The 72,089-nt window shown below is 38.6% G+C and overlaps 3 protein-coding genes across 3 annotated transcripts; 2 read left to right on the top strand and 1 right to left on the bottom strand.

The window, feature by feature from the left end:
- Window positions 1–325: 325 nt before the first annotated feature.
- LOC128474743 (aldehyde dehydrogenase family 3 member B1-like) lies at window positions 326–7,143 on the top strand. The gene is made up of 10 exons (XM_053457140.1): window positions 326–381; window positions 1,427–1,628; window positions 1,957–2,067; window positions 2,270–2,390; window positions 2,940–3,025; window positions 3,474–3,555; window positions 4,128–4,514; window positions 5,280–5,446; window positions 5,622–5,721; window positions 6,947–7,143. The coding sequence occupies exons 1-10, from the start codon at window positions 326–328 to the stop codon at window positions 7,141–7,143; spliced, it is 1,509 nt and encodes a 502-aa protein (XP_053313115.1).
- Window positions 7,144–9,288: 2,145 nt separating this feature from the next.
- Window positions 9,289–13,712, bottom strand: MMAB (metabolism of cobalamin associated B). Its single transcript, XM_053457151.1, has 9 exons — window positions 13,593–13,712; window positions 12,809–12,864; window positions 12,629–12,722; window positions 12,111–12,168; window positions 11,571–11,643; window positions 11,085–11,182; window positions 10,353–10,417; window positions 10,149–10,208; window positions 9,289–9,730 (listed from the first exon to the last, which is right to left on the bottom strand). The coding sequence occupies exons 1-9, from the start codon at window positions 13,679–13,681 to the stop codon at window positions 9,643–9,645; spliced, it is 681 nt and encodes a 226-aa protein (XP_053313126.1). The 5' UTR covers window positions 13,682–13,712; the 3' UTR covers window positions 9,289–9,642.
- Window positions 13,713–13,974: 262 nt separating this feature from the next.
- MVK (mevalonate kinase) lies at window positions 13,975–25,234 on the top strand. The gene is made up of 11 exons (XM_053457160.1): window positions 13,975–14,040; window positions 15,481–15,572; window positions 17,364–17,511; window positions 18,039–18,180; window positions 20,021–20,176; window positions 21,085–21,188; window positions 21,717–21,762; window positions 22,725–22,815; window positions 23,264–23,380; window positions 23,733–23,886; window positions 24,848–25,234. Exons 2-11 carry the CDS (start codon window positions 15,492–15,494, stop codon window positions 24,997–24,999), a joined length of 1,191 nt encoding a protein of 396 aa, XP_053313135.1. The 5' UTR covers window positions 13,975–14,040; window positions 15,481–15,491; the 3' UTR covers window positions 25,000–25,234.
- The last annotated feature ends 46,855 nt before the right edge of the window (window positions 25,235–72,089 follow it).

Raw genomic sequence — 72,089 nt, forward strand, 5'->3', positions numbered from 1 at the left:
TGAACAAATCTCCTTCCAGGGAAGTAACGTTCAGACTGGCACTGCCTTACCTACATTTCTGGGAGAAAGGTTAGTAGTCTCTGCTACAATGGTAACATTTGTACTTGGAGGAAATGTATCATTTGTAAAAAGCGTTTTTAGCAATGGATGACAAGCATTTTATACTATTGTTATTATCTTTTATTTATATAGCGCCAACAATTTACGCAGCACTTAATACAATACATATATCCAAGGGGTATGTCAAGATGAGAATTCTTTCTTTTTTATATTAACAGTCTGAAAAATTTTGGCATGTGCACCAGAAAAAGCCACAAGAATAGCCATGGATCACACACAAGCTTCTCCTTCTCCAGCGCGATGGTTTAGGGTTTTTAAAAGGTAAAATCCCATAAAGGACCTCAATACCCTTTCTCTTTTGTTTTGAATGCTATTCAGATTTTGACTCTGATCGATTTCCCTACCTATCTATGGGGGATAAAGTATATAATCCATCGTTTTAGGGATCATCTGGTTTAGATTTGTCTTTGATTTGGATGAATGGGCCCAAATTCCCACAGAAACAATCCACAATCTTGTGGAAAGCCTTCCCAGAAGAGTGGAAGATGTTAAATAGCTGAGGGTTGAGAGTTTTTTTTTATAATGTCTGTCTTTTTTTTACTTTTACATTTGTTTAAATCACTAATAGAAACATAAACGTTGAGAGACGATAAGAGCCAGTTGGCCCATTTAGTCTCTCCATTTTCTTGCTACAGATTATGTAATTACCCTTACACATTCAAACTTCTATTTAGTCGCATGTCTTTTCAGGTGTCCCTTTGTCGTTAGTAGGGATAGCTGTTCTTTCTGTAGTAACTAATTTCAAACCATAGATAAGGGGACATCTGAATGTCTTTTTTTTTAAGGTCACAAGATTTTCTTCCAATTGTCAACAAAGGGGGAACTCATAAAAGTGCTTTATATGCGCTGCGGGACCCAACTCTGTATAATATTGATGCTGAGCCAGCATTGCTTTTGTTAAAATTACCGGTCCTAAAATGACTTTAATGAACAAAGATTTTTTTCAAAACAAAAAGGGAAGGAAGGTATTAATACTCCTATAAAGTGGTCACAAGTGATGGCAGAGGCAACAGGATAAAGTATTGCTTAATTGTACATTATCTAACTCTTTTATTAAGAACTTGAATATTCTTCCTTGCAGAATTATGCAGGTGTTCAGGAATTGTGTATTTGAATGTACTTCTTTACAGGGATTGACTGGCATTCTGTCCAGGGGTCCCCAGCCATGTGGCCCATTAACACAGCGTATAACTTCATAGTTTGGGTGCAACAAACTTGGTGTCCTGTCTAGTTGTAATGTGGATATAATGATACTGGGTCTTTTTTTAATGGTTCTTGATAAGTATCATATTTCTGTTTCTCACAGAACTGTGTCAACTGAAAATCCAGTAAGAAAGACCTCCACCTCCTCTCTCTGTGAGGAAGTTCTGAAAAAGTCACAAGATGCCTTTGCCTCGGAGAAGACCAAGCATTACTCTTTTAGGCTCTTGCAGTTGGAGGCCATATTACGTATGCTGGAGAGCCATGAAGAGGAGTTTGTAGCGGCGTTGGAGAAAGATATGCGCAGGGTCGGTATTTCTAGCAAAGCATTATGAATACATTGTGAGAAAATACATGGAGATATTTCAATTTATCTAAGAGGGAGTTGAGATAAAGCATTCCCAGAGTGAGTCTATGTTGCTATTTCATATTGTCTGGCGCGTTATGTATAGGGGACCCGTTATAGCCGCTTCTGACGCAATCCTTGGTATTTGTGGCCTTGAACCCTATGACTGAAGGTTACAAAATGATGTGGTGTGGGAACACAAAAGGTATCTTCAAACTGGCATTTGAATTTGTGCACTTAACTAATTCCCTCCATCTACCATAAAACATGATCTTGTTTCTTTAATCTAGCCCAGGTTTGAAACTGTGCTATCAGAGATCACTGCAGTGAAGAATGAAGCGCTTTATGCAATTAATAACCTGCAGAAATGGATGGAGCCAGAACATGTCCACAAAAACATGGTGTGTATATTGGGGAATAGTTAGTAGATATAGTAGATCGGTCATTCATTCCATTGTGTCTTTAAACAGTAGGTCATTCTGTATTCTGTCTGTTGGGTAACGTGTCATATCGTACCATAGAAACGGTTTACGTAGAAGAATAATGGTATGCTACTAGTGGAGCGCTGCACTCTGTATAACATTAGACTTTGTCTTTCCCCAGACTTCCCTGCTAGACAGCTGTTTTGTGCAGAAAGAACCAGTAGGGGTTGTTCTGATTGTCGGCGGCTGGAGTTTTCCGATCCAGCTATGTCTCATCCCAATGATCGGAGCAGTGGCTGCAGGTGTGGATTTGATTTATCCTCTTCAATTAATATGCTTGTATTCCAGCTATAGTTGTGTAATGTCTGAAAAGTTTTTTTCAGGTTTTAAGTGTGCAATTTTAATGTATTTGCCTATACATTTACCCCAAAAATCTAAAATATTGTGTGTATATTTACATACATTATATATGTGTGTACTTGGCATAGTAGTGCATGCTGGAGTGATACAATGAAAGCAGTTCTTATATAGGTTTATATACTGGAAGAGACAAAAGTGGTGAATATTCGGTGGAAAATGTTCTTGCCAGTGGGGGACTTAAGGCATCTCCAGAAGGATACTGGAGAGCGTTTAGCGGAAGGCTACAAAAATGGGGAAAAAAAAATTACCTTTTATTTTTTGCAAAATCCAAGAATGAAAATATAAACCCTGTGATTTGTGTCTTGCCCATGTTTCTAAAAGAGTATGTTTAAAAATTGTTATGGTTTCATATTATTTGCCGATAGACATGTTAACCTACAGTGCAGACCTTCTTTACTGATCAAACCACACGTATCCATCACTTCTTTCAGGTAACTGTGTGATTTTAAAGCCATCGGAGATCACCACCCACACTACAGATTTGCTGCACAAACTGATTCCGCTCTATGTGGATGCTGTAAGTATTGTGGGTGTCAGGACAGTGAACTTTATGATTTGTGGCGCTACAGGCAACCACCACCGCTCTCCTTGTATTTAGATGATCCTATAATGATCCAATGCAAAGCCAACCTTCCCGCTGCTGCCAGTATGGTATATGTATATATGCACCATGCATGCGCTTCACTTTCGGTCTAAAGATCAGAACAGGGAACCTGGTCCCACCGCTCTTGCATTTAAACTGTAGGTTGAACTTTAAAGTAAATATTTTGGATCTTAATACAGATGCCCCGCCAATAAAATCCAATTACAGAAGGGGATGTTTCTTTTGTCTAACCAATTCCTGGAGATGGCTGTCTAAATTTTCATCCTCAAAAAAATACTTTTCCTTTTGATAATGTTATGAGCTTCTGTGAACGTGCAATTTAGTGTTTAAATGTCCTTACAGTGCTTTTATTTCATTGCAGTGCTGTTATCATGTGCTCAATAGTGAGCATGGTGAACTCCTAGAAATTCTAGAGAACAAGTATGACTACATGTTTTATGCAGGTAATATATTATTCTAATCTAGAACTTTGTTGTAGCTTTCCATCACATCCACTTATCTTAATTTAGCTTTGTTTTATGTGGTTGTTTTAAATAAGTTAACTTTACATTCACATGGGTGGGATGCTTGTGCGTTTGGCTTCTTGTCCCCACTGATGCTTTTCAGGCCTTTATTCCCCTGAAGAACTAGAAGACCTCATTGACTGTAACAAATGAAGCAGGGGACTATGTGGTTAAAACATGAATGCAACTGAGGGCTTCTCGTTGGATAGGGACCGAACAAAGGGTAATCCAAGCCTAAATGGGGACCTGAAAACTGACACCCGATTGTTTTCTCTAATTTGGCATTACTAGTTTGGCACTGGACACCTGATCAATGTAGAGATACTAGAAGTTGTGACCTTTTACATAATTTGTACGTTGGGTTTATCTCCGGTAAAGATTATAAATAAAATCCTTGCGGTCGAAAACTTCAGATGAGATGGGGCCTCACACACTTTTACCAACCATCCCGTTTCTTGGGTTGTAGTGCTTGTAGATCATTATACTGACGTTTGTCCCTTTTTCATGGACAGGTGACCGTAACACAGGCAGGCAGGTGATGCAAGCTGCGGCCAAGCACATAACCCCTGTTTCTTTGGTTCTTGGTGGCAAAAATCCCTGCTATGTCGACAAGTCCTGTGACCTTACCATGGCTGCTCGAAGAATTGCATGGGCTCGCTTTGTGAATGCTGGGCAGAATTCACTGGCGCCAGAGTATATTCTGTGTCATTCAGATTTAAAGGATGCTCTCATACGTGAATTGTGTTGTTGCGTCCGGGAGTTTTATGGAAATGACCCACGTGAGTCACCTGATTATGGCCGAATGGCAAGCGCGGAGCAGTACAGCCGGGTAAAAAACTTGCTGTGCTGTGGTCAAGTGGCCTTTGGCGGCCAGACTGATGATGGTGAGAGGTACATAGGTGAGTGTTTGAAAGTGCCTGTCAAGCTCTCTGTATACCTGAAGAGGTGTTTAAATGTATACACTGTCGTCTCAACCAGCTGGAAACCATGCTGAAAAAGCTCTTGCGAAGATAACAAGGTAGATGAAAACGTGCTACTTTTTATACAATCCTTTAGAGACTAGACTTTAAATCTGCAGGCGGAAGACTATAGCTGGATTTACACTATATACTACTCCAAATATAGCATATCGTGTAATATAAAGATCATTTCTGGGAACAGACCCATATATGTTGGTTCTTGAATGTTTCAGAGAGGTTTTTGGGAAGCTTCAGCAGCATCAGAGCTGCATCTTGCTTTCCAGAATGGAAAAATATTAAAGTACTCAGAGTACGTGAATGTTCATTCTTCTATAGTGGGGATACTGGGAACATAAACTGTCCCTCTTTAAACTTAATAAAGATACGGAGATATTGATCTTACCTTGGTCTTGAATATCAATTTTTGTTTAAAAGCTCAAATAAACTGTTCCATGGCTTTTGGAATACTATATGTCTAACCTCTTCCTACTGCCGACTTGTCATTAATGGTGACCGTGGCAACGTTGTCAAGTGACTAATTTATTGAAATTGTAAAAGGCTCTGATGTAAAACTTCAAATTTTAATTATTTCCGCAAAATATTTGCTTATAAAAATCATGTAGTTTGATGTAAATGTATCTGAGGTGTTGCAGAAAGACCTGAAAATGTGGTATTGAATCAAACGTTTTTCCTTTTGCTTTGTAGCCCCTACAGTCCTGACAGATGTGCAAGAGAATGATATCATAATGCAGCAAGAGATTCTAGGACCAATCCTGCCTATTTTTACTGTACAAACCCTTGAAGGTGCAATAAGTTTCATAAAAAAGAAAGGAAGGCCTCTTGCTGTATATGCATTCTCTGATAACATCCAGGTATGGAAAGTATATGATGAGCCAATTCAGGTTTTCTTTCTTGATATGGAAATTGAGGTGTGTTTGGGAAGACTGGGGATCCCACATCCTACTATTGTCATTTGAATATATTCTTCCATAGAATGACAATTAAGTCAACTTAAAACATATGATTGTCTTTGATTTGTGGCTTCAGGTGATATCGCACATCATGTCCAGAACATCAAGTGGGAGCTTTTGCTCAAATGACAGCATGATACAAAGCCTGTACACCAGCCTGCCCTGTGGGGGAATAGGTAAGCAAAAAAGCAAATCATTGCCACCCCGTATCACTTTTGATTTCTGTTTCACGTAGATCTGTTAGCAAGATGTCAGAATAAAACATGTCTGTGCTCTGTGCCTGTGCAAAAAAACTACTAGACAATATAGTGTTTGGAAGTATAGTCATCATAAAATGCATACAAGACACCTTGTAATTGCCGTCATATGCATTCTAGAAACCTAGGGACAAAAAATAACCACACTTTTAATACAAGCTGCAGCAGAAAGCCTTCCCTGTATGTACATTGTGAGCCACAGATTGGCTGGTTGAAGCAGCCAATCATTGTCAGAAAAGCACTCTCATTGAAATTAGAACTTTCTGTAGATGTGCACTTTAATGCATATGATAGCAGAGGGATCCCTTTAAATGTCTGTGGTGTGCAGAATCCTCCCATATGCATTTGTCCCTTTCACTAACCCCTGCTGTCTTCTGTGCTGAAAATGTGCCAAACTTGTCTCCTCACACATGATATATTTAGCGCAGCTTATTGGTGGCGGGAAGCATCAGAGCATGGAGGAGGAAGGGGGAGCTGCTCTGTGGCTGCAGCTTTTCCCTAAATCAAGTACTTTTTAATAAGCGTTCTTTAGTACACATACACCGATTAGCCATACACATTATGACCAATGACGGGTCAAGTGAATAACACTGGAAATCTTATCATGGCACCTGTCAGTGGGTGGGATATATTGGGCAGCAAGTAAACATTTTTGTCCTGAAAGTTGCCAAATTGTGATGGCTAGATGACTGGGTCAGAGCATCTCCAGAACGGCAGCTCTTGTGGGGTGGTCCCGGTCTGCAGTGGTCAGTAACTATCAGCTGGTCCAAGGAAGGAAAGTCGGTGAACCGGTGACTCATGGGTGGCCAAGGCTCAGGCTGGCCCGTGTGATTGGCTACTGTTGCTCAAATTGCGGAAAAGGTTAATGCTGGGTTCTGATAAAGGCGTCAGAACACACAGTGCATCACAGTTTGCATATGGGGAGGTGTAGCCGCGGAACAGTCAGGGTCCTGATGCTGACCCCAGCTCACCGCCGAAACGGCATACAATGGGCATCTGAGCATAAGAACTGGACCACGGAGCAATGCGGGATGAACAGTATACTGACTTGTTTGTTCCACCACGTGGCCTCTTGTCGATCCAACTACAGATAAATGATGCATTTAACTTTTCAATGGCTAACAACAGATTGCTTTTCCTGCAGGAAACAGTGGAGTTGGAGTGTACAGAGGCAAGTACAGCTTTGACACGTTCTCTCACAGCCGTGCCTGTCTACTCCGGAACAGCACTGTCGAATGTGTTACTTACCTGAGATACCCACCCTATGTTGAAAAGCAGCTTCAGCTAATGAAATGGGCCTGCACCCTCTCCCGGAATAACAGTTGGTGCAATATTTTATAATTCCATGTTTCAGGAACAGAGTTGCTTTGCCACTGTAAGGACACTGTTCCTTTGCACTTCCAACATTGCAAATGATGTTCTGTGTAAGCATTTGGATGCAATGAATAGAAATATTTTATATACTCACACAAACTGGGGGAAAAATGGGGGGGAATAAAATAATAATAATAAAAAAATGGTAATATCCCTTTTCCAGTTAGAGGGGTCAAAGTTCCCTGTTTGGAGGGTTTTAACACCTCTTTTGTGAATTCTAGCACCTTGGTTAATATGTGATGCACTTCGGAGTAAATGCTTTTATAAAAATATTAGGACATGGTGATTTGACCAAATCATCAGTCCTATGCAAATGGTTTTTTGTATATATAAAGAAAACAATTTATGCCTGGATAACAAAATGTTTGTTTTAAAAGAAAACTTGGAAATAAACATTTATCTTTATAGAATAAGCAAAAATTGTCTCATTAAAAAGCAGGTACCAGAAGGGGGTGCACCCCCCCCTGTAAGTGAGCTGGTAATGTGTGTGTGTGTGTGTGTGTGTGAGATAAGGCCCCTCAAACCATAATCTGCTGCCGGTAACATTGGGCTCGCCCATAGGGTACTATGATAAAGGCCTTGTGTGCAGGACTGGGGTTGGCAAGGCAGCCATAATGGCATAAGCGGGCTGATAGATATGACAAGTTGCATATTACCCATAACCAGCTCGTGGCCACATACTGCAGCATCTGATCTGCCTATGGAGGGGAGTGGTGGGCATTTTCCCAGTGTGCCACATGGCCAGTCTGCTCTAGTTTGTTTTATAAAAGTGCAAAAATCCAAAGTGTGTGGCTTTGTATTTTAAAGGAACAGTCACTGACACCCCTTCTAAAGAACAATGCATATTAAAGTTCTCAATAAGAATTGTTCCAAAATGAAAAAAAGCACTTGCAGAAGCAGCCCCCCCCCTCCGTGAAAAGTGCTCCCTTCAGATCAACCGTAGCGCTTTTTCCACATGCGCACAGGTGTCTGAACGGTGCCCTGCATGCAGCATAGCTGGAGGCGAATGTATTATGTTCAAGGAGAGAACACTTCTCCTGCAGGGTATTTAGCAGACTGGTCTGGAAAGAGGCAAACATCTTAGTGTTTGTAATAGTTTTAGGCATGTGTGAAAAAATGCTGTAAAGTAAAAGTTTAAAAACATGAATCAAAGTAAATATTTGATGGGACCACCCTTTGCCTTCAAAACAGCAGCAATAATTCTAGGTACACTCGCAGTTTTTAAGGAACTCGGCAGGTAGGTTGCTCCAAACATCTTGGAGAACTAACCATAGTTCTGTGAATTTAGGCAGCTTCAGTTGCTGATCACTTTTCACGTAAGATGTAATGATGAGATCAGAGCTCTGCATGGGCATTTCATGGCTTCCAGGGCTTTTTTTTTTTTTTTCTTCTTCACAGAAGATTTCTTAATGACTTTGGCTTCTTTGCCTGCAAACACTCATACTTGTACTGCTCTCCAGCACGCAGACTGCCTTCTACTCCTCAGATCAGAGCACTTGCTGCCGTTTTCCTGTAACCCAGTTCCTGTGTTTTTGTGGATAGTTGAGTCGTTTTGTTTGTGCTTCTTTAAAAGAGCTTGGACAGGACATCTAAAAAAAAAAAAACCTCTCTGCCTCTCTGTCCTCACTTGTCACTGGGAGAGGCCTTGCTGATGCAGTCGAACGACCTTGTGTCTTGTTGCTGTGCTCAGTCTTACATTTAAACTGTCCTAGTAATCTCACCTTGTTGAGTGTGGCTCTGCATTGCCCAGTTTTATTATCCATACACAGCTGTTTGTTACATTTAAGTATTGTATTTCTATTTTCATCAATCTGTTAGGTATATGATTAAATAACTATATGCCTACGAAATTGACTCTGTCCAAGTGTACCTAGATGAATTGATGCTGTTTAGAAGGCAAAGGGGGCCACACCAAACATTGATCTGAATTCAGTCTTTCTTTTCACTGCAACATGGCTAGAGATCAGTGTCTTTAAAGAGCCCTTAATCTCTTGCAACTAAAGGACACTCCTGGTGATATTGAACCCTTCTTGTTTTTCCGATTTTAAGGAGTTATGCAGCCTAGCATGTTGCCTGTCAAGTGTCAAAAATATGTAGTCAAGTGCACCAAACTTTACTGAAGAAAATCAATTTAATTAAACAATATTGGAAATATTTCAGACTGTTATCTTTCAGATATAAAATAACACTTAATCACTCCCCTTTAAGAAATAACGCTCCATATGTGCCATACTAACAGACAATGTCGTATTTTGTTCAGTAGCTGACGTTTAGACTTCTAACTTTGTCTGTTCCTTTAAATCCCAGTATGGAATGGTTCTCGGCATACCCCTTCACCATGTTTAACAGGAGCCCATTGTAAAGTCTGGACACCACATAGACACTGTGCTTTGAGCATCTTTTTCTGGTTGTGTCACCATCAAGTCTAAATAACAAAGGTGCTCCCTATGTTGATTAACGGAGACTTCATGCTTGTATCCTTGTATATGATGTCTCGGGTTTGCCTTCTGTTTTGGCTGCATACCTTGCCAATGTAAAAAGGTAATCACTCAGCCTGAAAGATAAAGATAAGACTAAGGTAAAGAGAACCAGAACTTTGTCATTCAGAAATATCTAATGTATCTCCATTACAAATGACATTAATTAGCAGCTGAGGCACATAAATATTTTATGCAAGATATGTAAGAGCTAAGCTTTTTTCTATTGAATTCTGTATTAGCAGGTATTGGTAATGGACACCCCAGTGCCAGAATTATGCATTTGTATTAATATTGTAAAATATTACAATCTACACTAAAATCTGTTTCCCACAAGGGAAAAAAATATTATGATATACTGAGAGCATGGCATTTAATAGAAATGTCATATTGCCTAGTGAAACTAAAGAAAATACCAACATTGAGCTTTCAGTTAAGTGCCTGGTAATTTGGGTGCATTTCTTAAGCTACCTGTGTCTGCTTTGTTGTTTTTACCTGTTCAAATATTTTCCAACATTTGGATCTGCCTCTCCGTCCTTTATGATTTTGAATGTGCTAGTAATGAAAAGACAGTTAGTATATACATCTGAACCGTTTTCTTGACAATCTGTCCCAGGACATCAAAACATCTCATAAGGTACAGATTCCACAACTGAAGCGGAGACACGTTCATTATTGTTAGTCTTATTTATTCCTTACCGTCTCTCTGCTCTGCGACATACAGCTCTGGCAACGTGCAGGGATGCGCTGGTTTTGCCTCCTGACTAAAGGAACAGAGCAGCTTAGAACAGGTCAACTCCAGACGAAGTTGGTTATAGCAAGCATTCTGTTTCAGAGCAGACATGCAATTACAGACTGAACTGTCAAGTAAGCTGCGCTGACTGCTTTACCTTATGTAAATATTTAGCACGTTACTTTGTATCTCCTTGCAACACAAGGGAGCCAAATGAGATCAAAGTAATTTAAACGGCTGGTTTAGCTTTATTTAACCTACATGTTTAATGTGTCCAGATCCCATTGAAACAAAGTGAGGCTGTGCCAAGTCTTTAGGTCTCCATGTCCGCAGAACTGTGTCAATCAAACTGGTCATTTTTGGTACTTGTAACAATGATGTAAAATTACGTAGAACATTTCCCGAATGAAGGATGACAATTCTGCTTTTGTGAAGTACAGACAAAAGAACCTGCCCCAAGGGTACAGCTCTATTTGACCAAAAGAAAATTGAGTCTTCACTTGAAGCCAACACCTTTCAGTTGGCCAACATAGTAAGAAATTGAATATCACATACATTTTTCAGATGCAATCACGGAAAAAACAGCATGTAAAGTCTTTACCCAGAGTAGCAAGATAAGCACACATAAGTAAATACGGAGGCGCTTTGCATTTCTCTCCTGCCCCCCCAACTCATTTCTGCTTTAAAGTCATACATACCGGAAGAATGAAGTTATGCAGCGGGGGAAGCTGTGCTGTGTATTTATCTATCCACTGCTCCAGTTCCTGGACAGGTTCTGAGCTGAATGTTGTTTTGACTGTTAAAAGAAGCATTGTTACCCTTTCACCAAGGATGGATGAATGACTAAAATACATGTCAGCTTGCCTATATTTATGAAAATCTACTGAACATGGCATACAGTCGCATAGAACAAGGGCATTGGCATTGCTTGCGATGTTGCCGGTGCAACAGCGATATTCTTATATATAAAGCTAGTTTCTTTTAGAATTAAGCCGTACGGTGGTTACCAACAGGCCTAGCCGGTTGGCATATGAGTCACTAACCAGATGATTCGGTCGGATTTTAATGCTGCACCACTTTGACATAATTTGGCTTGCGACTCCATTATAAATCACCCCATTGCAGTTTAGAACTCAAAATAAAAGTGTGAGACATTATGATCTTTAGAAAGAAGCGGGATTTACCTATGTGGCTTTGTCTGGCAGAAGACAGGGGTGTTGCAATGTTTGAACCAATATCCTGCAGCATACACTGAATCTGTTGGAGAGAATTTGTGTTCACTATACCTGTATTAACTATACTATTGCCATAGTACTAGTTACAGTATTGTACCAGACAAAAATGTCCCCCTTTACCCAAGTAAGATAACCTCAGAAGCCAAACAATTTTGAGTTCATATGAATCATGTATTTTAAGGCCATTAGATTTTCTCTTACTATGGCTGCATAGGGGAAACCATCAGATGACCCCGTTTTAATATGCAGATATGGAAAATCCTACCAATGTATACTTTAAGAGTACTCAAAAATAGGTATAGCTAAGCAACTTCGGGGTAATGGACAGAGCACAGTGCAGCAAACACAATACATTTACACGTATTAACCGTGGCCAGAGTTTGCAAACACTATGCATTAGGAAGGGCCAAACTTGCGGAGCTATTCATAGCCCTGCATAATGCTCAGTTAAACGACTAGGCTAAGAAATGCAGCCCTTACTTAGTTTACCTTCTCAAGCTCGGACACAAATGGGAGACCAGCATCAAGTCCAAATTCTCTGGCTAGCCTAGTATTAAAAAGAAAAGTTCAAAACACAAAACTAGAGCAACAGCTTAATTGTCTTTCCATCTTTTTTTTTGTTACACTGCACGCTTTGTAAACCTCCTCTCATATTGCTAACTAAACATTAAATATGCTCGTGCGGGTTCACTGTCAATCAGCTACCACTGTTCTAAGACACTGAAATGCAATTCTTGTGAGATGGACATCATGTTTACTTAAAAGCTGTAACTCTCCATGGAAGCTTCCCAAATATATATTTATTACAATTCTCCAGACGAAAGCCTTAAGCTGCTAAGGTTATTGTGGATGAATCTGTCTATTTTTCTTTACTTTTTTGCCGTGCGTACTTTAAAAAGTGACAGATCCACTTTATTGTTTACAGCCTGTAGTCTGCTCTAAATTACTTTTGCATTATACATTATGCCCAAAACATAAAAAAACTCCCATTCTGAGTAGAGCGTTACCCAATAGCTGAGCTCAACTCGTCAGTGGCTCCCAGTGCTTCAAATACCAGATCATCCTTAGGCCTCCTCTCTCCTGTGTATGTGCTGGAGAAACCTTGATATAAACAAAAAAACATAGGTTTAAAGAAACAGATCATGTTGTGTGGTATTTAAAAAATATATAAATATTTATAAACACACCTTTATCTCCTGTTTTCGTATAGATTTTGGGGAACTTCTTGGGTTTCTTGATGGAGCTATGAATAAAAGCAAAGGTATTGGGTACAGGTTAGCGGTAAACAGAGATGGTTCTTAACATTATATCATTAACATTAATTAGTGTACAGCTTATCTATCGAAAGGGGAATGTGATTGCCTTTTGCAGCCCCCTCCCTCCAAGTGGGAAAAATAAAAAAATAGCTTAATTTGTTTCTTTGTATTCTTCTGGAGTAAAAACAGGAAGGATGGGTAGAAAGGTTGAACTTAAGTCTTTTTTCAACCTAAATGACTATGTTAGTATGTCACAGGAGTCAGCATCAAAGTGGCAGCTCCGTGCAGACTTTCTCGAGACCAAATAATCATGCAGACCTCAGTGCCAAGCCATAATACATATATATCAGAGCTTTAATATGTAATTGTATATATATATGAGTCAAAACTCTATACTTATATATTACTGTACATGACAGGAATAATGTTCTGTGTTATATAAGTTGTATATGTCTCATGGACCTTTATAATAAGAATAAAATAAGGTGAGAATCCAAGCACTATCGCAGAAGGGGGCAGTAGTGGGCGTCCCCATACCCAATGTACTAGTGAGGGGTGACCACGCATAGAGGGAGGCTGTATGGCGCCCGTGAGGTACATGTAGAAGGCAGTGACAGGTGTCCTTGATGCTGGTGGCTCGGGTAACTCGTTGCACGTAGCACCCATGTATTTTAGTGAAGATAAGCAGGTTTTCCTGTCACCCGCCGTCACTCACCTTTCTTCTGCTCCATTATCACAGAACAGCCGCCTACCCACTATCACCCCGCGCGCAACCCTACGACACATAAACACGGCAGCTGCCATGACACCGTACCCCGCCTACACCTCGCACCACGCCGCGCACAAGTCTATTGGCTCAGAGAAACGACGATTAGCCCCGCCTCATAGCGTCGATTGGTAGAGAGATGTACGGGCCATCTGACCTGAGATTGGCCTAACTTAGTTAAGATTCACAATTGGTGGAGATTTGTGGGCGGTGCTATCTTTTAATTGGGCGAGTGATTTGGAGTTACACTCTGGAGCGGATTGGTTGGCTGCCAGGAACTGGTCCTACCTTGATGATTTTGTCGGTCAGTACGTTGTGTGCTCTATTGATTGTTTGATTGGTTGGCTGGCTTTGGATGCCTTCACAGAGGGAATCACGCTACACCTGACACCTGAAGGTAAATATGGCCACTGACACTATATATATCTCTATAAATATATATATAGATATATGAAGTTCCTTCACTTTAGGCTTGTTACGTTGTGCTATTGACTGCCTATTAAAGCACATCTCTTTTTACTTTGACAGCCACCTCCCCATGTTGTAGCTATCTGAGTGTAAAGCAGGCTGTCACCTCTCCTCACAGCCCACGTACATTCATATTGTAGATCGGTGATTGCAGAAGGAGATGGCTGGATCTGAATCCCAGCTGCCTGAACGTTCTCTTTTTGCTGCAATCATCTTTAACCAGGGCTGTTTTATACCCCCCCCCCCCCTTACAGAGCAAATCATTTTAGCCTGATCTCCCTCTGGCTTGTTTAATGTAACCATACAGATTATATATTGTCTTGTTGTTTTTTTGTCCCCGGGGGATTCAGATCTTTTGTTTTTTAATAAATAGAACGTAATATTTCTATGCAGTTATACATAAAAAAAATGCAATATAAAAAAAATTTCTTCCACAGGATAGGTGCCATTTCCAAATTATGCAACATCGCCAAATACAGCAATATCTCACATGCCTATATTCCCTCATGTTTTAGAGGGCCGTGTTTGGGGTGCGAGCCGCAGAGGGTACAAGATGTTTATTACGGTTTTAGTCAATTTTTTTCTTTTTCACTTTATTATTAGTATCTATTTATTTGATACTTTATTGCAGACTTCTCGTGTAACCTGAAGGTATCCCTTAAAATGTCATAATGGCATCATGGGGGTCTTATATTTATTCAGGACTCATTTATTTCACTTTTTTTTCTTAATCTTTTTAGAATTTGTACGATCATCAGCAGCGGTCTATAGAGACCCCAATAGCATAAATCGGTGGCACCTAAATAAAAATGTGTCTGTGTGTGTGTGTGTGCAGAGTTCAATTTTTTTAACGTATAACTCATACCGTATGATGAACTATACATATAAAAAGTGTATTGAAGGAATATTTAATATATTTTTAATATATTAAAAATATATTGGTTAAAAAGCAATATATAAATTGTGTGGGTATACTAAACGTAAAAAAACTGAAACTTTATTGAACAAATACAAAAAAAATGTCTAGAGTCACTTAGATAGGAAAACCCCACGAATGTGTTAAGGGATCATTTTTGTTGCATTGAACGTTACTAGGAATGTTCTTCCTAATGCTACATTTAACTCCAAAAGTGTTAAATTCAGCATAGTAAGTGAAACAGCACCTTTAAATCATTCCCGTATGATGTATATTACCCAGCACGTTTTCCAGCTTCATTATATATTTTTCCATACTATTGTAATGTGATAATAGAATTATTATTAACATAAACTATTATACCATCACTCACAATGCTGTGTACTATGTGCCAAGATGGTATCACATTCTTATTTTAATTTCATATATTGTAAATTATATTTTTTTTTATAGTGACCTTCACAATGACGATGGAGAAAGAGCTCTTTGTGTCTGCACCCGGGAAAGTCATTTTGCATGGGGAGCATGCCGTGGTACATGGCAAGGTGATGTATATTTTCTTGTTGCTTTATACACAACCCATAATGAATCTGTGTGTGGTGCCATACCCTGCAGTGCTGTACAATGAGAAAAGAGGACATAAAAACAGAATCTAGTCTGTCTATCCTATGCATGTTTAAATTCCCTAACTATATAAGCCTCTACCGCTCCTGGTGGGAGGCTGTTCCATTTATCTATCGCATTCTCGAAGGAAAAAAAAAAAGAGCATAACAAGTAGTGCATCGCATAACAGGGGGGACTACAAGGTGCGGCCCGCCTGAGGGGAGGTTAATGGAAAAAACTGTGTAGAAATTACATTTTTATGCTTCGTAGTGGCTTAGACTGTCCTGATGTGTGTGTGTGTTTGGGTGTCGGTGTGGCAGAGCCTGTCTTGGTATGTGTGTGTTTGGGTGTTGGTTTGGCAGAGCCTGTCCTGGTGTCTGTGTTTGGGGTGTCGGTGTGGCAGAGCCTGTCCTGGTGTGTGTGTTTGGGTGTCGGTGTGGCAGAGCCTCTTCTGGTGTGTGTGTTTGGGTGTCGGTGTGGTAGAGCCTGTCCTGGTGTGTATTTGGTCATCTGATTCCTGGCACTTTACTTTCTGTAGGAATAAATAAACTATTTAATTTTACATATCCAGAGATAAAATGCCCTCCTGAATTTGTAATCACTTCAGAGGACAAAACTTTCTTGGCCCAGAAATCAGTGAGAGGAAAAATAAAGGTTTGGTGTTATTTACTTTGTTTCAATCTGCATATTTTATTAAAAATGATCAGTGGCAGTAAATTGTGGCTTCAGGCGTCCCGTGTATGATGACTTTTTTTTTGTGTACTGGTTACTCCCAATCCCATCACATAAGATTCTATCGTATATTATCTGCCGAGCACTGATGTTCTCTTTATCCAGTATACATGGATGCCGAGGCGTTAAGGTTGTCTATTTTATTTATTTCCATAAAATGGCCACCAAAATCCTCAGCACCACGCCATTGATGCTCTTGATCCGGCCCTGATCAACTCCGTGTGCGTCAGCCAGCTTAAATCTAGCTTGTACCCACAGTGTGCTCCAGCCTTATGCAGTTTTATTTGGCTAAACTTGTTTTAAATGGTTTGTGGACTGACTTTGTTTTACCGTTTAAATAATTTAGTATTGATAGAATGACATATAAAAGTTGATAAAAAAAACTCTTCCACTGCTTCTTTCATTATCGCCAAATTAACCCTGTATTAATATGCATTAAAAGCTAAAAGGCCATGTTTTCTCCCAGTGAAAAATGAGTGCGGCCCACGCACACATACATTTCTGATGAAGTGGCCCACTGCAGGAAAAACTTGGACACCCCTGATCTAGAAGGAGTGGGATATGCAGTCCACAGTTAGAACAGCCAAACTACTGTATTGTGTAAACATTGTTTCAATAAATAATGCTACTAGATGTATAGACGGACTGATCTCCTACCCATCATAATTCCTTTATTACAATATGACATCTAGTTTAAGGACTGCTTAACCTGTGCCGTTGCCATACACAAACAATTTAGAAGTTGAGCTGGTGAGAGGCATTGGATATTTTTATAATATAATGCAGTAGAGTCTAATCGATCTTGAGGCAGCGAAAACCTGCAATGGCTGCTCCTAGTCCCACATGCCGTAAATTGAACAGCAGTGGCTGATTGTAGCTTTTACATCTAACATCTATTACATTAATTTGTAATAATTATATGCATTGGGAGATTGCTAGAACATAATGGATACATGTATTATTTTGCTGCACTAAATGTATTTTTACTTCTCTGCATACAGGTGGCTTTGGCGGTGAGTCTTAATTTAAGAACATTCCTTAGGATAAGACCGCGCAACGATAATACAGTTTTTATAAACTTACCAAATATCGGTACCAAGCTAAGATGGGATATCTCTGAACTACAATCACTTGTTCCTGCTTTCCAAGGTCAGTGTATTTTTTTTTTTTAATTTTTTTTATTTTTTTTTGTGATTTCTTATAATGTTCTTGAGTTTTAAATGTTCTACGAGTCTATTTACTGTATGTCAATGGAACATTTTGAATACAAAACTGCATTTCTAGGAATAGATCGCTGTGTCTGTGTATTTAGATGTGAGATATATATATATATATATATATATATATATATATATATATATATATACTGTGTGTGTGTTTAGATGCGATATATAAATATATTCTAATCCTGGGAAAGAAAATAAATATATTTATGGAGCACAGTTAAGTTGTTGTGATGATGTAATGATATAACTGTGTGCATATAGTCCGATATTTATTGACTTCATAGCCCAATCATTTCTCTTTGTCTGCCGTTTGTGGTTGTGTTTGGGACTTTTTCTAGAAGTCCAAATGCTGCACCAGCAATAAGTGTGCGCTAACTTTGCACATTATTTTACAGGTGAAAAACCTTTTAGATATTGCTTTAATATATTACGTATTAACTTGTCCGGCAGATTCTGGAAATGAACCCATGAGCCCCAGTCCTGAGCATCTGGACATCCTGAAGACATTTGCTAGATTTCCAGATGGGTCCAAGGATGCTGAGAGCCTCGCTGTGCTGGCTTTTCTTTACCTGTACTTGTGTATATGTGGCAAGTAAGTAAAACAGAAACATATGACAGCAGATAATTACCATTTAGCCCATCTAGTCCAAAATATGCCTGTTTGGAATATCCCTTTGGCCAGCAAAAGAACTGATTATCTTCTATTTGATTTTAGGATATAGTGTTTGCTTTGTTTTTACAGTTAGTTAGAAAGATAGTACCGTATATTCCGGCGTATAAGACGACTTTTTAACCCCCAAAAATCTTCTTAAAAGTGGGGGGTCGTCTTATACGCCGGGTACTTACCAAGCCGGAGGTTCCCACGAAGCCACCAATCTCTCTAATCACTACGCGCCAGCTATTGATGCCGAGCGCAGGGATGCCTTCATGTCCCGGCGCCCGGCATCAATTGCCGGCGCGTAGTGATGAGGGAGCAGGGAAGCCCGAGGTCTGGCACTTGAGACCTCGGCTTCCCTGCTCTCTAATCACTACGCGCCGGCTATTGATGCCGGGCGCCGGGACATGACGTCATCCCTGCGCTCGGCATCAATAGCCGGCGCCTAGTGATTAGAGAGCAGGGAAGCCGAGGTCTGAAGTGCCAGACCTCGGGCTCCCACAACTGGATGGAAGAAAGAAGACAGAAGATAAGGTAAGAGATGGGGAGAAAGGGGGGAGAAATACACACACACACACACACACACACACACACACACACACACACTGGTGTGTATATATATATATATACTGGTGTGTGTATATATGTATATGTGTATATATATATGTATATGTATATATATATATATATATATATATATATATATATATATATATATATATATGTGTGTATATATATATATATATATATATATACACACACACACGTGTGTGTGTGTGTGTGTATATATATATATATATATATATATATATATATATATACATATACATGTGTGTGGTGAGGGCAGTGTATAAATGTGTATGTATGGACAGGCATATGTGTAGATATATATATATAGATATATATATTATATATGTATGTGTGTGTGTGTGTGTGTGTGTGTGTAAGGGCAGTGCATGTATGTATATGTCAGCAAATCAACCAGCAAATCACCGGTAAGGTACATCGCTTGCCGTGATTGGCTGGTTGTTGTACGCTGGGTAGAGGGGTAGTCTTATACGGCGAGTATAGTCCAAACTCTATATTTGGACTGTAAAAGTTGGGGGTCGTCTTATACGCCCAGTCGTCTTATACGCCGGAATATACGGTAGTTTGTAGTTTCCATTGCCATCTATGGAAACTTTCTGTAAATCAATATAGTATCAAAAAAAAATAAAAGAAGCCAAGCAGCAGAAATCACACAAATAGAATTTAACATCACCGAGGGGTTTATTCATTAAACTGTGAAACATTTCAGCACTAGGGAGCATTGCTTGGAAGAATGGCCAGATTGGCCTGCATAATTCATAGTAAAATCTGTTGACGTTCAATAAATCACCCCACATTAACTAATCATTATACAGGGCTAGCTCAGCAGGAAAATCTCACTTGGCTTGGCCGTGATTTTATTGAATAAACCTTTCAGACATCCTGAGGGCAGAACAAAATCGCTAAATACTGTAATCCAACTAAAGGACTGGATGGACAACCCAACACCGTCACCCACGCTGCTGCTCACTTCTGCAAGAAATACATTTTGAGTAGGACTGCTCCTATGTGATCGCCTTTTTAGAAATGATTATAATTTCTTGTTTTATATGGTGACATCATATTCCGCAGCGCTGTACAGTGGAATTCGGCGTATTACCGAACGTGTCTTGGTTACACACTTGGATTTTTGTTTGTGTTGCGCACTCTTATAGAGCGTGTTTTTAAGTCTGTATTGTGTTTGTCGTAGAGATTTACCAAGTATGGATATAACCGTTTGGTCCCAGCTGCCCACCGGAGCCGGGTTGGGATCGAGTGCTGCGTACTCTGTGTGTGTGGCCTCTGCCTTGCTAACATTTAGCGGCAGAGTAGCTGACCCGTTGAAAGAAAGCGCCGAGACGTTAAGGTAACATCCGTGTACTGATCCGCATCAAATAAAAGAGAGGGGCCGAGATTTCTGGTTATTCTTTTTTAAAGAGACCTAGGATAATTCATTGATTTCAGCCATTTTGATTGATCCACCTCTGCTTAAGCAGGGGTATCCAGAAATATTGGCCTTCTGGCAGTCGTTCGGGTCTGGAGTTAAATTCTACAAACCCGAACTGCCGTACCTTTTAAATGATAAGTGCCAGCCTACCTTGTAAATAGCTTGTTTTTCCATGTGACGTTCAATTAGTGCAGGTAAACAGGCTTGCAAAATTCAATTATAAAGTGCCTCTAAGGTTATTTCAGTCCAGGACCTGTGATTACGTTGGGTGTGAATAGTAGGTGCTTGCTAATTTATTATGCAACTACAAGCACAAAATCAGGACACATTATAGATATTCAGATTAGATTACTTGTATGTTTTATTAATGTGTGTCCTGGGATCCCCAGCGGCTATTAGTGAATATATACCCCAAGCATATTATAGCTGCCAGATCATTAAAATGCAACCTTTATCTCCTTAAATCACACATTGTTTAATAGGAGTAAAGTAGATTAGAATAAATCTGGACGGGTTATGTTAAACACTTACTTTAGGAGCTCAGTGCTTCCTCTAATACTAAGTATGTTGGAATATATTGTTTATCACTGTAATTATATGATGTGCTCATTCTTGACTCTATGGAGGGTTTCTGGCCATGTCCACCGACCACTAGAGGGAGGCCATGAATGGCACTTGAGAGCCTAAATAGCATCACAGCATACAAATTCTTTGTTTTTATTTAGTATGCGTGCTATACTGAGAACATTGGAATTTGGCACTCACTGTATTAACATTTTGATGTCACCAAGTGCTGTTTATTGTGCTAAACATTGTTTCTTTTGCAGTTGGACAAGAACGGATCTGGACATTATTAACAGCTGGGCTTTCCAAGGTGAAAAGGTCATCCATGGAAATCCATCAGGAGTTGATAATGCTGTAGGGACCTGGGGTAAGCAATTCTCTATAACCAGAACAACAATGAAGAACCAGGCATTTTATAAAATGATCAGACATTTCTCATCCTTAACCATCTTACACCTTCCTCTCTTCATACCTACTCCTCCTACCAACCCTTACCACTTCATTTAATCCATCCCGTTCTTTTCTTCTTTACCCCAAACACTCGCCTTGGTAGTCTTCTGTCTTCCACTGTGCCTCTTTCTTCTGTTTCTCGTACATGTGTTCCACCTTACTTAATATAACATAATCACAGTCAAGTATGTGTAAATTGAATCTGGTTACTCAAGCCAAGTGACATGTAAAGCTTGCATATACCGGGCCACCGAACACACTAGAAGCAACAATATCATTGTGTTTTGGACGCACCACATTTTTCCACGTGTTAACATGCCTTGGAAAAAATTTCCTTGGAAGAGCTACACAGTTTAACTTCCAAGCCCCTCATCTACAACTAAGAATGTTACTTTTAATATACCTTGTGTTATAAAATTTCATTATTTTTGTTGCTTTTTTTAAGGTGGTGTTTTACGATATCAAGCTGGGAAAATAACCCCATTGGTTAGGTGGGTGTTTTTTTTTTTTTTGGTTTTTTTTTCCTTTTCTATTTCAATGTATTTAATTGGTTCAGTGATTTTTCAACATGCAGTAATCTTTCACACCAAAACCCTCAAGCTTTAGGAATTACCATAGTGTAGCAGAGAGAGTAGGTTTAATATACAATTGAGTTGTTTGCCCGCTGACCCAAAATGCTTGTTCAGTTATGGACACATTATGGTTAGCCCCGCCAGCCTGCAGCAATCTAGAAGAAAAACATGTAAATGTTCTGCTACCCCAATGTTCTTATACCCTCCACTAATTCTTTTCTTACACACAGGGGAAATGGGCACACAAATTCTTCTTTTGCCTTAAATAATGATACATGGATGGCCTCGGCCTGACACTAAAATGTTCACCTGTCACTCAAGCACCATTGAATAGAACTGGTGATTGCTCTGAAGGAGGTGACTTTTGTGGGAGGTCATGTGTGCTTCACTGTTTTTTTGTATTTTACTATCAGGGCAAACTGTGTCCTGTAATGGCCTGTGTTATATCATTGCAAATAGGAGGGCCGGCAACGGGCACCCCAGGGGGCCATTTTAGTCAAATGGCCCAATAATAAAGCTTACCAAGAGACATCTTGTAGAGCAGACATGCTCTATATGCACTATCCAGTCATGCCCAAAACATATATAGTTTTCCTTGCGCTATACTTTGTGGTGACTATTTAGAAATGGTATGTGACACTTGGGAAAGGCTTGTTTGACCCAAAATGTTGTAAGAAGGCCGGTCCATTTGCTTCTCTGTCCCCTTGCCAGCCCTCCCTTGATTGCAGACATTATCCTTTCATTTAAATATTTATTTAACTAGAAACTCATTTGAATGGATTTGCAGCCAGTTTGGTAACAAAATGAAATGCATTCTAGTTAAACAAAAATAGAGAAACCCCCTTAGCTTGAAGTAATGGTAATATGTGTTCTGTCCCCAGGCTACCCAAGCTGCACATTGTACTAACCAACACAAAGGTTCCCCGTAGCACGAAGGTGCTTGTGGCAGGAGTAAAAGACAAGTTGGTGAAGGTTAGTTTGTTAGAATATTTATAGTATAACTGATGTCCTTACTTTTGCTTTATCAATAAGAACTTGACCTGTGCAGGGAGCTTTGGATTTAGACTTCAGATGAAAATTGTCCTCTGCCTTCACCACGGTACAACCTAATGCTTTCTGATCTTCATTCTTCTTGTGTATGGATGGTTTTCTTTTTTGTTTGATCACCCACCCCTGTTCATATGATCCTGCTTTAATAAACATATTTTAATGATACATAATGACAGGGAATAGCGCTGCTAAACATGAGCCTTATTACAAAATAGTAAACTAAAACATATGATTGTTTATTCCAGAGATGCCCTAAAGCACTATTGTCTGGCGTAGCTACATCGTACTGATGGTTTACTAGGAAATTAGTGTTCCCCAAATGTCTATCTCCACTTAAACAATGCATTTCTTGGATTGTTTTCTCCTACAGTTCCCGCGTATCATGGAGCCAGTCCTATGCTCCATTGATGCCATCTCTCAGGAGTGCCAGCAGGTCCTAGAACATATGGCTACAAGGTTGTCAATGGATCATTATTCTATATTGGAGGTAACACAATTGTTGAAGCAGTTGGACTGCCGTTCCTATATGTGACATTTTCATTGCAACAATCTTCATGGCTGTAACAGAGTTACAGGTCTTCCTTTAAAGGGCAGATTATTCTATTTTAGTGATTGCTGGCATGGGGCATATTTGTTATTGCTACAGTGAATACCATTGCTTTTTCAAGATTTATATTATACTCAGAGTACTACTGAAGTAACTCAGAATACATTTTCAGCGTCTAGACATAGAAGTGTGAATTATTTTTGCTGTCGGGTTCCACACTTTTTTTTATCATTTGAACTGTATTTTAGCACATGTAAAAATGCTTGACATAACACATTAATTGCTTTTGCAGGAACTGATTGACATCAACCAACACCATTTAAATGTGATAGGTGTTGGGCATCCTTCATTGGACAGGGTGTGTCAGGTGACTGCATCACATGGCCTGCACAGTAAACTCACTGGCTCTGGAGGAGGAGGCTGTGCAATAACTCTGCTTCGTCCTGGTAAGTCACAAAACTCACAAGTAAGATTACTTACTGCAAGGAATCATCATTTTGTGAGATGCTTTGAGAAAAATATTAAGAATTAGGTTTATACATTTTAGCTGATTCACAAAGACCCAATGGCGTTGGCACAGAAGGTGTCGAAGATACATAATAAAATGCCTGTCTGTGTCAAAATATCAGTGGATACATAACATTTTGCCCTAATAAAAATAATTTTTTAATGTTTCTCAAATACACCATTTAAAAATAAGATTTGATTTTTTTTCATATGTGTTTCAGTCATTTTTCCCTATAAAATTTAAAAAAGATGACTGGTCTAGCGCACAGTGGAGGTCATGTATAAAAAATAAAAAAAATGGACTCTGGGACAGATTTTGAAATTGATTCAATCAGCAGAAACATTCCAGTAGTTGCTATGGTGATAAGATGCTTTCAAGATGCTTTTTACTTCTTTAGAAAGAAATTTCTTTTAAAAATTGGCAAAATGCATACATTTTTCTTACTAGCACAATCTATGGATTAAACATGAAAGTGTGAATCACATACTGTATATAGGTCCATGTTACCTGTCCTAGCACAAGGAAGTCCTTGATGACGTGCATTGAAAATTACTGATCTAGCAGGCAGGAATTTCAAGTGAAGTCACTGCTTGACATCATCATCGATCATCATCGTGTGAATTAGACATTTTATAATTTCAAACTTAAGAGAGAGATGTATTCAGGATACTTAAGTCTGGATTGCATAGGAAAGGATATGTATCAGTATAATATCTTCTCCATACCTTTTGCTGGTCTCGCTGGTGTCCAAGAAGGACAACATTTAAGGGCATTAACAGCATCTGACTCTAATGCACAGTATATGTTTGCAAAATACTAAAAGCGGCAAGCACTATGTTCTAGTCCTCTATGCTTTTACATCTTGTACATATTAACAAAATGTTGTTTTTCTTCACCAGATGTGGATCCTGCTGTGGTGGAAGCGGCCAAGCAAGAGCTTACAGCCTGTGGATTCCAGTGCTGGGAAACCATTATAGGGGCCCCTGGTGTTTCTGTACACTCGCCCTCTTCCCTGACAGAGAATATATTACAAGCTTTCCTAGATGAGTAAACCTTCAGCACACGGATGATCCTATTAGTGGAACAGTGGATCTGGAATACATCAATGCAAAATGACATCAATGTTTCTACAGTGTTCAGGAAAAAGACGACGAGTATTTTAAAATAATGCTCGTGGTCAACTTTGCTTGTTGCCGGAGCCGGAGAGAATGTGCCAAGCGTTTGAGGCTACTAATTACTGCCATTGACAGTGAGATTAATGTGGAGCGATTCCCTTTCTAAATAAATATATATATATATATATATATATATATATATATATATTATAGTGATCTACTGGCCAAATTAAGAGTTGATAGATGCTTTTGCATCTATGCTATTTAATAGCTCCTACAACTGATTTAATTTCATTGTTTCTGGCTTGCATAACCTGTGTTCTGTACAGAGACCTTAATTCATTACTAGTGTAACTATAGTATAGTTACAGGACAGTTATGCAACATAAATGCTATTTATAGTGTTTAATAAAGTAATTAATTTATATACGCTTTCCCATCTAGTACCTTTGGGGGGGGAGCAATCTTTTGTTATCTGGACCTTTATGAAGAGCCACTAAAATTTAGATATATAAAAGTGTGTATATAAGAAATTTTTATGTTTTCTTTAATTATCGATGAAAATGCAGGTTTGGGGATAATAAACAGGGGCAGAGCATTATACTATTTACATGTAGAGCTAGGGCAATGGGATGTTTATTTTATTATATTAGTTATTTATTTCTAAATAAAAATAATTGATCATGAAGCAACTCTCCATAGACTTGCATTGGGGATTGCAATGTGTGTGATCAGCCAGTAGGGGGAGTGATTGGATATCCCACAAGAGAGAGCCTGTCCTCCACCAGGCTTCTTGTTGACGTCAGCAATGATGTCTCCTGGAAAGGAATGCCCAATGACCCCGGCAGCCGTTACAAATGATTGGTCGGCAATCCTGGCTGCTGCTGACGGTGGGGGGGGGGTGTACCTGCCCCTGCAAGAAAATCAAAACGTACCTGTACGTCCTAAAAGGCTTCTAGGCAGTGATTAAGGACTTAATATGCAATAAATACCTGCATTTTTCTCATTCAACCCTGCAAATTTCTTTCTTACACATAAAACACTACTAATGTAAAATACTAAGTAAGCACAAACCTGAACTTGCAACTCTTTTAATATTAAAGTGTCCAAACAAAACCAAACTTGCCATATTTCTTCTGATTTTTTTATTTGCATCTTACGAGACTCAGTTTTATAGTATGAACCTCATTCTGCTTTTTTATAGCACAAAGCTTGTTCTACAGGTGCAGGCCCAAGACATTGTGCTGCTCATACCCAACAAAACCACACACACATCCATTAAACTATATCAAGATTACTTAATTCTATCTCTCACGCTCTCTCATATCAGGGGTTACAAGTATTACAGTTGTAAGAGGACCAGCCGTCCTGTCATATAAAAGCATCTTTTGATATAGTCTATGGAGGCTCCCGTCCCACTGGACCTACCACCCTAGACTTGGTTGGCCTAGGCCAGGATACATCACTGGGTAAACCCAACAGCCAGTTTGGGCTTGAACCACAATTGCTCATGCATCATCAAATTTCATTTATGCTTCCTTCATGGAGTTTTTAGACATATTTTTGTATATTTGGTGAAATTATTACATTTTTTTAAATAGATTTTTACAATATGGGTGGTAGGAAAATATCAAAATTATTTTGGGGTGTAAATGTGGTTGATGTGGCACTACTTAGTATCTAGTTAAGATTGTTAGAATGTATTCTTTTACCACCAAAAAGTTAAAGAATTGTACTGTAGAACGACAATAAGCTATTTTGGTAATGATAATATGACCTTTATAATATGATATACCTGACGAAGGGACCTTGATAATTTTGCAAACTTGCAATCATCAACAACTTAGAAAATGTAGATTCACACTTTATCCTCTTAAATGTTTCCTTGCCAAACCCTTAGGAAGAAAGTCAATGAAATTTTAGTTATTGGAAGCTATATTCAAAGGGAAAATAATGCTAATATACAAAAAAAGACATACATAGCACTATTTTTGGTGGTCTGCCAGAAAAGCATTTATTTTGCAGATTAAGCGATATAAAAAGGAGTGATAAAAAATATATCAATATATGTATATATTTATCAACCATGACAGATTAAAGGTGGTTAGAAGTGATATTTACTGACATAACTGTAGCCCACGTATTAATTATCACCCCGCTTTATGTACGGAAACATTTGATCTTTACTGTTCTGCAGTTCTGTGACAGAATCCATCTGTTACACGTGGATTCATCTAGATAACCTTGAAATAAGCGTGGTTTGAATTATCCCTTAACGTGTTGATTTGATGTGAAGGATAAGCTTGTCATGTGACGCAAAAGCTGGCACTGATAGGTTGTTGCTTAAGAAACGGAGAAAATCAATTGGCTAAGGTTTATTTTACATCATAGAGGGTGCAGTAAATGGTGTCTAAGTGGAACATCACCTTTAAGAATGCGCACATATACACTAATAAACATGCACTGAACAACATGAACAGACCTATATATCCATACAGACACTAACAATCACTGACACCAATCCCTTTCTAACCGACCCTAGGGGGTCACTCGCTACTCATGGTACTGCCCTAAGGGGAGTGTTAACTAAAAGTGCATCACTTTTTGTTAACGGAATCTAGTTGCTTAAAGAAAATAATCTTGAAAAATTTAGTCACATGAATAATAAATGGAATGGATTGCATTTTATTACTAAACGGACAGTCATGTCAATAGCATTTTTTGCCTCTTGTGGTTCTTTCTTTTGTTACAGTTGATTTTTTTTGCATTTCTACTTTATTCACAGAGTTTTGTTTGGCACTTAAAAAAAACGCAAAGTGAAAGTACTCTTCCAAATGGCAGAATGCCCTGTTTGATTGATCTAATGCTGTTGTGTGCACCAATGCAGTCCTTCCCCATGCACAGATGGTAGATTTTCGTTTGCTATGGCCGTCAGCACTTGTTAATTTCCGCTCTGATGAATTGATTCTAAAGAGGCAGTGACATTATGTGAGATAAGATAGACAGCAGCAGGACCAAGGCTGGGGGGAAATGTCAGAGGAACCAGATAAATGGGGAGAGAAATGACAGAGAAAGACAACATGACAATTAGAAGGGAAAAAAGTGATTCAAATGGAACTAAAGCAGTAAGCTGTAAAAGGACAATAGCACATAGCCAACCTCAAAGCAACAGATTCCTGTTTACAATTCAGTAGTCTAATTGTTCCCCTTCAATTCATCTAAAATAACATTTAGGGGGAGATTCAGAATTGAGAGGTGTATTCTGTAGCCTTCTTTAATCCAGGTTGTGACAAACTAGTTGATAAAACTGAAAGGGAAGAGAGAGAGAGTGTTTCTTTAGCCTCATTCTTTATACTTCTAATCCCTCATGCAGACTGCATTGCCTGTGTTCTTCTTTACGACCTGATTGAAAATATCTGAGCCATTGTACTTTGGTTTTACAATTCCCTTAAGGCTCTGCAAGCCATTGTAAGCGGCTGTCATAGAACTGTCCACTGGTTCTGTTGTGACAACAAAAACCCCAAGAAAATAGAAAATGTATTGTGAAATAGTGCTCTACAGGCATAACATTGGTAATAGTCTAGGAATCCACCAGATACCTATTATGAAAATAAGCATTCAATGCAGCATAGCTATGGAAAAAAAAGACTGTGCAAAGCTATGGAAACTACATATCAGTGTTAGGAACATAATGTTGTCAACCATAAAATGTTGTTATATAGTGATAGAAGTGAAAACTTTGCAGTCAGGAGATGCTTCTTACCAATTCAACATTTTAGAATTGCAGGCCTCAAACAGAGCAATGAGGTTGTAGTGCATTCGGCCTTACCATACAGGCCAACCAGGCAGAGGTCCAGGGTGCTGACTAGCGAACTAACCTACCAGGGTACTAGGACTGCTGAGATGAACTGTATGGTGAATGAAGTCTCAGAGCTTGATATATACTTTAGCCCCATGTCTGCTCCCTCTTTCAGCCTACATTGGGCCACAACAAGGAAGAATCCCAGGGGAGGGAGATCAATGGCAGACTGGTAGCACTGTGAGAGTGTGATTAGTTATGGAGGACAAACAGAGAGAAGCACATCTGTACAATGTTCCTCTACCAGAAAGGTGAATTGAAAGTACAATATATTTGGCAGAAGAGCAACATGCAAAGAATAATAGATGAGGTCACGGGGAAGATCTTGCCAGTGACAGTACCAGGTTAAAGATGGCAGCACAGGTTCAGAAATAATAAGGCAAACCATGGTAAACAGGGGAAGAAAGGACAGAAATCTGGGTTAAAAAATGGGGAAGTGTCTTGGTTGCTAGCACTAGTGCACCACACCAGGTAGTATTTGGCAGGTTTTAAGGTCTTTATGTTGGGCTTTATCTTTATTGTATCCATATTAATGCACTCGATGACAGATGGTAGAGCGTAACTGAGATGTGCATGTTTGACTACATACCATTTGGTTGAGAATACAGCGTGTGTTAGTTTGGCTGACAGAGATATGTGTCAGCGTGTCTGAGAATGTGGACGTCAGTGTGTCTGAGGATGGTCAGTGTGTTTGCATCATTAGGGCAAATTGTGGTTAGTATGTGTGTGCATGTTATTAGAGGGCATTCATTGAAATGTAATCTAATAGGGTTATATTTTAAGCTTTGCGTTTTCAGTTTACCCAGGGGATTTCTTTAGAAGGAATAAAATAGTATTGGGGGTATGATGAACTTGAAAGGGATGACGTTGGTGGGTGCATGATAGTGGTGGGGTATTTTAGGGGTGCTGAACACAAAATAATGGGACTATGACCCCACAAATATATGCTGTGTGAACAATAATAGCACTGTTGTGATCCAGGAGTGCTCCCTGCAGGTGTTCTTTGCCCTTAAACACATAGTAAAAGGTTGAGCCCCAAGTTAGGCAGGCAGGGACTTTGATGGTCCCAACAGTGGGGAGGCTCGGTATAGGTAGATAGCTAATTCCGGGTTTGGTACACCAAGCAAGTAGTCAGACGAAGGCAATGGTGTGAAGAACACAACAACAACTTCAAGGTGTTGACTTGGCCTCCCCTTTACACCAGATTTCAATCAAATTGAGCGTCTGTGGGATGTGCTGGACAAACAAGTACGGTTCATGGTGGCTCCACCCCACAACTTACAGGACTTTAAGGATCTGCTGCTCACACCTAGAGGTCTAGTAAAGTCCATGCCTTGACAGGTCAGGGCTGTATTGGCAGCAAAAGGGGGACCTACACAATATCAGGCTCCAGTTCTGCCTTCATAAAAATGACTAGATGGTATATTTACATGATAACATAGGTTTCATTTGTTTATTCTCAGGTACATCAGATTATGGTGTTTGATATTTGGCCACACAAGTAACTCTCTAAGAATTTGTAATCCTCAAATGGTGGAGACTTAATGTTTTCTAAGACCAGTCCTAATTTATTTCTAAAAACTCAACTTTGACAAAGTCAACAAATTGCCGTGCTGATTATAACAGCCACATTGTACAGGTTTGTGTTAAAAAATTAGGAAGAATGACTGAAATAATAGTGTTCTTACTTGTGTTTTAAGGCAGATGTGAGTCAGTATTTTTCAATTATTTTAATTCAGCCATCTCTGATCAAAAAGGCATTTTGGTATTTTTATGGTCCTATGGTTATATATATAGAAGTATCTGGCTGATTACTGCCTTACTTTCTTCTTATCTTTTAGTAAAAGTGCACATCAAGTTAATTATGGGATACATTCAATTGAAAGAAAAAAAGGACATGAAGGCATTTCTCAATTAATGCAGCATGTTATCCACCAATACCAATCATTCCTCAATCACAACACAATTTTCACCTTCACCAATTTAACTATTTAAAGTAAGATTTCCTCAAACAAGAAGATTGGTGGAGTTTTCTGACTTATGGTTTGATAAACCCTGGTTATGGTTAAATAAACCCTAATGAGATCTTCTCAAAAGGCTCCAAGTGTTTGATAGTCCTACAATAATTGTTGTAGGCTATACTAAACACTGTGTGAATAAATATTGTTGTTATTGCACACTAGGTGGTACTAGCAAAGACTGCTATTACAAAGACTGTTTCCTGGTAGACTTAGAGCAAGTACACAAAATATGGAACAGTGGTCAGGATACTAAGCCATTCTCATTTATTAAATGCAGCAACTCCCCAAAGGGCTCTTTGCTAAAATGGGAAAATGGCCCTAACCGAAAGAGATACAGAAATTGTAACAAATGGGAATTACCGTAATATGCTTGCTTTTTTCCCTTAATTACCACTGAGAATAGTAAGTCAGAGAAACAACAACAATACAAGCACTATTCTTTAACAGAGCTCAAAACACATGAATAAGCAATTATAATAATGTATTAAAAGGCTACAACAGGACACATAATGTGGTTCATAAAAACAAACCGGTGACTTGGAACGTGACATCAATTTTCTGAAGTGGAGGGGTACAAGCATTTTTGATATTGTCTCTTTTTTTTATGCTAAAAGTATGGCAGCTTTAATAGTCATTGGCGGACTCAAGGGCTAAGCAACCCATACAACTTTGTGTTGGTTTTCTCTCTAGCATAGATTAATCTTTTTTACATCTGGTGACACAATCTTTGAGATCAACATTTCTGAGGAAGTGTAATGGGTTGTCTCCAAATGAGATATTTCCTTTTTGTATCTACAGGATGCTGGACACTATGGACACCCAACTAAGTACCGTATTTCCTTTTAGAAAGTAATAGCATATGGACATTGTGATCATAGCCTCGACCAAGGAGATGTTGTGGTCATAGCATGTTCAGAATGATTCACAAATGTAAAAAGAGTAGGTCTATGTTGATGACTTAATATAGTGAGGAGAAAAGTTGACTGTATCACTCAAAAATGTTGAAGAACATTGAGGGTAGGACATGAAGCGGTTTGGTCAGAACTATCATTGCCAATACATAAATCCTGAAAGCCTTCTACCCAAGGCAAGTTTGACAAAAAGAGCCTTCACATGTCTATAAAGACTAGAAGAGAGTCCCAGGAATCTGCCCCTGCCCTGAAAAACTTGGGAATGTGCCATGTTTAGGTATACTATGATTAGCCTGGGTAACATTGCTAACATACATATGTCTATTAATCCAATCATACAACGTTTAATTTAATGACTAATAAATCAACAAATCATGTTACCACCAATTGACTTTTTCTTAAGAATTTAGATGTATTCCAATAGTTTCTTTGGTTTTATTGATGCCCCCCATTGTACTTAATACAATATTAGAAAAAGGGCAACTGCTATGTTTTGTATTAGCCAAAAAGTAGCTCCAATGGTAAAAAATGTGCTTTCTGTGTTTCTTCCTAAAAAGGTGATACATAATCTGTAATATGCATTTAGGAGTTAAGATAAACACATATTCTGAGATATATTTTTTTTCGCTGCTGTATCAGTCTCTGTATCAGTCCTATTCCTGTTACATACATCTTGAGTATAACTGCCTGGAGTTTAAAGCTTTACTTGCAAACTCTATTTCACATAGCTACTGATATAAAACTGCAATAAAAGACAGCAGTGTGAAGGACACACAAGCAAGAATACATCAAACTACTGTCATGTATCACAGAAAGTCAATGACACACACCACCCAACTTCTACGGTATATTGTCAAATGTAATGTTTTGCTCTAGAATGATAGAACATGATGGCTTATGAGGTGGCCTGACCTAGCTTTTAATTTAGGATGATGACAATAAAAAATGCTTACTGTATAAATGAGATTATTCCCATGACGTTCTACAGAATGAAATATTTATAAGCTGCGCCCACTTAAAGAGGACCTGTCACATCTATAATAAAACTATAACTGAAAACCATCAAGTGCAACCAGAATTTGTAAAATTCAGATTTCTATTCTCCATCTTTGATATCAAACCTGCGTTTGGTGCGAATTATCCTGCATTTCCCATGATCATGGCGTTAGCATTCACCCCCAGGGGCAGATCAAGGTCAGGAGGGGCCATGGGGCAACGCTGTTACAAGGGCTCGCCTTTCAGAATAACTATAAATAACACAAATATTGAGAAATTGTAGATTATATTAATTCTCAAATAAAACAATGGTTAATATTTTTTGTTATATAGATTAAATGTTTAAAATAGGGTGCAGGATTTCCAGATAGTTACAGGATTTAACGTAAAGTCTTCTATTCACATAATCTCTGTAGCCATATATACGTTTGTATAATTAAAATGACACATTGTGAAATGTTTATGCTACTGAGCAAATATGGCACCCTCAAAAATAGACCGGTTTCTGCAATTTCATGAACATTTTTGTTGTTATATACATTGAAGAATCAATAATTTCATTGTGTGAACAATTCTATTGGTAATCAGTAGCTCTGAAAGTGTTCCAGGTTTGGCATGATATACACGGCCAATCTAGTTGTATAGAATGTGCCGGATATATATATATATATATATATATATATATATATATATGCTACTTTCTGACATGCTGGGTAAATCAGATTGTTCCTCTTCAGTCGTGATGGTCCTTAAAAGTATTATTTTTTTTAACTCTTAAGTCTATGATACAATGCTTTATGAAATCTGCCTGTTTCTTACCATCATAACAGTTTGTTCCAAGTCACGGTATGTAATAAGGTAACTATTAGGCCCGTGCGTTCTATTGGGGGGCTGAATTTAAGCGCACTGACGTAGTCTTTAAAAACTAGCCCTGAACCCTGGCTAATGATCAGCTCAAGAAGTGGTTAATTTGTGGCGACAAGTTCCTTTATATTAATGGGGTAATTACTAATAATTAATCTAGAATAGGCAGTCGATTTGAATGACAACAAACAGGCCGTACTGAGTATAACAAAAGGTAGACCTAAGCTTTTGTCCCTGCCTCAAAAGAGATCCGTGAAATGTTTTCACAGTAACGAGGTCTTTGTGCTCCCAAATTCCTACATTTTCTCCGCAGTGTCACTTTAGAACTCACACCGGCAGAAGAAAGATCTACTGGAATAGGTTGTCAGGAAGAAAGGCGTATCATAGAATCACGTTTCAACGCAAACAAAGGAAATACTTTGTTGGATTAGAAGAAAACCAGTATTCTGGTACATCCCGAGAGCATGGAGGATTGTGAAAAATAAATGAAATAAATAAACCAAAAAAATGGGTATGTAGCAAGGAGTCTGCTGAAGCACATTGTAACCCATCAATTATTTAATATTCTGTCCTTTGCTGCCACAAATAAGGTCATTTATCATAATGTCCCAACTGCAAGAAAAAACATGCAACAAATTTATCACAGAAAACATGCAATTACATTCATTGAGCGTGCTTTTTTTTCCATTAATACATAGCTGTTTGGTGTCAATTTTTATAAAATTGCAATAAAAAAAACCCACGATTTATTCCTGTAATTTTCACATTTGGCTGCACAACACAAAGATAGTTTAGTTTCCGTCTCTTTATGGAAGAAGTCTTACTCCAACCTCGATTGTTTTTGAGAAATTCAATGTGTGCTGCCACCGTGCACTAAAAAAAAAGTGAAAATATTCTTGTTACATGAACAAAATGTTATTTTAATAATTTTGTCCACAACACAATTTATCTTATTGATTGTCACCCTTAAATAATATATTTTACCGCAGCTGCCAGCTGTCCTGATTGGGTTACACAATTTGAGCAGAGAGCAGGGAGGTCCAACCAGGTGGCCCTATAATAAGGCAACCCAAAACACATTTGGAAGACAACATACTCAATGTGTGTTATTGTGTATCGAAAACACAGTAACAGAAAAGAAAAGCATAAAAACCCACGGAAAGGAGCCAATCACTGAATATATTCTGCGTAAATCCCTTGTTACGGCAGGCATTCTGATTGGCTATACTGGTAATGGTAAGTAAAATATACAATAATGCTACAGGCGGTTGCCCAATCAGAGCGGCTCGGGGGTGTCAATTGTCCCCCCGTCCAGATTTCCTGTCCTCTACAGCAGAGTGCAACATAAAATAATGCCACATCCATGTATCTTCATTCTTCTCTGACAAACCATGGTAATATATTGACAACTATATGTGTTATCTATAGAAATACCCCTGGATTTTTCTTATTGTTTCACTTTCCCCCCCAACTACCGACTACAGAATCTGTCGGCGCTTTATAAATAACTGTAATGTGATATAATTCACCCTCACATGAAGGAAAAGAAGGGATCCATATCTTGGAAATTGTTTCCATATTATGATGGATAATGGTAACAAAATTTCTGGCAATATTCCCTGTTCCTCTGCGTGATTAATAAGCACAGCTAATTTCTGGTCTTAAAAAATTGCTCCTAATTACATATTAGGTCTTCAACACCGCAGATAACTTCTGCTGAGGATGATTTGGCAGAGACCTCTCTCATTTTGAAAGTATCATCTAATTTTAGTTAAATATAATGCAATCAATGGCAGATGTCTGATATGAAATATGAATATGCTGATTCGCAGCTCTTAAAGAAAGGAAATGCGTTTTTAATCCCATTACAATCTTGAAGTATCATTAAACACTTTCAAAGGTGTGCGCAAGGAGCAGTAGCCCTTTGGTTTGGGGGGGGTCACAATAATTTTACGATTTTATTTTCAGATACAGCTGTAGAGGACTTTTTGTGAGATGTAGCAAACGCGAGATCGTTTCTTGACCTCTCATAGCACTGTTGTAAAATGTGTTTGATCTCAGTAATCTTATTTCCAAACTTCATAAAAACGAAGAAATAAATTAATGCTAGAACATATGGTGGAAATAAATATGTATAATATGTCTTCAAGAAATAATGTTCCTATATTTTTAAAAAGCATTTCCATTAAAAGCAGATGCCAGAAAACAAATCTGTGCATGAGCATTATTCATCATGATCGTATCTGGGAACTCTGTGGGTATGGAGGTATTAAAACCATTATTGGGCAGCCTTTGATGTCTGTAGACCATGTCTCATCATACTCTACACATTTTTCCCTATTGCATTTTGCCATGTCCTCTGGTGGACCTAGTACCACCACCTCCTAGCGTGCTCCTCCTAGGGTGGCAGGTATAGAAGAGTGGCATCCCTTCTGCCCAATACAGGGTGGAGATTGCAAACAGGCCCCTGATGTTTGGAGCTCCACTGGGACCGGTCATTTTACACTGTGGAGGTCTGTATCTGGCAATTACATTCTTTCTAGACAACATGTTATTTTGTCATCTCAATAGGAAGAATGTTTTAATGAGTTCACGAAAATGCTCGTAGCATACTGAGTTTCAGAACAAGTATATAAATATATATATAATTATTAATGCTTACAGTAAATATTTTTTAAATGTTCAAATATAGGTACATTTGTGTATTTTTTTAAATGACAGGCCACCTAATAATGTTCAGAAAGCAATAAGTCCTGGTTCTGGGCTATCCCTTTCCAGAGAAAAGACAGTTTAACCCTGGAGTCCCCAGGCATTTGACGCGGTATCTAGGGACGTTCCATGCATCTCGGTGGCCTTCTGGTTGGCGAGTAGAGGGCATTTCTAGGATGCTGAAGACTCTGCCCTTGTTGCTGGAGATGGATAAGAAGCCTGGACTCATTCCATTATGGCTCATTTTCTGTCATTGGAATATGAGTTCAGCATATTAGATTCAGTAGTACTATTAACTCCTTTTTTATACTGGAGCACTGCACCTCAGGCTTAAAAGAAAAAAAAAAAAATCCAAAACTATGCTTTAATTACATATCAAGATGTTGGTGGCAACACTCACAATGAATACGCCAAAGCCTACACAGCTATGTCCGATGCCTACAATTTTTTGGGGATTTTTCTTTTTTGTTTAGAAACGGACATATGAATATATATGTGTGTGAAAACGAGCCTGACATTGAATAATTAACCCACCTCTTCCATTTTAAGCATGAATAAATCACTTGGTCAAAGCATGCACATCATCCAGACAGAGCGACACTGAACTTTAAGTTAACAAAGGATAGCACTGCAAACACTATCCCAGACAGTGTGACCCCAGGCTTTAGACAGCAGACATCCATTATATTCCCTTTACTGGCCATCTTTTTAAGGAGGCCATACTTTTCATATTAATCATTCTAATTTAATTTAGGACTCTCTAGGCACCAGCTGGTACTAAGCTTTATGCGTTTACCAAACTATTTCCTTTCCAAATAATCACATAACAGTAATGGTAGAAAACTATTAGAATTGCGGAAAGAAAAGTAAATATTTTACTGTTTAAGGTTGCATCTATGGGAATGTGTTCCAAAACAAAAGGATGCATATCTTATAACCATTATTGTGACATCTAGGGTTGTAGATAAAGAGATTCACTCATAGCCACCAAGCATTCTGAACTCATAAAGAAGGACATCAGGGGAGTAATGAGGGCAGAGCGAATTGGTAGGGGCCAAGAACATTTTGATACTGTGACAAACTAAGCCTTCAAGAAATATCAATTAATGACATCAAGGCTGCTGAAATGGCTCCCAGATGTGTTTTGTTATGTTGGAGCTTTTAATTAGCCTTCTAGGCAACAAGAGGCCGTGTGGTCATCCTATCATAGGCTGAAAGTTACCTTTCATCTAGTATTTTGGAAAAGTGTATAATAAATTGATTTAATATTTCCTATTTATTTCATGAAAATTAGAAAATTCCGAATGTGGGCTAGATTAGGATCGTTTTTAGAATACAGTTTCCCATTTAATAGGCATGCATATGGAAAAACTATACTGTAGGACCTGTATAAAAAAATATTGATCCATGGACCCTGTATTCCTAGTATTTTATAGGCAGGGCTCCAGAACTGAAGAGGTTAAACATTTGAATGGCGGTCACAATCACCATACCTGTTCTTGTGTCTGTGTTTGGGCTAGCCATGCACCATCTATCAAGGGCATGACAGCTGAGATTCATTTCAAGACCAAGAAAATGCCAGCTAATCCTTTCTGTGCGACATTGATAGACTAGCGACTTGGGAAGGATTGTACAGCAGTAATGAAATTAGGCCTGAAACTGCTAGTGTATTGCAGATAATTACCCTTGTCTGTCATCAAGAATAACAATCTTCCAAAGCCACTGACGCCATCATAGTCTCCCCCATCTCGATACCAGTACTGCAAATTATTAACCTGACCCCAGACATTTAAACTTTAGGACAATAAAACAATTATAAAAAAGAGGAGGTTAACCTTCACGTTTAAACATTGATCAACTGCAGAGAATACCAAATCAGACAACCAGAGGTTGCCTATCATTATTTCCCACATTGCGTATCTGGTGTTTGTTAATGTCTATGGATGCAGTGTTTGTGATATGTGCAATGGTGTATTATGTGTCGTTTACTGTGCTGCGCTTGCCTCCTATATCCACGGTCAAACACGAGTGTCGCCTGTCTCTTTTTCCCTGTCTGTCTAAATATATCCTCAACCAAATCTCTCTCTATCTTAATATCTTCTGCTCCGTAGCTCAAATAACTGTCACACACAGGCCATTGTCTAACAGTTTTACAGGAGTTTATATAGGTTATCTGGAAACATTGTTACAAGTTCTCCATTCCAATTGGCTGTATTTCAGAATTTCTTGTGGTAACCGTGCACTCCAACATCATTTTGTATTTTTCTTTTGGTCTAATTGGTGGTTAATGTTTTTGCCTTTCTCACAGCACACACTGTATGGTATGGTGTATGGTGGTTTTTTTGCTTTCGGTCAGGGCCATTGAATTGGTTTGTTCATACCGTGGATAGAATAACCGTTCTGACTATGGCTAGCCCAAGGTGTTTAAGAAAAATGATATCCCCATTCATCCATGATGCCAGCCTCATGCGATGTATGTAATATGACCAGATCTTACACCTCATGATGCCCTCATTTAGGGAGCACAAACACATTGTGTAAAAAAACAAAACATTAATAATAGCCTAAAGCTTGTAGACAACATAAAAAGGGGAAGTATCCAATGTATATAAACAACATATAATAAACAAGAAAATATATATAATAGGACCTGCTCTCTTTACAATGAGGCTGTTCTGCAAAGTCTGAAAGGCACATTATGCATTCCATAGGTGATGTTAGATCCCGAACCAGGCAGGGGGAATTCCTTTACATTTGGTATTACAGCAATGTGCAGCATTTCCAACCTCCCACACTCAATGTATTCCACTGTTTCCAGTTTACAATATATTTAATTTAACACTTCCAAGAGCTAGTTTTTATTGAATATGTCTGGTTTAATGTCCGAAGTTAGAAGTAGGTTAAGTACACTTTAAACTAATTTAATCTAATAGTTTGGTTTTATATATATATATTTATATACTGATCATTTTACAGTTTGTGGTGCCTTTTCATCACTGATAATGTCAGGTTACCTTGCAAATGATTCAGTAACCTTCCTTACCTTCAGTAGGGTATTCCTACTAACATCTGCAAGGCCTTCACTGATAGCTTTACGTTCTTATCTCAAAAGGTCGCCTTTTGATGACGATTTTTCATAGTATGATTATTCAGGTTGGGTTTTAGCTTTAATAAACCGGAACAAATATGCAATAAACCACTAGTTTTCAGACACGGCTAGCTATAACTTTTTTAATTTAAATAAAACTGTTTGAAAGACAGGATGGATATTGTTACCCTTGATGTGGTCACTTTGTATGATCCATCCATCAGGTGGCAGTATAGATTCACTCTTAAATACACTCCAGCTAAGCGACTATTCTACACACATTAAAAGGTGACTAGCATGTGCATTGGAAAAAAATGAGCATTAAAAACATTTTAAATCCAAATTTTATATTTTTCTTTAAATCTTTAAAAATGTCCTTCAAGGTTCCAGAGAAAATGCAGTTTTCACTGGGCTGACGATGAGTCCTTGTGTGGGGTGTAGAAATATTATGGTATAAAAAAAGTTATGGGGAAGATGCTGTGACTAATTATTTCTGGATATGGAGCAAAATGAAATATATTCAAAAGCCATAATCCATGGTGCCCCATGCGGCAATCACATAACATTTGATAACAATGTGAAATATTCTTCTCATGCAGTTGCAACCGGGACCACACGTGCATCTAAAGGGACCACTTTTTTTGCACAGGGCCACTCATCCTGTTGTCTCCCCCTTTTGCTTCAGACTGCCTCAATCTCTTTTGACACCTCTTCTTTTTTTCTGTCCAAAACCTTTCTTTGTTCAGATCCCTGTTTGCCTCTGACCTCTCTTTTAATACCCCAGACACCCCTCCTGTTTTCTTGGTGGAACATGATCGCTGTTGGTGTAGCGTTACAGAGGGGAAGGTCTGTGCAGCCACTGGTACAGATCATTTCTACTAGGGATTCCTTACATTCTGTGCACTTATGTCAAATCTTAGAATATGATGTTATATCAAGTGATAACATCACCTGCAACATCAGGTGATGTGCAGACCTTGAAGGTATTCTTTTCAAGCGTTCCTCACCTTCTTGGAGACCTCCACTTCAACTGTGCTGTGTAGTGGTGGCACCTTAGTGTGGTGCGCCCTGTAGCGCACCTGGTGGCTGTTGAGGGGTCCCATGAGACAGCTGCTATGAAACTTATATAGTTGCCAAAATAACTCATGCACCTAAATGGATTTAACTCAATCACGCTAAGTAATCCTTCTTTCTAAAGAGTAACAAACACAATATTTATGAAATAATTTTCATGATAAGTGACACAACCAAGTGATGCAGTAGTTTGGGAAGTGGATTCTTTATTCTAGGTGACTTAAGCTGCTTTCCAGAAAGTGCTACTCACTCTACATGAGGTCATCTCACTGCTGATTTTATCTTCTTTCATATTAAATTGGGTAATCATTTCTGCTCAGTCACTCTTTCTTTTAGTCTTTTTTCCTATCTCTGTATCTCTCTTTTTCTTTTGGAAATAAAAAAAATAATCACATTTAATACATTCTATCAATCTTTGTTAAGCTGGAATGTGTAATTCTAAATGCCACTTTAATGAAAGTATTCATGCTTTGATTAAAATATACTGTTCATCGAGTGACCTCACTTGACCTTTACCACCCATTGACCTTTCTTTTGTCTTTATTTAAAATGTCAGTAAGCCGCTGGCTCTGAGTGTGACCAAACACACTATATTTTAAGCCATCTAATGCTACACTGCACCCCCCAGAGACTGACCTACTGTTTTTCTAGTGTCGTATTTCATATACAAAGATATGATATAAATAGGAAATGAAACAGTCCATTTTCAATAAAGAGCTTATTGCACCTATCTCTTACACCTTTAGTCTCTATCTATTCAGCTTTCTTTTCCGAACGCTTCCTCTTCATTGTATCTCTTCTCTGTATCTAACTTTCTGCATGTCTGTCTCTGTATCTTCCCATGTAGTAGCTATTTTTTAATCATGAATCCAGATATATATAAGCATAATAACCTCAGAAATTAAACAATCAATAAAAAAAATCAATTACATTTTTGTATATGTACCCGGAGAGGAGGCAGAGATTGAGAAAGCCAGACTTTGTTCAGAGAATGTTTTACTCTGCATTATGAAGAGGTAATTATAGTATGCTCCATCTGCAAGAAGGGTTAAGTTGGCTGTGTATAATGCATATAGCTAAGGTGTTCCCGCAATGGCTTATGCTGGGCTTTAGACTGATGCCTGACTCATTAAAAGATGAGGAATATGAGCTGGAGCCAAGCAGATTCAAACTTCTCCTCCTGGCCCAGCTATTTCACCTAAATGTATAGTTAATTTCTCAAACTATGCATTAATTAAGGCCATCTCGGCTTTTCTTGCTTTCATCCTATCCATCCATCCATCCACTCATTCAGTAAGCTCATCTGTATTAGAGTCACAAATTGGTTTGCTTACCCCATTGTACGTGGTTATTCATTGATTGTCATTACTATAGTTATTTTCATTACTGTTTAATGCATATTACGGCATTAGACCAGGCAATGAAAATAAATGATCACTATTTTAGGCATGCAATAAATATTTTAGGCGCTGGTGCCATTTCTCAGAATTACATTTGGAGATATGCTGAATTTTTCCAAACTATTTATATAGTTACAAAGGCTTTACTATTTTATAACAGATCTCTCTTCCAGCTGTCTTGCGGTACTGAGCGAAATAATTCAGCCTTCTGCTGCTTTGCTGTTTGAGGGGAAAGAGAGGCTTTTCTTTATGATTTATAGAGGTAGTGAAGTGAAGGAGGCAGCAGGGGTGAGTAAGTGCAAAAGCCGACTACAGTCATGTTTTATACAGCAGTGTCTGACACTGGTTATATACAGCAGCTCTGGACACATATTTCACATCTCCCTGCCCCCCTGCCAACCACAATGAAGATTGGTTGTGGTTGAAAGGGACTGAACTTACACAGTCCATTCTACTTATAAAACATCCAGACCCATACAGAGAGCTGGGAGTATCTCTCCGCATAGCAAGATGTATGGGAAACCAGTGGGAGACAAAATCCCATTTATTTCCAGGATAGGTTTTTCTGCTCTGTATGCCACAGTGGTCTCAAAGTAGTGCACGCTTGTATAATAATATGAAAACGGCAGAGTTAAAAGCAAAGAGGACTGCGTATGGTCAGACAGAAGCTCGCTAGCTTGTATGCAATGACAACTCCTACATTGCTCAGCCAGCCAAACTCTAGGATGTATATATAAGGATGAGAGATGCTGCCTTACAACAGATGTATAGCTACCAGTTGGGTAAACCTAAGCATAGAAACCACCCATCCTTACTTTGTACCTGGCGTACATTCACAATTATATTTCTCCTCATGACTGCATGTCTGGTTGTGTATGTTTGTATATCTGAAATGAATAATGACAATAATATATTATATTCATACTTTATGAGAATGAGAAAATCAATCCAACACAATAAATGTCTGCAATAAAAAAAACGATTTTGACTAGACTTGTGCATTTGTATTCGGGCGAACACGAAGGGTCCGTTTTTGTTGTTCAGCCCGAATACCGAACATACGAACATGGCGGCGGCAAAACGTAGACGAAGACACGAAGAATCTTTGTGTTCGTCTTCGTCTTCTAATCTCCCTGGTCACTTCCCCATCTAGCCTACCTTACCTCCGCAGCATCGCAGGGGTTGACGGAAGCGGAAATCCGTAGGTTCGCCGTCAGGGGTTAAGGGGCGTGCAAACAACTCTATTGGTCGTCTGCAGGGTCCTCCTCTGGCATCAACCAATTGGTTGATGCCAGAGGAGGACCCTGCAGGCGACCAGCCTTTTTAACTCCTGACGGCAAACCTCCAGATTTCTGCTCCCGTTAACCCCTGCGATGCTGCGTAGATAACGGGAGCAGAAATCCGTAGGTTCGCCGCCAGGGCTTAACTTGGCCGGCAGAGACCACTGGTCTCCCTGCTCCAACAGTTAAAAGTCCGTACGAACGACCAATAAAGTCGCTTGTACGGACCTTTAACTGTTGGAGCACTGTGATGGGCTTTAAATGTTAGAATGCTGTTTATCTCAGCTTGCATAAGTGATGCCACCGATTTATTCACAAATCTATATTTTGTTTCGTACTAACCAATTTTATATTGTGTAGATACCATGCGATATATAAACAAGAGAATCAATACATATGTTAAAAAGAGAAATACTTCTACCATGTGCACTTCCTTTTGTTTGTCTGGGAAAATGAGATTGTTATGTTGTTTATGGCTGCTAGGCAACAAGGAGTTATCTGGGTCAGCCAAACTGGAGGTCATTGTAAGAGCAGCTGATTTGTGTTTGGCAGCAAAGCGCATACACCACTAGGCAGGGCAAATCATGTCCATCAAGGCATAAAGGAATATTTAAGATAAGAAAAGGCATTGTTTTGGTATTAAAATAAGATTTTCATTGTATGAATAGTTCTGAGGATGTCTATCTTTGTAACCACCCTTGGTGAAATTCCCAGTGCTATCCTGTGGCTTGCTTATTTAAAAGCATGACATTAAAGGGGAACGGTGTCCCTCATAGTTCTTAAAATGTCTAAATTCATTTACTCAATCTATCTATAGCTTGTACTTTTTGTTTGCTGTCAGTGTAATTGTTTTGAAGATATTTCATTTAGTATTAAATAGGGGTGAGCCTAGGGTACGTGGCATGTGAGTGCAGCGTTCCGTCTGTGCCCCCCATAACACACACATCCTAACTCACAAATCTGCTTTAAAACTCACTCTAACACCATACATTTGCAGATATATACACACTCCCTCCCTTGGTTTCCCTGACATCACTAACCCTAGGCTCACCCCAGACACTCTAACCCTAGGCTCACCCCTGGACCTCTAACACCATACACTGGCACGCACATATACACACAAACATCAGCAACAACAGACATGTTGATACCTAATACTAACACACACTCCCACTAATACTATACACTCACATATAGATACACAGGCTCTAACAGCACATGTTGACATACACACTCATGCTAACACCATGCAGTAACACACACACACACACACACACCATACACTAGCTCACACACTCACTCTAATAGCATACATTTACACAAACATACGTACACACACTCCCCCTCTCCTATCATCTCTGCAGCTCACGAGTGGAGTCTTGTCCTTACCACAGTACACAGTACATAATTACGTACCCCACCAGGAGCCTCGGTTACTAGGTGCTTAGGTGTTATGCACCTGCCTTAGTGTACCCCTGATATTAAAGGGACTATTTCACCTCTTGGAACTTGAAATAGAATAGCAAATCAATGAATTACGTGTGCTCATATAATCTAACCTCACTTTTCTTACAAAATTCCAAAGGCTTGGAGAACTGAAAAAACCTTAAAAGTCCACTCCATCCCAGTTTTCATATGCATGCATTTTGGAGTCCATTTGAATGGGTTCCAGTGCATTTTGCTGCATTAATTAGTTACTGGAGTTCTTCTGCCTTATTTAACTTCTCGCAACTTGCCTCTACTGAAATCAGGTAGCATATCCCAATATACATTCTAGTTAATGTGCGATTGGATTTAAATACAATAATTATTATTTCAGTAGAGGCAGCCTCATGGAGGAGAAAAATGAGACCAAGGTCCCGTTTTCTAAATCCTATAACTAAAGAATGCATGTGGTAAAATGCATCGTTGTCCATGCAAAATGTAGCATCATCACTTTAAGTTGGTGATCTAGAGGTTCCTTAGTCTCACCTACGGTCTTCCTATCGAGATATTGGTGAGCTATAGTTGCTGAGCTACCAGTGTTACTACACTACACACAATTGATGCACGATCACTGTTAATGAAATAAAATGAAAATGTTAGGTAATAATTGGTGAATAACCAAAGATGTCTAATGATGTCTCTGATTTACAAGATCTCAGTAGGGTTCATACATCCACTATTATAAGGCTAAAAAGCCCTTCAGTACTAATCCAACCCACTCAGTACACTTCAGAGCAAAATGTCCTCATTACTAACAGTCAAAAAGCATATTTCTTGGTAGCAAGAGACTGAAATAAATATGATTACTAAAATATAATATGAGCAAACCTATATTATTATTCTAATTATTCTAATTATAAAGATTGCTCTTGGTTGTGTGTTGGAGGGGTGTTTGGCTGTCTTTTAGTACGTAATATCAAATTGTAATTGATAGAATATATCTGCATGTTCTATATCAGGGACGTCCAACGTGCGGCCCTCCAGCTGCTGCAGGACTACATCTCCCATAATGCTCTTTCGGCTAAGGGGCTGGTTGAGGAGTATGGGAGATGAAGTCCTGCAGCAGCTGGAGGGCCGCACGTTGGACGGCCCTGTTCTATATGAAGCTGGTAGAATGCTAAAGGTTGTTACCCCTCTGATATAATGACGCATGACAGCGCTATTCTACTATTACGATGCTGGCCTTGTAGGATAATGGAAGATTGGAGCAACTATGAGAGCCAAACTAGGGTACACCATCTGTTGTGGTCTATAACACTTCTGATGCTCAGAACAGGCAATATCTGGTATAAACATTAATAAATGATTTGGGATGTGTGAGTACGCCAACCCACTCTGGGAGTAAAGCGGTTAACGTGGCTACGGGCTATTTGTTTTCAGAGATACAACCTTTGTCTATAGAGTTTTCTCATCTGTCAGCTGACACACAATGACAACACACAGAGTGCTTGTGTCAGCAGAAGCATTGATCACGCATTTAGCGTGGCTGCCATAAAGTTTGCTCGGTGAGGTACAGGCCAGCCACACTCCCACCTACCCACCCTCATGGTCTCTGCTGCCAACTGTTAAAAGATGGACATCTTTTGACAGAACAGAGGGGAGTCGTGGGACAATACAGTTATTCTGCTATACACAGCATCCACAACAAAAGTGCTGTGGTGGGGATATAAATTGTGCCGAGGGCAGTAGGGATAAAAGTACTATATAGCCTTTTCACAATTAAAGTGAGCCATTTACATGAGTAAAAACACTAGTGATGGATTAGTGCGACTTAACCCACCATGCCTGTCTGCTCTTTTCTTCACATGATGTATTTTATCCTCAGGGCTCTTTATATTTCAGATATCCCAATATGAGTTTTAATTTCTTTACTTTATCATCCTCAAAAATGAGGTCATTTTCATAGGGCATTTATCACCAGCTGGGTGAATACGTATTTCCAGTCCGTATTGGCTTGTTCTGCTGGCATACTTGTATACTAGACAGGTCGAAGATCCAAACCAGGACAGAGGATAAAAATATACCCTAATACTTTCTGCCCGGGGAGGCTAGGGTCTTTTTTTTTTAAACAAAACAATTTTGTAAAAAAATGACATAACAGCTTCTTTAATAAAAGAGTTTATATATAAACATGTTCATGGAACACGGAGCATTAACACTTAAGGAAGTATCCCAAGGACGTACTCTTCTACTAGATTTAACATTGACAGTGTCTCTGTGTTTCATTTTTATTTATACCTCAACATGCATGCGTCTATAACATGTGTGACGAGTCATTTGACACATGCAATGATGCTAGATTACAAGACACGAGGTAGGAATAATGGTGAATTGTATACACTCTACAATAATAATACAGTGGAAACTCTCTCCATGGTGCATCGGGAATCGTGTCAACTAAGGTCAGGAGTGATGCTAGGTTTTTAGGGACCATAAGACTCCGGAAGGGGCATCAGTAACATTATTCATTATAATAAATAAATACTAATTCATTAATAATTTAAATAAACTAAGTAACTAAACACTTAATCATTTTTTGTTTTTTTAAATACAGTCTATAATAATAATAATACAATTTTCTAAAGATTCCTAGTTTTGCAGCTGCTTTAATCATCAACGATATTTCATAGTGGTGCCTATAGCAAGCTGGGATTGAAAATGAGTGTCTAAGTGTCTTTGGCATGGATAATAAGAAAAAGTAATAATATTTGTACTCAGAATAAAAAAAAACATTTTATAGAAGTGGAACTGGTTTTTGAGCCAGTACAACCTTGTACTGTGTCAACATATAAAAGCTATATCTATATGACATTTTAATGACTAGCAGGGTAAATACTGAAGGTAGATGGCAGTGCCTGACCACAATATTTTTAAAGTGGCATCAAAATGTGATATTTAATGGCTTGTTATGAATACCGAAGTAGAGAGAAAATGGCCTGCTTGACACCGTATCTGTAAATTCTATGTAGACAGGAGAGGTGATATTTTTATTCCACAAAAAGCTGAAGTTAAGTAAAAGAATGAGCAATTAGGAGATGAGGTGGGTAGATATTGGCGGGTGAGACGGGAGGCATTGTAGATGACCTGGAACACAACTAGGAACCAGGAACCTAGGATAAACAGGATGGTTATAACTTCAGGTCCATTTTGAATATAATTTTAAAACATTTACAAAATGTATGAAGTTGGGATATTTTCCTTGTTACTCACATATCAACATCCAGTTGCCAGCTGAGAGGCTAGAAAGCAGCAGGCTTTAGATGATAAGACCCGTGAAAAAGTCGCTCACCCATAAACTTTAATTTAAGGCTTCTATACCTCAACTAGTGATTAAAACCTAATTGAGCTTGTAAGAATCTTTTGCTCCTGAGGATAAAGCAATAACAGGGTGGAATGTATCAGGAGGATTCATGCATGATTCTTAGATTATGCCTAATTGCCGTTTCCATTTCTGAGGTTGTCACGGTAACCTGTCACATTTAGTAATTTAACCCTGTTGCCGCTATTAAATTTTGAAGTGACTTTCACAAACCAAAGGTCGCATTCTAATCTATATTGTTGCCACTGTCTATGCTCTTGGAAACAATTTTAATATATTTTTCCTGAGAAAATATTATGTAAATAATTATATAGTAAGTGAATATTATGTGAACGTATAGACAGATAGAAATATATTTAGAAAGGTAAAGAAAAAAATAATTCCTGCATAAATTTGTAATTTCAAGTGACTAGAAGTAGGTGCATTAGATTCATATAAACCTTATAACCCTGTGGCTTGTGACTGTGACCCAATTGAGACAAGGGACCACTGAAGTAGGATAGTGATTTTTTTCTATACGAAAATGACCTTAATTAATACACAGAATAACTACGACCTTTTTATAGGACGCCATATATATTAGAGCAATGTATCTGGGGCAGATTTAGGGTAAGAATGAGTGCCTGCGTAAGCAAATCTATAAGTGGCCCCCCTATATATTTTTATAAGAGTTATAGCGATAGAAAAAAACACATAGATGTGCACAAGTAAGGAGCCTCCTGCAACACTCATCAAGAGATAATGCTATAAATCATGTTTATTTTTTTTTTCTTGCAATGAAACGCCATGTGTGCTGGCTGCAGGGCTTACTGAGAACAATCTTTACTAAGCAAGTCAGATGACACACACCAGGGCAGTACTTGTGAGATATCATTGAGATCATGCAGGGTTTTTTTTTTGTTTATTTGCTGTGCCACGGGGTTCGCCCTACCTAAAGCACTCTCCTGGCCATGAAACCTAACTATTTAATGTAAAAATAGGTTAATGTAACTGGTGTGTAGTGAACAAGCTGTGCTTTTGACAAGTGGAATCAATATACTCAGTAGTATGGCTATGTTACTTGACACTGGGCTCCAGACTTTCAATTCAATTTCAATTTAAGATACCAAAAAAACCCTTCATCTACCCTTATATGCAGTACTGTTAAACAGTCTCTACCTTTCATAAAGCATTTGTAACTTAATTTTTGTTCTGTAAGTCCATATTCTTATGTGATACTGGTGTGTACTGTTTACCCATTGTAATGCTAATTAAATCAACACATAATAATATTGACTCCGCAAAACAGAATAGAGATGCATAATGTGTCTGCCAATGCGGGACGGAGATCTGCTGAGCATTCTAAGTTTCCAGCACTCCTAGGGACATTAAGCCCACTCTGATTCTATTGAGGCCAATTTAATGAAACCAAAAGTGTTAGAGCCTTACAAGAGAAATGGTGGCCAACATGTATATTAGAATCATTCAATTATTTTATTTTAAACATAAAACATCATGTTAGTATTAGTTTTTCAATCTGTGTAATTTGAGATAATACATATTACATTTCTTAGAGTATGCACAATTATTCGTTTTATTAACGATTGGTCCAAAAAATGTAAGACAGGGAAGACATTCTCTTTTCTGTTTCTATTTATTGGTACCTTTTAAGATGTGTACAGTTAGCCTAAAATAATGATACTTTTCAACAAATACAATGTATATGTGTGTTTCTACATATAAAACAACATTCTCATCAACGTTTACAAAATACAATAAAATCCATACCTTCAAGGGTATCTGTAGGGGCTCTGACTGGGACCATATCATTGGAGGAATGGTGATATTATTATTATTATTATTATTATCTTTTATTTATATAGCGCCAACAGTTTACGCAGCGCTTAATACAATACATAAATTCAAGGGATATGACAAGACAAGAATTGACAGACTAAGACAAACCGATACATTTGGTGGAGAGAGCCCTGCTCGCAAGCTTACAATCTAGAGGGAAAATGGGGTGATAAACATAAGGCATAGAGAAAGGGTGAGAGGTATTGTGGGGGTATCAATGACAAGGATGTTCTAGCAGCTAAGATGGTATGCTTCTCTGAAGAAGTGGGTTTTTAGATGTTTCTTGAATGTCGGGAGGGAGGGTAAATTCTGAAGGTTCCTTGGGAGCAGATTCCAGAGATATGGGGCAGCTCGAGTGAAATCTTGTAGAAGGGAAAAGGAAGAGGTGACGAGTGAGGTGTAGAGCCTTAGCCCATGGGAGGAACGTAGGGATCGTAGGTTTGAAACTGATTTACTCTACCATTAAACATCAAGATGATAGTTGGTTGCAATTTGTGGGTGTCAAATGTAAAAAGTCAACAGAAGATGGCAGGCTTCTGGTTTGCTCACAAAATCAAATTAAAGTATTAAAGAGAAAAAATACCCTATACTATACTATAGTGTACCACTCGCTATCTAATAATAAAATGAAAAAACTTACAAAAACCCTTAATTATTTAAACACTATATCAATTTAAATTGGACTTATATATTATAATTTTGAATATATATATATATTTAGAACAGATATAATATTCTTATACTTTTTAAAATGTAAAGTCGTGAAACAGTTTGAGGGCCACGACCATTTTGGCAGTCTTAATTCGACCTGTTATTGAAAGGCATCAGCCATGTCAGTGATGTAGAAAACGTGCTCTTTCTATACAGATAACATGGTAAAACTGTAAATAGTAATCATGTGAGCACAAAGAATTGAAAGCCCTCCATTGACTACAATTATTAATAATATGGATTTTGTTTTTATTAATGATAAGGACAGAATCTTCTTTACCTCCATAAATTACTTGGCTCCCTAATGAAAGCTGCGTGGTGGCTTTTACTGGAGAAGCTCCGCTGATTCTGTACAGAGAGAGCATTAGAGGCTGTAGCTATCAAGATGGGTTGGTTCTGGATTATGCAAATTTAAATTGCTAAAATTTCTTGAAAGTCACCTCACTGATTACACAGCACATTATAAATGGCTAATCAGGGCTGATTTGCAGTAAGCTTCAGCCTGGCTGACAACGTAGTGCCTCTTTAGGAAAAAACTTGGCAAGGTTTCCAGCTGAAGGACATCCGAGTCTTCTCAGCAAACCAGCTAGTCATGTATGCTAATTTGCATTCATAATACCTGAGTATGCAAGGATTATCAACCTGAGATTATACAATTCTGAGAAATGGCCCAGAATTGTGTGACCTGGTAGCTCTTATTTCAAAAACTCAGCCCGAGGTCCATTCCACATGGTGTCATCTTTGAGTTGACATTTTTCCGCTCCTTGCAATTCACCTGTAAACTTGTTGATTAGTGAGTACACCCCCTAGACAATTGGTAACTTACAATTGAAACCTGAGCCCAAAGTCTGTTGGGAGTATGGAAAAGAATATGGGGCCTTTGTAAAAATAATATTCTCCCTTTCCCTAGGAGTGACAGGTATGAAATATGTTGACGTGCTGGAACATTGCTGGCATTGAGCCCTTGTGCCCCAAATGATTGTTCATACACTGCCATTACATTTCTCAATGAACAGTAAATTTTGGGATATATCCTTTCCTGTCATCTATGTAGGGTTTAGGATTTTAGGATGCACTGCTCAGGAAGGTTCATAGTATGTTTTCTAACCCTGCGACAGAAAGGAAAGATAAAATTCAATCAATCACTGCTGCAATTTACTGTTGTGTCATGGGAGACACCAAGCTGGTATATATTTCCTGTTATGAGGTCACTCCAGAGCTTTATAGTGGAATATTCTAGGGCGCCGAAATAAAAACACTCAAAGGAGTAAAAAGAGGTTGTACAGTGGAAGAAAGTATTGATTTCAATATCATCAGACACATGCATGGTTTTCAATTGTCTGAAATCATAAAAATCCTGGAATGGTTTGTTTGCCACATAGAACTGTGTGTTAGGCCCTCAAATGGTTCATTTATATGCATTTTGGCATATCAGTATCACTGCCTAAAAATAGCCAAATCCATTTAGTATGTCCAAACAAAATATATTGTGACACCAACTGGTAATGCGATGATGGGGCTATGGATTGGATTTGGATCACTTGCAAATCACATTTTAAATATTCAACAGGACAATAAAAACTAAAGAGAATTAATAATTTAAATATTTTGTATGTCTAGTAAGACCTGCTAATAGAGTTATTTAGATCTGTCTTTATCCATGTATTTATCTAAATATGTAGACATATGAAATCCTTATAGCCCTTATGGAAGACTCTTGCCTTAAGAAAAGGGGCCAGAATGGTGAAAGTTATTTTCCTTATGCAATCATATATGCCTGTTATTGGACACTATACAAGATAAAGGTGACGAGTTCCCTGCGACTGAGAGATTACAGGCTAAAGGGACATATGGCTGGGCTGATATATAAGATGTACTGCAGTTACCATGCAAGAACAACCATCTGTATAACTGGCACACTACACCCTCTTAGTGTTGGAAAATATTTACAAACATTCAGTTTGGCAGAAATGTGCGTTATTAACCATTTTTACTAAACAGTTCATTTTGATTTACATTGTGATAACATGAATTAAATACATTAAATGAGTTATATCTCATAAAAGCCTCATATTAATAAGCAGCAGGGCCAGTCCTGAGTTTTCCAGTGCAATAAACAAAGTCTCTAACGCTCTGCATGCACTCGCCCCCTAACATAGTGACACAGTAATTTAGGTTGAAAAAAGTCCATCAAGTTCAGCGAGGAGCGGCCCGGGCCTGCGGGGATAGGGCAATTGTCCGGTCCAAAATTCTTCCAACAGTTCTGGTCCAACTTGTACCAGTCTACTTGTCGAAGCGGGAGCTCAGTGGGGTCATGGTACAACGTTATGTGACCTCGCAGTCATAGCAACACCAAGAAAGGCATGGTAAGGTTGTAGAGTGAGAAGTGTAGTGTAAGGTGTAGTGAGAGGTGAGAGTTGTTAGAGGTCTGGTGAGTGGTATGGTGATGTCTAATGTGTGCCTGATGTATATTATTGTGTTTGTGTGTTACTGTGCAAGAGTATATGTGTTTGGTAGTGTGAGTGTTTGTATGTGTTATAGTGAGTGTGCATGCTAATGTGCAGGTTACTTGGGGGGGCGGTAACTTAAACACCCACCATGGTAGTATATATGACATTCTGGTATTTCCCCCCCAACATATATTATACTGATAATAACAAGGGTTCTAATTTCGCATTCCAGGTCTTTGAAGTACGGTAACATAGTGTGACTTTTTAACTGTATACCCAAGTAGCTGAAGGTTCCCTTTATGCTTGTGAATAAGAAAAGTAAGGTGCGAAACATAAGTCTTCAACCCTCGAGGCATCTCTCGCTATCTACTTTATTTCACTGTTTCCAATAAAGTTAGCGGCGTAGAATTCAGTTCAGTCCCCTGCTGTAATCTAAAGTTTCTAACGCACCAACAGATTCTGAAATACTGTATATTTCCGTGTGATCGTGTGTTACTATCCTGGGGCTAGTTACTGTGAAAAGTGTCACTAGAGTGGGGCCTTTAACATTGTGTTTTGCTAACAGAAACTTGGGTCACTTATGCACATACCTGGGGACGTTCAAAATTAGCCGACCTTGAAACTGTTGAAATATAATTCATGAAGATTCTATGTAGTGACTGACCAATTGTATTAATTAAATACCTCTAGTACTGATCCTCTTGGAGATATTGACCTGTCATTATTTAAAGATACACTTGAATTGAAGCAGGAATATCAGATGTAACATACTTATAACAAAAGCCCCAATTGCCAATCTTATATATGATCACAGCACTGTAAAATATGAAGGAGTCTGCTCCAGACGTTGGGACCTTGAGAATCTGCCCCTTCACCCTGAGACTCAGGGTCAAGCCATGAGAGTGCCTGGGTATGCTTATGTCTCTTGTGGACTGGTAGAGCAATGGTAGAAAATACTGGCACCTAACTTATTGGTTTCAAGGTAATCAAATTAGAGGAGGACTAGCAGGGGGCATATGCAAGCCTTCAAAACTGCCTTCATTGGATGACTTGGGGCTACTACTGAATTCCTCTTTCTTGTGTGTATATTTTACTTGCATTTTTCCTTAAAGCAATCAGGGAGTAACAGGTTTTAGGATTATTTACCCTGACTACATCCATTTTGGTGTTGGACAGGACTGAATAATTCTGATGATCATTGTTATGGGACAAAATGGACTGGTTCCCAGGGCCAAAAGCAACTGTCCTTTGGGTTCCTTATTGGTGTGAACATGTGTGATGTCAGAGGCTTGCTCAGTACTACATTTTAATTGAAGTCTGAACTTTGAATATTGATTATTTGATTGTATTGTTGCGCTGTGTTGTATTGTTGGGTTGTACTCGGCCTGAATGCTTACAGCCCTTCTCTGATACTAGCAGTGGCCCTTCTACTATTCCTTTTGTAGTCAGATTACTCTCAGCCAACAAACCACAAAAATTTACAAGGTACGGGAGCAGTAAAAGAAAATCTATTTTTTTCTGAATCTTATGTTTCAAACCAAAATAAAGGGGAAAATAGCAGTGTTTGCATATAAATCTCACTTATTGGGATGCAGCTATAACTACTTACAAAAAAGCCACGACAAAGGAAATGTCATCTGAAATCACTAATACATTCAATGTAATGCTGTTTGGACACAAACGTTGCACCGACAAGCTGTTTGGGGACAAAGATGGCACGGATGAACTAAGCACAAAGATTGCACTGACAAGCTGTTTGGGCACAAAACTGGCACCAGCAGGCTGTTTGGTAGACAACAATTGCACTGGTAAGTTTGGGGACAAAGATGGCACTGGTAAGTTGTTTGGGGGCAAACTTGGCAGTGACAAGCTCTCTGGAGACAAACATGGCACCGACAAGCTGTTCGGGCACAAAGATGGCACTGGCAGGCTGTTTGGGGACAAAGATTGCACTGGTAAGTTTGGGGACAAAGATGACACTGGTAAGTCAGTTGGGCATCAACGATGGCGCTCGTAAGTTGTTTGGGGGCAAAGTTGGCACTGTTGGAATTGGGTGACATATTATTTGGTGGAGTCAGAGGTTGCCACAGAAAATTAATGTGGTAAGAAGTGTTATGTCAAAGGGGAGGAGATATCAATAGAGCTACAACCACCTAGGAGAGCCAAAACATTTTTGCATTCAGACATCAGTGACCCTAGGCTTTGCCCTGAGCTTGCATTTTCTATGTATTGTTACAACTGCTTACATGAATGAAATAAGCATATACTGAATGGCCTGGCTATAGGTTTCTGGATACCTAGTCCTGCTTCCCTTTTAGCTTTAGGGCTTTCTCATGCATTTCATGTGATGCTAACATTATGTGTAAATTGTTGTTCTATATGTGATATATAAATAAGTAAGTGATATGACATAACGTCTTACATGGGCAGGCCAGCAACGTCTGAAATAAATATATATCGTGAAGACAGTCACTATAATTTTGGATTATAGTAACTATATGTTACTATAAAGTTACCCCTTGTAAAAATAGCTGAAATATTAAACAACTAAAAAATATTCAATACATTCCTCTATTCCTTTACTGCTTTCATCTTTAGTACCTATTAACACCTTCATTATATGATCTATGCTGCCTAAATTGACAGGAAATTAAAATGTGTATAAATGATCTAGTTCTAGTTTATAATGCATAGGTATATATATATAGCCATACAGTTGATACAGCTATAATTGTGATGGAGGAGAGTGTCTTGGAACAGACCTCAACTTCTTCAGCTGCAAGACCTGCACTGCCAGTACCACCACTGTGTGCACAGCATAAGACATTGTTTGTCATGCCTAAACAGACAATGCCTATCATCGCCACTACAACACCCCTGGGACTCTGCCGTCATCACCTCTTGTATGTGTCATGGCTATAACCCATCCTCATGGGACAAGAATGGTAGTGGTAGAACTCAGTTTAGATCTAGTTGTGATCTGACCGTCAATTATAGCATTAGTATGTGGTGAGAACTGACATACATTAGAATGTGTATGGTTATATATTGGTGTTGCCTACGCAGAACCCTAGAGATACAATTATTATCCATTGTACATCTGTATATAATTTATAGCGAAGACGTCCAAGCTTTATTGGCTGATATGTATAATCCTGTTTTTTTTGTAGTAGCAAGTCATTTTATTAAGTAATATTTTTTCTTTTATGGCATACAAGAAATTACGTGTCTTAAAACACTGTGAATTTAAATGTAATGGAATATTAAGACTAATAAGGGCATTATATTATTTAATTAATCTTCCACTTAACTGAACTTTGTTATACTACTTGCAGTAACAAAACCTTTTTAAAGTTATTGTAGATGTGTCACCTAGATTAATTGGGGGAGATTATAAATTACAGAATTGCAATATCTGTGCGAAATACAGGATACTAGAGAAGCATGACCTGATTAACTTCCATTCATTTGGCTTCAATAACAGGATAATGTTTAAAATGGCATTTTAACAGAATATACAATACAGCATCAAGTAAAGATAAAATGTAATTAAATATAATAAAAATAAAGATGCAAATGAATCAGTGGCGTTGTCGGACCCTGCATGTGTATATGTCCTCGATGACGTCTCCTTTGGCTAGGTCTGCCATAGGGTAGGTTTGTGCTGAAGCATCACTGAGCAGCTGCTGTATGTGAATTTGGCAGCAATCCTGTTACTTTTCTTGCCTGCCACTCATGCCATCTTCTGTTTAATGATCAATTTGCTGCCTTTTTGACATTTCTTGCAAATATCAGCAGATGTTTTAAATTAATGTATTCTATTCTGTCCACAAGTGTCTCTACATCATCTCAGGGTCATTTCACCTTTCCTACCTATCATATTTGCTTTGCAGTACTGAGCAGTATTACAGATATTTTTAACCCCTTAAGGACAATGGGTGGTACCTAAACCCATTGAAAACTATGCATTTTGAGCCCGTACATGTACGGGCTTTGTCATTAAGGGGTTAAGAAGCCTAGAAAGCACTTCATTGGTCAACATTTCATCAAATGTTATTTGCTCCTTATACCATTCCTCTTCCAAGGCATTACAACCATCGACTCTTGTAAGCTTATGATCATCTATCTAACACTTCTTTCAAAATATGTATGTCAAATGTCTTTTTTTTTCTCATTTCACCAAGGGTATCCCCTCCTTCGTACAAATGTTACACTGTGTTGTGACAAACATGTAAGACCTCGATAACTACTTATGAGGCTGTGACAGCTGGATCTGGTTATATGCAACAAATATCCAACCGTGGGTACATCAGTGACACCATTGGGGTTAATACCCGTCTAAAGGGTACATTTAAGTTAAATACAGAACCAAGAAAAAATACTTATGACACATATTTTAACATGTGGACAATAAGTCAAGTCCACAATTTTGCATTTAAGACAGCCTTAGGTTTTTACATAATAATTGTGTGCTCGCACAATTTAATTTCTAAACAAATTTTCTGCTGTTTTATCTAAACATTATTGTGAGTTTTATAAAAGTAGAACACTGACACCCTTACACTCTCAAAACATTCTGAGCTCCTACAAAAGAGGGACATTGGGGTGGCAGAGATGTTTATTCAAATTGGGTAAAGCTACCCAGGGCTGTCAGCCTTTTTCTTTTGCAGGAATACGCCACTGCCTGGCAGCCCCAAGGATCACATAGGAACCTTCAAAAAATATCAATAAGCCCTTTGGTTCATTTATTCCTAAATAAGGTTCACAAGGCCATATTTATAAAGAGACATTTTGTGTATTGCTAAATACGGACAAAGCTGCAAACTACATTGCATTGGTCAGTATGGTGATTACGCTTTATAAAAATAGCCTATTGATTTAATAACCAGATATTGGATTATTGCTCAAGTTCCAAATAGTCTTATTTGTATTGAGAACGGCCAAGGGCATGGTGCCCATGTGCAGCTTGTCACCTTAGAGAACAATGGGCAAAGGGAAAAATACTTGGGGGTTTCAGCAGAATCCTTCTATGCATTTGCATGAGGGATACCACAAAAAATGATTATATTTGCCAGCTATCATATGCACTAAAGTACATATTAAATGCCAATTAAGTAACAAAAGTACAGCATAATACACAAAGTGCTATTTATAAGGCTGTGCTTAAAAGAATCACTGCCATTACCTTGTGTATGCAATATAATAGAGCTGCAGTGCTGAGGAGCTGGTTTTTGTGAGATCATTTCCCTTAATAGCATATCAAACATTCTCAATCTATCTAGTAAATAAACTTGTCACTTTCTCTAGATCTCACAGGTTTTCAGATTCTTACTTAGATGATAACTCTCCAGGTTTTCAGAATGGCATAAATAATTGAGGCAACATTTTAAAAAATAGGCCACTAAAATGTATGATCAAAGAAGCCCAACCATGAAAGGCCAACATTTAACAGCCCAGCTCAAGGGTGTCTCATTTGTTTGATGTGTCATTACAGGAAACGGGCATATCAGTCTACTCCTAATTATAAGGGCCCTACAATGTCCAAAAGGTCGGACATGTGATCAATGCTAACCATAAGAAGAATAATTATGGTAGCAAACGATACATAATACACAGACACTGCAGTCATTCCCGGTATCCAATGGTCAGAGACACTCTGTATTATTATGTATTAACTCCTACTTGATGATGCCTGAATTACAAGCATGAATTATTGTGTTAGGAAGGAGTATATAATACAACTGGTTTGCTTTTTCACAAAGAGCTCTCTGTTGTTGTTCATTCTGCCTCGGGGAGATGCTGTGCTAGCCCAACGGTCCCACAACGCTCTGCCTCTGCAGGGTTATGGTAAGTGGCCTTGGGATTTAGAATTCCAGGAAATAAACAGGTTGACTGAAGGCATCCTTGGGGAGTAAAGCTATAAAACAAAACACAATTTACAACTGTGCAACAGCAGACCAATGGTTCCCGTACTAACCAGATTCGGTTTTGCAAGTAATATACAATGTTACGTTAAAACACACATTCATCACTGGTATTATGCATGTATTTTACATTTTGAGGAGTCGCATATATGATCTTCATTAATGTTTCATTAAGTCATTATGGGATGTTTTAAGGTTCCTGCTCTGTGTTTTCTTGCCTGGCACTTGGAACTTTGCTTTGGAGGTCAGTAGTATGAATCTGGAGGAGGATCACTTGACCTATGTTCTGACATGCAGCAGCTGTATGAGTTGACTTGAGCATTCGGATTCGTACAAACTTTATTTTTCAAAGAATTTGCCAATTTTATAAGTTCATACATACCTCCAATAACGAGGAGGGCGAAATCTCTGAAATTTCATAATTATTCATTTTCCACATCTTGCCACCATTACAATCCATTTTACCCCTCGTCGATAAGGTAACGTGGGAAGAGATTGTGTGGGAGGGTACATATTAATGACTGATAGGTAGAAGTAGCAAGCATTACTTTTAGTATTGACATCGAGGGTAACCAGCAAGTGGCTGCAATGTGGGACCCCTCCCCGCATCCTTAAGGCGTGTTGAGAACGCCTGTCAACCCGAGAGGCAGGGAGATGTTGTTTACACCCGCCATCTTGGATTGCAGCAACGTTGGCAATCTGGCTCCAGGGCGCTCATTTGTGGGACTCATACAAAGGTATGAAAGTTCCTCTCAACTTTTACCCTTCACCTTCCTGGAGGCTTCTTTCTCACACAAGGTGTGTGAGCAGCTGTGCTTCAACTACAGAGTCACGTGACCCCGGTATGTTCCCGCTTCCATGAGTAGATCGGTCCAAGTTGGACTGGCTTTCTCCATGCCATTAGCTGTGGGTATTACAGTTAGGCCCTGCTGAAGTTGTGTGCAAGTGTAACACCCCCTTGGTGAGTGTGGTTTGTGGGTTTTTGTTGCATGGCACATATATACGACATCTGGTGGTAAGGACAGCTTTTCTAATTGACAGGCAGTGTGCCATAAGATTGCCAAGGCACTTCACTGCCTGCAACTAAGGGAGGGACAGGAAAAAGCGGGTCTACCTCATGGTGGAGCTGCTGCAGGCTCTTCACTCATGTCCTGAAGAAAACATTTGGGTGTCCAGCCCACTGGACAGAGGGGAATGAGCATTAATGTGGCATGTGGTGGCAGTCCTGCAGCCTTTCAGGGATCTGACTGAGAATTTAACCCCGAAAAAATATTCATACTGGACCTACAGAGCGCAAGTAGCATTAACAGCAAGTTATGGTTCCTACATTTAACATACAAAAGAATCAGTGATTACTATTACTAATGAAACGGGTAATTAAGCCCATTTAATTAGTATCATTTCTATTTAGCATGACTATTGGCACTTTAATTCTCTAAGAATGAGTGCTGTTGAAACCATTTGGTTAGTGTATGCCTTCTTGCTGGCATTCCAGTTGCATTTAAAATAATTCCCTAATCACTTTATCGACTAACTTGTTGAATCCAAAATGGAAATGCGTGAGAATTATGTTTTGAAAAAAGTGTATGCCTGAGGCCAACATAAAAATAGCCCAATATATTTAAAAATTAACATTTAATCTCTCCATGTCTAATACCAAAAGTATTGCTAACTTTATTTTCTTGAAATGCTAGAATATAACCGCTGGACAGGAAAGGAAATAGGAAATAAAAGCAGATTGAAAGCCAGATGGAAAATTTAATGGAAAGTTAAATAGAAGGCAAGAGATCTGAAACGACTTCTTAATGGAACTGTTCCTCACTCCATTTAATTTTCGGCTGCTAAACGCACAGGCCAAGTCAACTGAGGGATATTTGGTCTAACAAGGTAATTATTAACCCTTTTATGTCCAAGGAAAGCCACAAGTATACACAATCAGCTGGCAACCCAACATATTAAAATGTATATCTATACATATATAGCAAAAGTATATAATTCCATTATTAAGATTTATTTGCCAGTAATTGTAATAATCAAAAACTTTGTGTTTTCTAACATTTGTACATAACAAAGATATTTGTGTAACAATTGTCTTCAGCAAAGGTGGCTCAATGTAGCTATAAAGGGGGATCTTTGAGGTTTTTCATCACCTAAGCATGATCTGAAGATAAGAACCACCTGTACTCATCTGAAGAGATTTATTTACTGTGGAATATGAGAATATGGAATATGAGGGATGTAGTTAGTGGTAAGGTAAGCAGTTATAAAAAAAAATGATACAATACAGAATTATAGGTTAATATGTTTACGTGATCATGCACTAGTTCTTCCACACCAAACTCATCCAACCGTGTCTTTATGAACCTAGCTTTGTGCACTGGGGCACAGTCATGATGGAATAGAAAAGGGCCTTCCCCAAACTGCTCCACAAAGTTGTAAGCATGGCATTGTCCAAAATGTCTTGGTATGTACCCTTCAGCATACAAAAGCAGCCCTACTCTGTGAGTTTTTGTCATCTACAGCTTCATGGCTGAGCTGCTACTCCTAGACACTTCGACTTTGCAATAATAGCACTTACAGTGGACTGGTGCTGATCTAGCAGGGCACTTGTTTCATAAAAAAGTTAGGATTCTATGACAGTGCCACGTTTATTAAGTCATTAAGCCGTACAACCCATCCTACTGCCACTATTTGTCTATGGCGATGGTATGCCTATGTTCTTGATTTTATACACCTGTTAACAATGGGTGTGGCTGAAATAACTAAACTCAATATTTAAGAGGGGTGTCCACATACTTTAGGTCATATAGTGTACGTTTGCTTAACATAATCTTAAGGGCTATTTATGAAAAGTGATTCTGGTGAAAGGTTTGAAATATGGTTTTATCACATTACCACCAATTGGCCATCTTACTGATTAGACCATTCCATTAATTGTGTGGTGATAAGACAACTTTTCAAACATTGGAAAATAAATGTCTTATACATAGTTCTTATCTCTGTCTATCCACTCCAGAGATTTTTTTCTCATCAAGCCCTTGTAAAAGTTGTAAAATGTGGTAAGCAGATAAACCGAGTGGGTCTAACCTCAAATGTCAAACTAGATGCACATGGTTTTTACTGTTCTGTAGTATAATGTGCTCTAAGAAAATACATAGTGACTTGTGAGGAATTGGTGCCTAAAATAGTTGAATATGTCTTATATACTTAATTAATCAACATTTACTGGTGGTCAAAAGCCATGGTTCCATCAAGTCCTGTCCTATTGGTAAGCAGTTGTTTACTATTGGGCTCCTAACAGCTGCACCCTTGAGACACTAATGCCCTCCTAGAATCCAGCTGTACACTAGAGGGTTCATTTATTGCAGTCAGGAAGTAGGGACTATTTTGTTTTATGTACTGAAGATAGAAATACATGCCAATAACCTATGTCAATATTTTTATTAAGTCCACACAAACATGTTCCTGGCCTTACTTGTACTTAAAAAGTCAAAAAGAGTGCAATTTGATACCAAAAAGTGACAGATTTTGTTGTCCACATGTACAGTAGCAGGTAAAACGTTCATACATTTTAGATGGGCTGGATATTGCTATTGCTATGGGAATACTCTTCTGCAATGTTATTTTGCATGTTTCATGTTATTTTGCTTTAGTGGACATCTAAGTGGATCCTGTATATAATATTCTAACACAAGGGCTTGTAATACCCTACATCCCTAGCATAGTATTGTTTCTCTACAAACTAGCTCCTGCATATAACTAAACCTGGCAAACTGCAGGATATTAGGAAATAACATGTCCAAGAGACTTTATAACTGATGACTTCATGCTATGTGAAGGCCAAGGCAGTAAGTAAATTATAATAATCCAGTTATGGACTGTGTAAGATTTATCACTCTCAGAAGGCCAATGTTTTTACATAAAATAAACCAGAAAAAAAATACAAAAAATGTTTAGGCAGTTACAAACTTGAACTTGTGAACTTTTTGTACCCTCAGCCACTGGGGTAATTGGGATGAGGGATCTTACCTAGTTAAACTGTCAAATCACCCATATTGTAGGTAGGTTCTTATTATTGATGACGCTGACTATTTGGATGAACTCTGGGATGATTTCTGAGTTTGAGAGTAACCCAGTTTGAAGGTAATTGCTCCCTCCTGCATGCATACATGCAAATTATCAGTTGCCAACAGAAGACATATCACTGCGGGCTTTTGGCAAGCAAACAGTTACGGACCTAAAAGTGTATTTTTTTCTAGTAGCTTTCTCAGATCCTTCTTTGAACCTAGACATAAGGATAAGATCTATAAAGAAGTTGTAACAAGCCGCTCAGTTACAGGCATTACCTATTCATGTGAGAGTGAGTGGGTGGGATTGAATGACAGCACATTCTGACAAGTTAGTAGCTTTGACTTCACATCAATGTGATAGCTACTTCAACACCTCGTATTGGCGCCCACAAATAAAAACAGATTTACACGTTTACACTTCACTTGCCAGCCACCCCATTAGCGGATGAACCTTGTCATCTCTTTTCTCCCTTGATAAAACTACTACCTTTATACTTGTCAAAAGACAGGCAAGTTATCAAGTTATTAAATCTAGAAGCCAAGTGGCAAAGAAATAGTTGTTAATGAGTGAACCTGTCACTCTAAGAGCAGTAATTCTACTTAGTGCATAAAAAAACATTCTCTTATTGTAAATTTCATTTCCCCGACTCCAAGCGGCAGCTTACCATAGGATTTTATCCTGAAATCTTCGGGCAGGACAGATTCTGAAATAAAATCGCTCTCTCTGCTCCTCTGCTTCCTCCTACAGGGTATAAGGCCTACACAACTCCACAGATCCCCAGAAAGTAACAAGCCAACACAAATACAATGCACAATTTTCTTATTTAGGGAAGGAATAAAGTGTAGTGGAGGAAATTAAATTTACAGTAAGAAATTTTTTTTCCCCCATCCTCCAAATGGCAGCAAAGTTGCAGATTTGACGTGGAGAGGCTGATGTCTTTTCAGCCCACAAGGTAGCCATGGAACTTGTGGAAATGGTGGTAATGGAAAATGGAGGAGGAAGACCTTTTAGCACATAAGACAACTTGATCATATTCTTAATACATCTGGAAATAGAAGCCTTTGAAACGTTAAGATTCTTCGAGGGTCCATGAAAGAGAATGAAAAGGTTATTAGACATAAGGAAACTGGCAGATTTGTCCAAGTAAATCAAACGATAATGGGGGAAAGGGTTTCTTCACACAGTGCATGGGCGCCACAGCAGTAAGCCACGGGCCTGCCTTAGGCTGGGCCGCATAGACGTCTGCATGGCCCCAGTGATGCTCGACCGGCCCCAGACCAGTAAAATCTGAGAGGTGAGGGGTGAATGAATGAATGAATGAATATGTGAGTGTTTAGGGGCAGAAATGGGACAAGCAGGCTTTTTACGGGGCAGATGTGACACAGGTAGGTTTCTAAAGGGGCAGAAGTGGCACAGGCAGGCTGTTTCAGGGCCAGAGGTGGCACAGGCAGGCTGTTTCTGAGCCAGAGATTGCACAGCCAGGCTGTTTCAGGGGCAGATGTTGCACAGGCAGACTGTTTCAGGGGCAGAGTTGGCACAGGCAGGCTGTTTCAGGGGCAGAGGTTGCACAGGCAGGCTGTTTCCAGGGCAAAGTTGGCACAGGCAGGCTGTTTCAGGGGCAGACTTAGCCCAGGCAGGCTGTTTCAGGGGCAGCGTTGCTCTGGCAGACTGTTTCAGGGGCAGAGTTGGCACAGGCAGGCTGTTTCAGGGGCAGAGGTTGCACAGGCAGGCTGTTTCCAGGGCAAAGTTGGCACAGGCAGGCTGTTTCAGGGGCAGACTTAGCCCAGGCAGGCTGTTTCAGGGGCAGCGTTGCTCTGGCAGACTGTTTCAGGGGCAGAGTTGGCACAGGCATAGTGATGGGAGTTATGCTGTACCATATCTGCTCAGTGTTATTTATTTAAATGTATTTAATTTATTTATATGATAGTAATTTTTTGTGGGGGGCGTGCTACATACAAAATCTGCCCTGGGTGCCAGATACTCTAGGTACGCCCCTGGGTGTTTGCTTCCAAGGAGAAGCAGACACAAGGTGGGAAGAACAATCTCCTAAAATGTGGCAAAGGTCTCAGGACAACATTATCTTGATAAAAAAATAAGGTATGGGGCTATGCATCACAACATTTAACGTTCTCCTACTCTCTTAGCTAAGGTTATGGCTAGCACAAAAGAGACCTTCTGGGTAAGCAGTTTGAGAGAGCAATCTTCAAGAGGTTAAAGGAAGGACAGCATCATTTTCCTAACATCGGATTCCGGTACCAAGGAAGTAAAGGATTAAGAAACACTGGAGACATATTACTAATAGCCTTGATAAGACACTTAACTAAACCTTCTTGTGCCAGGTCTCAAAAGAAATTGAACTGATAGCAGAAATTGCACCTTGAGGGTAGCTGGTTAGAGACCATCTTGAAAACCTTTATGCTAAAACTCCAAAGGGGGCCGAAGCATGTAGAAGAGAAACAGCAGAGTTAGAGCATCACCACAATTTTGCTACTGATGAGAGGGATTCCATCCTGAAATGTTTTCTTTTTTTTATCACCCTATTTCATCCTTGGATTTAACTGGAATGGATTCATATTTAGTAAAACTGAAGTTGAAACCCTTTCCTTAAAATTCCTATTGCTGACATCTAACTATCTGTACTTATGATATGACCATAACTTCTAAGGAATATGCGCGTGCATTCAAAAGGACAAACCCCCCCCCAGAATTTATTGTGATATAATTATACTATTGTTTTTTATGTTTCAATATTGTTGAATGTCTCTGCATAAGAGATATTTTAAAAACAATAAAGTGGCATCAGTGCAAATGTGATAACCCCAAAATATAAAGTAAGAGGGGAATACTTCCCAATAGTGTAGAACTGCAACCCTAGAAGGACACTCACCAGTGTCTTTATCTTAACTCTGCAAAGGGGCGCTCATACAATGGGAAAAAGAGAAGACACAATAATGAAGCATATAAATAGCATATAAATCAACATATAGAAGGGGGATAATAAAAAAAATAAAAAATGGAGTAGTAAAGAAACATTAAAAATTCAGTTGTTATTCCAACATTAGTGTTCAGGCCTTCAGTTTTGTAATTCTCTTGCACATTCCTTGAAATTCTCATCAATTCCTATCTTAGTGAATAGATCCTAGAGTGTTTTATGTTTTCAAATTTATAACTGTAAAATTATAATAAAAAATCAATTTGGGGGAGTGTACAAGCTATCTTGCACCAGAACGTGCACTCACTAGTTCTGCCACTGATCAACAGCAATCCATTACCTATTTCTACCCTTTCATGACCAAAAGCAGTAAATTCTTAAAAGTTTACTCATAGATACCACCACAGCATTCTTTAGCTTTATGGTCCCTACTTTGCAGCACATAATTTTCTTTTTGAAAGAGTAATAACACATGGAATGAATATGTTAAGCAGCTTCGGAAAGATCATATTTAAAAGTAAATATTATATTATAACCTTTTGATGAGTGATACCCCTTAATCTAACCTCAAGAGATGACAGAAAAGATACTGAAGAGAATATGGCTATTTACAGTTTTAACGAACACAGAATTCAGTGTTACATTTAATGAGCAATATACTTAATGATATGTAAATTAGTTAATTATGATGTAAATGATATCCTATATCCTATATTCATAGCTCAATTAGTGTTAAAACCAGGAAGCAACCGAAATTAAACCTGTCTTTAATTCTATTGGAGGAGGAAAGAAGATATGAAGCAAGAAGGAAAAAAAGCAAATAAAAAAAGATAGATGAACATACAAAAAATGCCACAACATTTGATAAAGTATTTCTAGGTATATAGGCAGTGTTACATGTAATTTTACATAAGGCAGTTTATTGGCTATTCCTATGTTAGGTGAGTGAAATCTCTCCTGATTGAAAAGAAGAACCTTAAATAAAGGATGTTACAGTTCAGCCTGCTTATTACATTTGTTTAAGTGATTTTGATCCGATTATTATTATGTTTTGTCTTACCAACAATACCATTATGTGGATAGAATTGTAAATGTCTGTAAAGTGTGGACTTCACCACAGTCAGTTTTCGGGTTTGAAGAGTGGAGCCATGTTTGCCTACATAGACACAACAAGGAGTCTATGGAGGAAACAAACACAACTTTAAATCCAAAAAAAGGTTTGAGAATTAAAATGAAATATATTCATAGCAGGCTCATAGACATATATCTTGTAGTGTCCATTTTATTTAGAAAAACAATCATTGGTGTGGGAATGCAGATGCAGACACGTAGCTATAGAGGAAAATGAAGAAGATATTAATCAGACTTATTACACTTAATTTTTATTATATGTGAATCCAAATCAACAGGATATAAAAATTCTGTCCAATTTTTGTCCATTTGGTCTTTGTAGAGCAGTAGTTTGAAAAGCCTTGATAAGAACCATTATTATAGCAGGGGAAATAATGCCATAAAGTTTACAGCACGTTGTAGACACGTATTTGGCAATAAAATGCATTATGTAGCAATGCCGCAGACTGAGTAAACAAAGTTCAGAACTTACTGTGAGAAGGCCATCAAATCACTTACCTGTGGTGAGACAAACAACTAAAAAAATGTAGTTAGTGAAGGAGTTTAGACGGAATTGTACCTTTAAAGCTAAAACAAACACTAGACATGGAAACTAACTCCTGAAAATCTTTCTGAAAAGGGAACCTGTTCTTTTACCAGTGTTCATTCTGAGACAAGTGGTTTTCATTTGTGTTCATTCCGAGACAAAAGGTGATTTGACTTTAGAATGAAATCCTGTATTTAGGTCTTCATCATCAAGTACTTGCCTTGAATGGATTAGACAGGTTATGTGATCACTGAGAGTGGCTGTTACAGCATTTCTGACAGGCACTGGCTTTTAACAAGAGCCGTGCTACATGGATGCACACATCCATGTAAGTTCTTGTTTTTGAAGGGGAAGAAGATATGATGTGGCCAAAGCAGGCAGAATAGTTCCAGACTAACCATTGATTTGACTGTACTGGGGTTTTATACAGGGAACACACACCACACATTCTGAACAGCATGGAGCTGGAAAAAGGGGCAGACAGATTTGGATCATAAGGGACACACGGGAAGAATGACACGCTCACATGTGGTGATGGAGGCTTTGGCAGGTTGAGGTTGGCACAGTTTGCCGGGAACCTCAGAGAAAGCCACACACTTTAAAGGTAGCATTAGACAGTCAGACTAAATCAGGATATTAGCAGTTTAACATTATTTAACATTATTAGTTGAATTATCCGACAAATTAGGAAGTTGCATGTTTTGCAACTCAACTGTCCTAGACTATCATAAAACACACCATTGGGTGAATGCACATCGTGTAGCTAAGACGCTAAATGTTTTTGCTGTCACAAATACAATGTATTAAATCACAGCTATGGGTTTGAATGTGTCCTTATGCAAGGACGTTAGTTATCTTTTGCTTTATTTTAACATTGCTAATCAGTGATTGCAAAACAAGGGAGATGAACGAAGGCTAATTGTCTGGCGACTTTATGAACTAAAGTTCTGTACTCAGGAGACAGCCAAGCTGACCTAACCCAAGGCTGCTGCTGCGTCTCTAATTAACATTAGGAAAACATCCATTGTCTCCTGTAATGTTCGGCAGAACAAGAACAGACCGGGCAGCAGGAATACCATATGGTCTCTTCAAAAAAGCAGTACTACTGTGCCAGATTTCTAAGGGTTGTAAATCTGTTATGTAAACCTTGGACAAAACTTCCTATGACTTCATTTGTTATGGCTTATATGTGGTGGGTGTTTAGAAAATACATTTTCAAATTTTAGGTTTATAGTTTATTGTGTCTGTATTAAAGACCTACAGTGTTCTTTTTAGACATAAATGCCACCAATTTGCTTCTATGTCCTATGACATCAGCCATATATATTTAAGCTATGCCAAAGTCTGTGCCCAAAACATGCAGTTGCCCTGTGATGCATAGACAATGGATGCTGACATCATAGAAACATGCCCACAAATTTCTTACTTTTCTTTTCAAATGATAAACCCAGAGGGGTTTTTTTTCTTTATCCTATCCTGAAGTGACTTTAAACATATGTTTAGTGGTACAATCTCACTTACCTTTCCTCTGCCTCATAAAGCTACTGAGCCTAGCTTATGTATGTAAAAATGTATCTCTATGTTGGATTATATTATATATTTTTAGCAATCGAGGGGGGAGGACTGGCAAAATTCAGCACGAAGGGACAAATCCAGAGACCTGAACCAGTAATAAGATGGCCAAAACTGACATCCAACATGCTTCATGTGAACTACCCGGTCCTATAGAAAAGACCTTTACAGACAATATACAGAAACAAAGTATGGAATAAATGTATCCAGTCAACACAGAAATGCTACCTAAAGTCATTCAGAAACTCTGATCTCTCTGTGTGAAAGCTATCAATCACTCTGCTTTAGGCCATGCCCAAAAATATTTAAACACCAGCACTTCTGTCAATCGACATGATTTTATAAAAGAAATAGATTTCACAAAAAAACCTAACTTTTTCGTGGGATTGTGATAAGGAACTTTTGTTATTATTGTTATTATTTATTAATATTCACTCCATCTACCTTACTACATAACCATTAGGTTCACATATGCAGCTCTGGTGGTATGTCCTTACCATTTTCATACAGCTTTGGTGTACATGTTTCTTTTAGAATGTGGGCTGTGGATCGATAAATGCCTTTGTCAACATAATTAGATGCCATTTATAGACATCTCTTGATGTGGAAAAAAATGTATATATTACTTTTAAAGACTGACCCATTAAATTGCAAACCACCGTCTTTCTCGTCCCCTTACTTGCCCCTTCCAAGAAAAAAAAGGCAAAACATGTTGCAGGGGAATTGAAGTAGAATACATTTATTAGATATTTTGCTGGTTGTAAAGACAGAGAGGTGAAGAGAAAAATACTAAAATCATGCAGCACTTTCCCTTTCACAAATTATATGGCTTCAAATTATATTTAGGGATTTAGCAGAAGTCTCTGGTGTACTTTTCTACTTCGAATTTGAGGGAATACACATTTTCCTAAGCTTCAGTCTGATGAGCACTGGCATTGGTGTTCAAAAATGTAATATGTATGTATTTTTTTTAAAATGTACTTTTCAGACATCCATTAGAAAAAAAAAAACATTTTTAAAATGACACGATTAGAAAATGACCTGTCAAATGTAAAATGAAAGTGCCTGTTTTCTCTTATTTTCAGCATTTGTAAATACAAAAGTGGTCTCAAGGGGGCATTTTACCCCTAAAGAAGATGCTTGAATGAAAAAAAAAATATTCACTGCTTTGTTCCTGGAAATAGATATATGCTTCTATTGTGGACAGAGATTCGTTTATACTGTATAATATAAAAAAACGACAAAGATTGTTTAGAAATAGTGAACAAACCAGCATACAATGTTTTCTCGGTGTATACTATATGCCCCACTTAGAACCATTTTAACCTTTTAATATGCTGCAAAAGGTGAAAGTAACCACTGTGCATTTTAGGTAGAAAACATATTCTTGAAAAGATTTGTGATTCTAATTTAGTTGTTTATGGAGGATCAGCTGGTAATTATAGCCATGCATCCAGAAAGATTACAGCATAATTGTATGCATTGGTCTATAGGCACCTACAAAAGTGGTGGAGGGCAGGAGAAGGTATTTAGCTGAGTTCTTCCTTAAAATCATTACTGGGAAAAACTTATGTATATTCAGTAATATACTTATACCTTTAGCTACTTTGGGGCTTTTAATCTTTTCAAGGTTTGCCAAAATCATACTTTGGATAATGGTATTTAACTTCAGTATCTCTACATACAGCTATATACAAATTCCAACCATTAGCACATCACAAAGCTGCAGGTGCCTCTGTATTTTTTGCCTCTGTCCTATAAACTCAACTTTCTGTAGAGAAAAGTTACCTTCATCCCTGCGGTCTACTAGGAGGAATCCCAGTAGGCATCTTATATCCTTTCACTGTTTTTTGCATACGTTTTTGCAAAAGGAAGCATGGGAAGAAGGATTCTGGTCTAGAAGAAAGCTATGAACTATGTCTCCATTCGATAACAAGGATATCAGTCAACATAAAACAGAAGCCCATGAAGTTCAGGGCCCCCCTGGAAAATAAGGAAAGCGGGAAAATGACTGCTGGCCCAGGTCAGGTCACTGGGAGGTCAGGATAGCTTTAGCCCTTATTGGTTAGTGGGGCTCAACATTGTTGCATGCTAGGGTGTAAAAGTGCAGGACAAAGGCACTCCTACCTCTTTTCCTGCCTGGAGCCTAAGGTCAGGCATTGTCCCACCCTCCCTCCCAATTTTACTGTACTGTACTTTTCATTATGCATGTGTTTGGTTCTGTTTCTCTGTGGTTCTTTTGTAGTCACAGGGCGGAAGATTACCCCCCTTTTTGGTCAGCATGGAAGTGGTGACATCTGGAAGCTGCGCTCGAATGGGCTTGGGGAGGCGGGTCCAGCGGGTGGCTGATGGCACCCGCTGGGCCAGAACTCTTGGTATCACGTGGTTTGTAACCGCCTGCTAGGCTTAGGCCTAACAGCTGGCGGGTTGTTACTGGTTATGTCAATGTTATGTTTTTACGGGGGATCTGTTAATAAAGCTGTGGCCAATGCCCTTACCCACACCAGTGAGTTATGTCTTTATTTACGGCGGGTGGGTGAAGGTGTTGGATTTGGTCTTTAGGAGCATCTGGGCTTAAGCAGTCATGAGCTTTGTCTGCGGGACACTGTATACCAGATAAAAACATGAATATACTATAATGAAAACATGCAGTAAACAAAATGTTGATATAACTTAATGTGTTTTAGGACTTTCCTTTGGTGGCTAGATCTTAAAAATGTGAACACCATGTCTTGCTTCTGACCCTGACCAGAAAGACCTCTGCTCCCAACTTTGGGGTCTCTTGTGGAGACTGTTTTATCATTTCACTTATCTATTGATCTTCATTCACATGATATATTTGCGCCATCCATCACCACTTTTCCTTT

The sequence above is a fragment of the Spea bombifrons genome, chromosome 1 (assembly GCF_027358695.1).
Source record: "Spea bombifrons isolate aSpeBom1 chromosome 1, aSpeBom1.2.pri, whole genome shotgun sequence".
Lineage (NCBI taxonomy): Eukaryota > Metazoa > Chordata > Amphibia > Anura > Pelobatidae > Spea > Spea bombifrons.

Coding starts and splice junctions, on each gene's coding strand:
- LOC128474743 (XM_053457140.1), top strand. CDS start 326: ATGGATCACACACAAGCTTCTCCTTCTCCAGCGCGATGGTTTAGGGTT. Junction 2,068..2,269: donor AACATGTCCACAAAAACATG/GTGTGTATATTG, acceptor GTCTTTCCCCAG/ACTTCCCTGCTAGACAGCTG. Junction 3,026..3,473: donor TTCCGCTCTATGTGGATGCT/GTAAGTATTGTG, acceptor ATTTCATTGCAG/TGCTGTTATCATGTGCTCAA.
- MMAB (XM_053457151.1), bottom strand. CDS start 13,681: ATGGCAGCTGCCGTGTTTATGTGTCGTAGGGTTGCGCGCGGGGTGATA. Junction 12,723..12,808: donor TACGAAAACAGGAGATAAAG/GTGTGTTTATAA, acceptor GTTTATATCAAG/GTTTCTCCAGCACATACACA. Junction 12,169..12,628: donor GAGTTGAGCTCAGCTATTGG/GTAACGCTCTAC, acceptor TTTTAATACTAG/GCTAGCCAGAGAATTTGGAC.
- MVK (XM_053457160.1), top strand. CDS start 15,492: ATGACGATGGAGAAAGAGCTCTTTGTGTCTGCACCCGGGAAAGTCATT. Junction 20,177..21,084: donor GAAAGCGCCGAGACGTTAAG/GTAACATCCGTG, acceptor TTTCTTTTGCAG/TTGGACAAGAACGGATCTGG. Junction 23,381..23,732: donor ATCATTATTCTATATTGGAG/GTAACACAATTG, acceptor TTGCTTTTGCAG/GAACTGATTGACATCAACCA.